This window comes from Lepisosteus platostomus, chromosome 18 (genome assembly GCF_059453375.1).
Source record: "Lepisosteus platostomus isolate fLepPlt1 chromosome 18, fLepPlt1.hap1, whole genome shotgun sequence".
Classification (NCBI taxonomy): domain Eukaryota; kingdom Metazoa; phylum Chordata; class Actinopteri; order Semionotiformes; family Lepisosteidae; genus Lepisosteus; species Lepisosteus platostomus.
This window is the reverse complement of record NC_142628.1, coordinates 3,068,132-3,129,079: the sequence shown is the minus strand read 5'-3', so window position 1 is coordinate 3,129,079 and position 60,948 is coordinate 3,068,132. Positions and strand designations below refer to the sequence as shown.

Sequence of the window (60,948 nt, the reverse complement as noted above, 5' to 3'; positions counted from 1 at the left end):
ATAAAGTGTTAAGCCGTCAGTGAAATCATTAGCTACGGACCATAATCTCAATATTGCTTTGTATTTACACTGTGGATAAGAATATCTATTCATGTAGAGTAAAAACAATAAGATGTAAAATAGAAAAAGTTTTGGGGGGGTTCAGTGAATTTTTTCTCCTTTTCTGAAAGGCATTGTGAAGATCTGAGAATGATAATATTGCTAGAAATATATTTGGTATGGCAAGAGGAATGAAGAGATCAGAGTTTTCACTGTATCCATAAGTATGTTGTGCCAGCATCCTCTTAACATTTATTGAGATCACTTGTCCTCACTTTTTGGGTCAATCACAAAACAATAGTGTTTCAGCACTAAGGGAAAAATGCCTTGGGATAGGAGACTGTAGTGCTAACATTTACTGTATCTGAAAATTTGCATTTCAGCAAGTGAGATAAAAGAAGATTGAAGCAAATGCCATTATCCAAATCAACTAATCATTTGTCATACGGGGAGGGAGCCTATTTGTTTGTGATTTATGGTTCTAACATAATGTTAACTGACAGGCTCTCATCTTTTTGATCTAAACCAAAGCTCTTATCACTCATACTGAGGCGATGATAGACGACTCAGATGCAGCTTCAAAGGACATTTGTGTTCATGACTTCTCATGGTATCAGTGATATGCACCTTGTATCACAAAACCAGTGGCTTAAAAACAACACCAGAGGCACGTACTGTATTAGCACATTAGTTCCACCAAATGCAATGCAAACAAATAGCAAATTTTCAGTCCAGCCTGACTTCCTGTTGAAAAATGGGGGACTGATTAAAGAATTGAAATGGTCACAGGATGCACCAATGACTAATGATCTAATGATGACTGCAGAAAAAATAGCTTGTGAAACATGACTTTATAATGTAGTAGAGTTAGTTGGTGTAGTTTTGTGTTTTGCCAAGTGAGCTAGTTTAATCTTCGATGATCTGAACATTGAACAGTGAATTTCTGGTACTGAAATAGCTAACAAATTTATTCATTTAATCAAGAAGAACTGCTTCTCACAGCAAATAACAAATGATACTAGCAGTTATATTGAAATTAAAATCTGTTTTACACCCAGCTATTTCTACACTGGAGAACTTACCTTATGCAACACACTGGTATTAACATGTCTTTATTAGCCATATCTGTCTTTATTAGACAGGAAACTTACAAACTTGTCAAAACAGACTTCCCTTCATCAAGATGGCAGACATGCTTAACCCAGTTATCAAGATAATTAAGAAGTTATCTGGTTATCGAAAAAATGCTTATTGACAATCACTGCTCATTAGTTACAAGCAGTAACAGTCACAATAAATTATAATTAAGGATTTTAAGGAGATAACTGCTATTATTTTGTTCATGTAAAATTAATAAGGTTATTGCATAACACCTTCTGAAAACATATTTACAAACTCTGATTATGTAAATTGTAAAAAACCTCCAATGCAAATTGTTACATTAAATTGTAAGTATTATATTTATAGAATATATTTTTCTTAAATGTAATGGAACAACTGAATCCTGGAATATCCATCTTGGTTAAAGACACTAGAGAGAGGCTTTGGGACACTCAGGATAAAGGACAGGAATCTTTAGCTGTTGCAAAACCACTAAATCGCCTAATTTATGAGACAGCCAATTGGTCACAGATGATGAGAGTTTATAACGTGTTGAATGACAAGCTTAGTAAAAATCAAGAATGAAAAGTACAGACAGGAACCTACTGTATGTGCCCAACTTAGCAAGAGAACAACAACTTTTTGTCATTGTGGAGGCTGGGTAAGTGAGTACACTGTGGCTCCTAACTGAATTGCTCTAAGACAATCATTTCTGTCCTGTTAAGATGTTATGGCCAAGCACAGTCAATCAATGATCCATCAAGGCCACAACCTGAGAAATCACAGGCTTGATGGGGAGGTCCAAGTGTAATGGTCAAGCAGGAGCATTTAATGACAACAAAATTCCACTTGTAGTGGATTATGACCTGACTCTATGGTTTTATATTTTTACTGTGTTAATCATGTTATGGGACCTCAATTGATGCCATTCTATTCTAACATAAAAAAACAGTTCACCAGAACAACATAAGTCCTCATGCCGCACTTGTAACAATATCTATCTCACAATTTGGGAGCATGATAGCTGGGCAATGGGTGTCCACGTTGATTTTTTTTGGCAGGATGACCTGGGATGACACGTGGCATCTAGGCTCAGGGATCAGTGAGTAGATGCATGCCAGGGTCTATAAGAGGAATGGCACAGAATCCCCGACCAACATGTGCAACCTGATACAATGCATGCACCGCAGACCCACCTTTCCATTTTCTAACCACTTTATTCAATTCGGGGTCACGGGGCAGCTGGAGCCTCTCCTGGAAAGCCATGGGCAGGGTACACCCTGGATGGACGCCAGTCCATCACAGGACACACACAGACACAAACACACACGCGCACACCACAGCCAGTTTTCCCAGAAGCCAATTAACCTGCCAGTATGTCTTTGGATGATGGGAAGCACGGAGGAGCACCGGAGCACCTGGAGAAAATCCATGAGAACTCAGGCAGAGCATACAGACAGTACAAACTCCACGCAGATAGCACCCCAGGAATTGAACCCACTGCTATAAGGCAGCACTTCTTACCACGGTGCCATCATGCTATTCTGCAATAGATGTATAGATTGGATTTCTTCAATAGTGGTCATACATGCACTACCAGCCCCTGACTGTGTACCTGTGTATTGGGTACAGTTCACCAATTCTGTTGCCAAAAATGTTTAATCAACATAGTGAATTTAAAAAAAACATATTTGGCAATTTCCCTGATAACCTAATAAATCTGTTGTAGTTATAAGTGATATATTTCCTAGTGCATTACATTTTATATGAACTTAGAAACTGTATCTTAAGAGATAAGAATTTCCCCCAAGCAGGCCAAAGGAACGAACAAAATATCCCTCCCTTCCAGGCTGGCTCACACTAAACACAGTTTCATTTACTCTGCCTAATTGTAAGAATATGAAACTTAAGATGCAATAACTATAGTGCAAACATTTCATAATGTCAAGATTCTGGTGCATTTTTACATTATATCATGTTTTCATTCCTTCCATTTTTCTAGTAGGTTTCACACTACATACTAGTACACTATGTAATGTATGTAATGTGCTTATTAAAATGAAATTATGTGCATAATGTACTTTGTTTTCTCTTGAAGCATTAGGTACACCAGAAAAGAATCAAAGTACTAACAAAAATTCAATCAAATAAAAAATGTTCAACCCGTAAATGTAACTTCTAATGTATGGTTTCCTGTGCTAAATATCAACTGCTTTATAAATGGCAGTGTCTAATGTCTGGAAAAAGCTGACATTCAAAATGGTAAAGAAGAGAGAGAAATACTTAATTTTTCTCAGTGTATTAGCATTGCTAGACAATTTTCATTTACCACAGACACCTTTAATTACTTTTGGCTTTCACTACTGTTTCAGTGGAATTTCCAGGTTTATACAGTTTCCGATGTTATGCTCTATGTAATTATAGGATCCAGAGAGCGACAAAATTCAACTAAAACAACTTGAGCTGATACTAAGGTTTTATCTACATGATTTTCCATGCATTTATAAAACTTACATAATTTTGTACCACAGTGTCTGTGAAGCTTTGTATAATGTTCTTGTTTCAATGGTTTCAAGCAATATACAGCACTGAAGAAAATAACTTACAAAAATAGAAACTTGCTGAATCATTGTGCATCGTTTTTTCTTTCATAAGAATGTAAATTCATTCTTCTGGATAATGTCAATCTGACTAACTGCCATTGCACCTAACATTACACAAAGAAAGACTAGTTTGTTCAGTAATATAACACCAACCACATTAAATTAATCTTTTAATTTTTGTAAGTAATATAAAAAAACATTACATTTGATGCACAACAGACTTTCTCTATAAAAAAAAACTGTATGCTGTGTGCATACAACACACATAGTAAATCTGTGTCACTTGGAACTCAATCACTTGTTAAGTCTACTGTTTATTTTGCTTTAACATTTTTTCATTTCTAATTTTTTAAACATATGCATAGCAGGATTATTTTTCTGGTTTGCATGTTCTTTAAAAAATCTCTTTCGTGAGTATAAAATCCCCTCTAGAAGATGAATCAAAGAACTGTTTTATTGTCCGTCTTTGGAAATTTCGGTTCATTTCTGGAGCAAAAGAAAAGAAGTGAGTGCTTGTTCAGCCAACTTCTGCAGTGACTCCATGTTGACTCTGGTAAGAGAAAGGCTTCTTTAACAGAACAATCCACCCAGAACAGCACGATGAGAAGTGAAACTGTGTAGATCTAATATACATTCTGTATCAGAATCCAGGTACAAGGTGCAAAAAGATGACAGATAGCTTATGCTATCTGTAAATATCTTTAAAGGTTTTATTAATGTATCTCTTAGTACACATGGCCTATAGAAAGTCTACACACTCTTTCCAAAGTAACACATTTCGTAGCCTAACATCCTGAAATCAAGACACATTAAATAAGAATTTGTTTTACCTTTAGTCACACATACTGTGGTAACACACAAACTTCAAGTGAAAATCAAATGCTCAAATATTCTGAAAAGTAATTAAAATTACTAATTTTTTTTGTATTATTTATTACATGAAAAATATTTTTTTTTTCTTTAGCAAGCCACAAAATGTATTACTTTGGAAAGTGTGTGAAGACTTTCTATAGGAACTGTACTGTTTGTTTATGTGTTTGTTACTGGTAAGAGTTTGAGATTCCTGTAGGTGTTAAAATCCTCAAACCTCAGCTTCTTTACTTAAGGTAAGAGTTTTCGACTGAAACCTCCAAAGTGATCGTTCTTCACTGGTAAAAAGGGGGAAGTGATAATACATAACATAACAACTTCTAAAAAAGTCAAGTCTCATTTTTAGTTAAATCTCTGTGAGTTAATGTATTTTGTTACCTCCATACTTCAAAGAGTAATAGCTTCTGATAAAAAAACTTTTTTTGATAATATACTGTATATATTAATTTTACTCTATCTAGTTTTATTTTGCAGATTCTTTCACCCTTCAAAATGTTAATTCACACAATGTGCTTCACTGAATACAGACTTAAATCTGTAAATGACAATTAATGATCAATTAAGATATTGTAGAAGCAGTTGTTAGTCATTGCGACAAAGCATTTTGAGTATATATAATGTACAGTATATACTTTATTTCAAGGATGACATGGTTCACATCTGTACAATCCTTTACAAACTCTAACATTTAAAAAGACATTTCCCCAGTGCTACTGTATATTTGTTTCCTTTGAAGAAATACAGATTGACTGTCTGCCTGATTGGATACTCAGTGGCCTAAGAATATTCACTTGATCCAAATTGTTATCATTCCTCATTATTCTGGGTAAAGCACCTCATCGCAATTCAAAAAAGCTTTCCCTGAATGCATCCTCTGCTTTTTTTCCCACTTGGCTTCAAACTGTAGAGGTGTTCAGTTAATTTGTCCCTGTTTTGAGAAGGCTAGGACTGAAGTAATGAATTCTACAATGGGAAACACCTCTTTCTGAAAAACACACAGACATCGGTGGCTGTTCAAGGTTCATGAGCCACGATTAACTGGAGAGTTTGGAATATTAAGTAAATCCTTTAATTTAACTTAATAATTTAATCCTTTAATTAATTGGTTTAGTTTTGTGACTGCTGGTGCTGTGGAAAAGGGTGTAACAAAGGCAAATTGTACTGTGTGAAGTGCAAGATTTCTCATATATAGATTTTCCTTAAAAATACTGAACCATTTTCAAGTGTAATTGACTTTCTTATTACACAATATTCTTCTATACATTTATGTAATTTTTTTCTATTGTGAGACAATTGGAAGTTTAGCAATCGACACTCTGAATCTGTTAACGTGATCTAGGTTTTAAAGAATGTAAAGGGTTATCAGGCACAGCTACAAATCTACTAAATGCCAAGTGAAATATCTGCACTCCATAATGGAGCAAGCACTTTTTCAAGTGTCCTTCAACAGTCCTTCAGTGCGTATTGGTTATTCAAATATTCATATCTTTGGTATGTATTACAAACCTGATGAAAACTGCAAAATGCAACATTGTCTGGAAAACAGTGACAAATCAGGGTGGTCTGATTCACATGGGGAAATGACAAAAAAAAAACATCCCTGTTACCATGCTTTCTCTTTTCATACATGCTACTGAATCTTCACTAAACACTACAGCCAGGCAATTTCATGCTGCAGTAGTATTGAACCTTTAAGATCAGTGAAATGAAGAGCAAAGATGTGACCACGTACTCCTCTTCCAGCAGCAAGCAGGTTCTTTAGAAGGCTGTGATACACGCGAGACAGCTGGAGGTTGTATCAAAATCCCTCTTCAGGATAGAGCTCTTCAATATCTCTTTTAATGTCCCTTCATTCCATATCTCTTTTATGTCCCTTCAAACAAAAACATTTATCCATTTATAAGGCACATGCGACAGACCTCCTTCAGCAAGCAGGTTCTCTGTTGCCCTTCAGTTAATTTGTTTTGATGTCGATGATCATCCAACACTTAACCAACATAAGAGCTGATTCTTCATTTTTCTTTGGTTTTTAGCTAGATTTCTTACAGTTAGAATCCGGAACTAATTACCAGCTGAAAAATGAAATGATGGGCTAAATGGCCCTGTATCATCTATATTTTAATTATAATAACCCAAGATATTATTCGTTTTTAAGAACAGAGGGATCATTTTTCATCTGTAGTAAAGAAGAACATAATTTGCATTCTCTTTTTGTAATGGTGAATTGATCGTATTATCACAAGATGTGTGAGTTAAATGCTTTCAATGATAAATAATACAAATGTAGGAGTAATGCAGGTCATTTTTGAAAATCAATAGGCTGCAGTGTGTAAATGACATGCCATTTAAAGAACTAATGAATAGGACCAATGTTCCTTCTTAGGGACATAAGTAATTAATGGTTTCCTTTGGCTGACATATTGCTAAAAGAACAACAGAAAGGAAAGAAGTCAATTCTTCTTATTGATTTAGATACTTTCCAGGGGGTTCCTAATGGCTAAAAGTGAAAGATGTGCTGTATAGTCAGGAATCACTAATTTCAGTTCTGGTAATGCTTCTTCAACAGTGTAGTGGATGCAGTTAGCCAAATGTCACCGAGATCAAATGGATTGAAATTGGCTTGGGAGCCTTGGTTCTGTGAGATTGGGTGGTATTAAAGAGTGAGCTTTGCACACTGTCAATAGTGCTTGGCGTATTATATACATGTATGGTACCTTCATTTTTGCAGAGTTGTCAAATTAATGTGCCAGTGAACCGGGAGAGAATATGGAATCCTAACTAAGAAAATATGAAAAAATAGAAATAAAAAATGGCCATTCAGCCCATCTTGATCACTTGATTATAACAGCTAATTGATTTTCCACTTTTTTTTTAAATGTCTGATGGAATCAGTCTCATTATGGCTGAACAACTTGTTCTACTCATGCACCGAAAATAAGAAAAATCCAGCTTTATCTGGATCCAGTACCTTTATCAAGGCTTATTCTGTGACAAACAGTATGATTCATTTTGTGAGGAAGCCCGTGAAAAATGGATTAGGGTTAGCATTAGTTCAGAAAGAACAGAGACATCAAACTGTAAAAATATAAAAAAAAATAACTTGGCCTATTTAGTGTGGTGATTCAATAGAAATAACACAAACAAAAAGCTCTTAAATTCTTAAGTTGAATTCAGAGCACCTTCTTGTAACCATGGAATATACTGTAACACAGAACAGTGGATTTTGACAAAAGATTAAATAAAATGTACACTGCTGGGGATTATTGGTAGGCAGGGCACATCCATGTGTGGTTTCCATTATTGTCCACATTTTCCACTGTTTCTCAGGTTCAAGCATGCCCTCCCAGAGATGGCTATCATCATATTAAAAACCATTCCAACATTCTCTGGAAAAAAAATCTTCACAGAGCAAAAGAAAAAAGTGGAAAAAAATTGTCCATGTTTTTGCATGAAGCGCAAAGCACACCAAATACCAAAAAAAAGCAAATGAACACACAAAGAAATATTCTTCATAGTAAAAGATAGCTGCATTGTATCATATCATAAATTAAAGTCTTCATGGCTTCAAGATAATACATTGCCATCACTTGTCTGATTCTTTCCATCCCCGAGCATTTCTTCCAAATTTGTATACGAGCCTCCTTCCGTCCACGCGCTCAAGAATCTCTCGCTTGTAGTAGTATCTGAAAAATATGGACAGAGATGTATTTTGAGTGCTGACCACCTCTGATCCAAGACTTTTGCATCAGCTTTGGGAAAACACTGCCGTACCCTTCCAGAAAACGGTGTTCACCCCAACCAAAGAGCTTAAAAAGTCAACTTTATATATAGAGATATAAATAGGTTATATTTCTATACTGTATTTAGGTACTAAATATTTAAATAATGTGCTTTTGGTCTCCTTGTTGTTCACATTCTGCCCAGTTATAACACTTAAGAAAAGAGGCAATCATTATTTTATTATTTGAGTGTGTTCCACAGCAAATCAAAAAGAATATTTTTTTCTCGGTTTTCGGCAAATGTCAGTTTTCAAGCTGGCAATGACTTTGACAGAAGAACGATCAATGGCACACATACACAAATACAAGACATGATTGTTGCAAGTTCTTAAAGAAGCTATCCATTTGAAAGGTTCAAGACAAATGATTTATACTGTGTCAGGGTATATAGAAACTTTAAAAATCCTTTATTGAAGACTCAGTTGAAGAAGTACTGCCTGAGAGAGTTTAGAAGAAAATAGTCTGTCATTAAGAGAAGGGGGAATGTGTGATCCTAGATGCAGGTTAATTTTGGTTTCTGTAGTCTTTCTGATGTACAGTATGAGTTCGGAAAACCGTCTTTGAGAACACAGATGGAGAGATTAGTTTGGTCATGGCCATCAGAGGTGAAATGAGAAACAATGGGGTTGGAGAGATCTTTAATCTTCACCGCCCTAACATGTTCTCTGAAGCGGTCTCCGAGTCTCCTTCCTGTTTCTCCAATGTAGATGGCTGGGCATTTACTGCTAGAGAAACAGTAAATAAGGTTGCTGGAGGTACAAGATGCCACCTGAGTGATCCGGAATTGTCCTGAGGGGCCTTGAATGAGTGTGGTGGTGGATGTGTACTTGCAGGTGATACAGCGAGCTCTGTTGCAGGGGAAAGTGCCTGGTGTGGATGGTTGCTGAGGGCGGTCAAGGGAGCTGTGAACAAGAAGGTTGCGCAGATTAGGTGGTCGGTGATATGAGATGATGGGGTGGTCAGAAAAGGAGGGATCCCCAATGGATGGAAAAGTTATTGTTAATAGTCCTGGGGATGTGAAGTGTGTTGGGGTGGTAGGGAAGCACCAAAGGAATGCGGTTGTTACGGTGGGAGTTCCTGATTGAGTTGATGGTCTGAGGGGTGTTTTTGGCTCGGGCAAGGGCCCTGTCAATAACACTGCTAGGGTATCCTCTGTTGATGAAAAAGGAGTACATTTTGAGGGCTTGGTTCTGGAAATCGATGTCATCACTGCATAATTATTATTACATATTATTTCCAAAACCGAGTTTGAGTAGATAGATATTGAATAGATACATGGATATGATAAAGAAGCTCTATTTTCTGTTCACTCTTAAGATTTGGATTTTAAGAGACTACCATCTTACTGATTAATGCAAATTCAAGCCCTAATAGAATCACATTGTAAGACCTTCAAAACTATGATGGTCTATGAACTTGAAAAAATAATAAAAACATATCTTTGGTTCTTATATGCTGCTCTTTGAGAGAAATCTATATGGCTCTACCTCATGGCACGACTCAGCTTCTCATAGGTCATGCTACTGTTGTTTTTCTTCTTGCCCCAGAGCTGTGCTACGGCCTCTGACTTGAGGAAACGGAACACCCCCTCAGACCTGTCCTCCCACTTAATTAGCCCAGGGTTCCTCTCAGGATTCAGCAGGATATCCCGGATGAACTCCCAAAGGTGTGTCCCACGAGGATCTGAAGGGGAAACAGAAGAGAAGCTCCATGACATACTTGACCATCTCTCTTATTTTAAATATATTTTGTAGCTAGAGAACACTTGCCAGAAAATATTGTATACAGGAATATATGCTGCTGGAAGCTGATGAGATTCAAAATCTAGGCCATGAACAGGTAATCACATTAATTTTACACACTGCATTATTTTAAAATGCAGTGCACAGGACAACTGTTTACATTCTCAGGAGAGTGATTTATTATCATCATAAAGTAGATTTTTCGTCTCGCTGTCTTAACACAAAAAACAGGCCCAGGTATACATAACAGATGCTGAAGCTTGATAAACCCAAGTAATCCAGGAGTATCAATGATGGCTGAGAAATTAGACTTACTGTGTTTTTTCATCTGTGAAGTCTGAGGTCTGCTGTGAAGCTTCTTTGTATCTGGGAACATGAGAGAGGACAATAAAAAGACAATTAGACTCTTTGTGCAATGCAAATCTCCCAGAGCAGCATCCTGTGGATCCTGAGAGCTGTCAAACTGCAAATCTGCAAAAAATGTCTTTAAAAAGTCTTTGTACTGTATATTAGTTTTTGTCACATCCAAATTTACCTTTGCCACATGAGAATATCAAACTTTGTCTAAGACATTGATAAAGTGAGCTTAGATGACTCATTTAAAATAAACTTTGATAAATGAATCAGAGGACACAAATGGAAAAATGCTGGAAGTTCATTTAAAGCTGATGGCAGGAGTCATAGTCGCCACAAAAGAATATTTGGCTTTGGCTTCTTTTATGAAACAGCAGGATAAGATTTGTGGAATTCAAATACTCACTCCCAGACGGGCTAGATTAGTTGTAGCCTTTCTTGACATTGTTTACTATACAGTACATCACACAATTAGATAGTTTTCTTGGATGACCCACCGCACTGAGTAGGGAGAAACAAGGAACTGAGAAACTTGCCATTTTTAAAATGACTCTTCCAATTCACACTTATGGTTTTGTTTGTATGGCTGAGCTGCTACAATAAAGAATTTAGGTCTTCACCTGGTGTTTCATCTCCCTTTTTAACATAAGAACTACAGTATGTGGATTCACAAAAAATGAATGTACTGTTTATTTAAATTTAGAGTCTGCTCATATTTTCTCTTTAATAACTAATTTAACGGGGAACTGCAGTCCTAATTTCTCAGATCGGTGATTACTGTAAATCTCGGTAACAAATCAAATTAATTGCAGTATCAAAACTTTACAAATTCTGCATTAAGCACAAAATCCTGAAATATGTGAAAGTACTGTATGGCCGCCCTTTTCCATTCCGGGAGAGCGTGGGAGCTTGTGCAAATTGTGATGTGAAGCGGCCCTTCCTGATCACTAGTCACCGTAATGACTACTGTAATGTGATAAACGAGCATATAAGGTTGTACTGCAGACATTTCAGCACAGAAATATTTCAACCTGATCTCTATGTAGATTTAATGAGTAAGCAGTATTTGTCGGCAAAACTGTCTCAAGGTTGAGATGTATGCAATAGGGCCTTTTCACATCTTTGGAAGTTTTGTTGCCTTGCTCTGAATTGTAGAATATTGCATGGCACTGTGCATACCTGGAAATTTCATGATGTAAACAGGAGGTTTTACATGTTACTGTGTACTTTTTACTTTCATTGTGGTTTGAAATGTACTCATCATTGCTGTTTCTTTCTAAGCTAAAAATATAAACATATCATATCAGTTCCTCTTTAACTGCTTCCTGCTACTCAGGTATTTTCTCTGCTATAGCCCTAGGAGGTGAGATGAGGACACCATTCATGTGTCTTTTGAAATGCACCTCTTCAGGCCACGTGTTCTCACTTTACTGAGGAGCAAGAATGGAGAGTCATACAAAGTGGAATTTAGAATCTAGATAGGCCTGCATGTCCAAGCAGACAGAGTTTGCACATATAGGCCATGGAGAATAAGAAATAATCACCAGTATGAAATATGAAAAGTATGAAACATAACTTTGCTACTTGTTCTGTATTCAGAATTTTCATGAGACATCCAAAATCAGCTAGACAAACGAGGTGTATGTTAATGGTGGTCAAACCAAGTCCCACATTTGTGAGAAGATTTGTGAAAAATAATAAAATATTGACCTTGCATGTAACAACATGAAACTTTAACATTGGCTGGTCTGAAAGCAAAGTTTCAGGATGGTGAACAGTACTTAGCCACAGGCTTGCTCAAATTAATTGAATTGCCCAGTAATTCATTAGTCTTTTGTGCTCTTGAATTCATGTTATTGAGAGTATCCTGTAAGATAACAGAGTTAATTACTTCTTACCTGTTCCAGGAGAAGCCGGTGTTGACACAGCAATCGAAGAAGGAAATGGATCCTTGGTTTCAAAAAGATCTGCAATTCAGAAATCAAGAAATGTTTCAGGTTTGTCTTTCAATTCATTTTTAAATGTAATTGTCAACAGCACTTACTGCATCATACTGTAACAAAATAGATCTGCCTCTTACACATGCTTATAACACATCTGGAATTATGTTGTTAACTCATAATCTGATGTGAGCAACCTAGTTTGTATTCTAGATCAAACTGATTGCTTTTTTATGTATAGACCCCATATAGCATACCTGTGTTTGTGCAGCTGTAGAAGCAGCTCTCCTCTTTGTAAGGAAGAATGGAGCATGAAAAATCTAGAATGAGAAGTGAGAAGCAGTGAAACCCTAATGAGTTAGAGAAAAATCCTTGTGCATGAAGGTGGATGGACTTCCAGAATGTGTTACATTTCCTTTTAACCAGTGCTGGAGTATATGAATTAGCACCATTCTGTCTGTTTTGAAAGTCTTTTGAATCTTCTTTTTCACACATTTCTAAGATCAAGGGTTCTCACTCTTTTGTGGCATCATATACTGTACTATATTTTACTTTCAATAAGGACCTTCAGTTTAAACAAAAAAAAATTCTGCTTTGATAAGAAAAGCAGAAATGCCGGTCAACCACTAATGCTTTCAAAATAGACCTGTCATGTGAGCTACTAGTCAAGTGTTTCAGCTAATACGTTTGGTTAGAAAATGACCTCTCTGTTTCCAGAGATCACCTGGATAGTCCCTCAGGCCAATGATCTGTGGTATATATTGTGGGAGAAATAATTACTTGAATCACAGTCACATCTCAAATCAATTTATACTTACCGTCTACTTCTGTCTTAATGTCCAGAGGTGCAAAGAGCTCACTGCCATACTGACCTACAAGATCAGAAAAGATACACTTTGGTTGGCAGGTTACAAAATGGAAAATATGTGACATTTGATCATATTTTATTCTGTGATCAATTTTGTAGACATGTAGATGTTAAAGAGTTCAAAGAATATGAAGATTAAATAACATATGATTTCTTTATTGATTAAAATATTTCTTGACAAAAGAAAAGTATTTGTTCTTTCACAGATTTTCCAGACAAGACACGGGATGTTCTTTTTTGTGTTCACTCTTTTTAATTTTTAGTTTCTCCAAACATACCATACCTGAATTCTTCAACTGAAGAGTTCTAAAGGAAAGATAAGTTACAAATTTCAGCAAAGACTAAAGAAAAAAAATGAACTATGTTAATTGTATGATGTTTTCAGACTCATAAACTCAATATTTGGTCGAAGTATCTATGGCAGATACAGCCACAGGTCTTTTTGGTGTCTATTAAGTCTCTATTAAACTCTCTCAAGTTGCTTGGGGATTGCTTATAGGCAGAGTTTTCAATAGGATTCAAGTCAGGATTTTGAGTGGGCCACATTCTTATTACTAACTCACTCCAATGTAGCTTTGGCCATGTGGGTCATTGTCCTTCTGAAAGGTGCATTTAGTCCCCAGGTTTAGGTCGGAAGCAGAGGTTTTCCTCTAAGACTTGCCAGTGTTTTATTCTATATTCCCAACAGCCAAGATTAATCATTAGCTGCATACATGAGGACCAGTATTGCTGGGCAGTGACCCCTATAGTGGGCCAGCGTCACACAATCTCTGGTCTACCTGATGCTACAGGATGCAGGAGAAGTTTGGGACTGCTAAGTTTTTCTGGTATGAGCTTTACCCTTTAGGTACCCAAAATGGGCAGTTTAATAGTTGCTTTTCAATTATTCACAGACTGAGATCTCAATAAGTGATTTGACAGATCACTGGGGAAATGAAATCCAAAGGAACCTCAGGCCCTCACAGATTTCCCCAGCCCTGATTAAAAATATCCTGTATTTTTAAATTAATTTTAATGGGTGGGAGCTGTCTTCCTTCCACAGTGCTGGTCCACATACCATTCCACCTGAGCTCTGTGAGGCTCTGGTAGAGCAGGGGGCCCACGCTGCCGGCTGCCCTGGTGAAGTCCTGGAAGCTCATGGCACACAGCTGCCGGCCGTCAATGTCGAAGTTCTGGAATGGGATGCTGGTGGCATCGATTTGGTGAACGTCCAGTGTCTGCTGGAGCCACTCCCACACCTGGAACTTAGTCCAGTACTGAGGCTGGGTCTCCTGCTGCCACAGTCGGCCTGGGAAACCTGAGGCTACAGTTGGCACTAGGAACAATAGAGTTGGGTATTACTAATCATCCAGTGCGTCTTGCAAACAGCCACAGAGCACATCCAAGTTAACTTAATTATTCTCAGAGCAGCTAAAAGTCCCCAACGTCTGTTTAAAATGCAACAAATATGCAATTCGGATTCTATAGACATTGTTAAATTATTGGGCGGTGCTCTGTTCACTGATCCTTATTTAACTATGGACAGTTTGTCTATTTTGTTTTACATTAGTGAGTATATGCACAACTTGCAGCCAAATTTCAGGCCCACCGAATCACAGAGCTGGTATGAGCACCACTTCTATTTTCTCAGGTACATTGAATTATGCTTGCATGTACTGTATCTTGGACACAGATGTACCTGTTCACATACTCATGTAATGTGTAATGCCACACTTAGGAAGCCTGTTTTCTGAGGATGAATGAGAGAACACATTCGGGCTTTGAACCCATACCGTCTGTGCTGGTGTAGTGTGAACCCCAAGGTCCGGTCAGCTGGCTGTCTACACTGGCACTGGAGGGGATGCTCATGATACAGCTGGTGTTTCGGACCATGGTCCAGTGCTGCTGAAAGAGTGAGACAGGAAGGATTTCAGGACCTCTGCTACACCCCCTACTGCAATAATAAAATAATCACTCAAAGTTAAATCTCAGTCTGTAAGTCTGCAAAGTAAGATTCAGGCTCCATTGTTTTAGCTTAGCACTCTAGAGGGGACAGATTTAGGAATGAGTGAGACAAAAAAACATCACAGCAGCATTCTTGTGCAGTACAATGACACAGTGCAGTACACCAGAGGCAAGAGCAAACTTGAAACTCTGCAAGTGCACACTCTTGCTGATTCTGCACAAAGAATTTAACATAATTGCATTTTAGTTTTACTTAAACACTTTCAAACATGCAGAGAAACAGTCATGTATGTATACAGTATGTATCTGAGTACAGTTTATATATTTTGCACTATACATTATCCACCCATTTTTAATAACCACTTAGTCCAATACAGGGTCAGAGCCTTACCTATCAGACATATGGTGTATGCCAAATACAACCAGGACAAACCAACAATGAACAATGGAGAAATGCCAATTAACCAATTAACTTAGTATATCTTTGGATTTTGGGGTAAACCAGACCAAAGGGCAAACACCCACATGGATGCAGAAAGAACATTTAAACCTCGTATCAAACTCAGGACCCAAGAGCTGTAAGGAAGCTACTTTAAATGCCACACCACTTTGCCAGTCTACGAAAAGTAGGTCATTTGCATATTGTGACCTTTTAATATTGATGTTAAGTTGTTAACATAAGTAAAATTAACAAGGGCTTAAAATGTACGCACGATGGGTTCTTTTGAAGAATATAGAGAAGTCTATGGATCTGTTGGCAAAAAATAATAATAGAACAGCTGGTTTATTATGTGACCATGTTTCAAATATTTAAAAATATTATAGTTTTTTTAGAACAATCATATATTTTATATGTTCAAATGGAATATTAAAATATGCTTTGTGGAAAAAAAAAACTCCTTTTCATTTTCTATTTGTCTAGTCTTTTGCTTATACTAGAGATATACAAGGAACAGGATACAGCTTAAAACATCAAGCAACGGTGTTAAATATTTTCATTTAAATTGCTAATAACAGAACTGTGTCTCACAATACAAAACAGTATCATAATCTCACATTCATAACTCATAATAATTTTTACACCTCACATAAAATAAAACAATATACATGTAGAATAATTATATATAAATGTATATATAATATAAAATATAGTGTATGTGTCCTAAACAAACAATATATATTTATAAGAACAGAATCTGGAATATAGGAAGTTGGTACTTTGGCTCACATATGGTGTGCACAACATACTCCTTGTAGGACTAAGGCAAACAAGTGGACATGTAGTACAGTCCTGGAAAAATGTGAAAAGAAAAAAGTAAATTTCCCAACAAGGCCTCAGAGTTTCACCAGAGCCAGCTATGGAAAACCCCGAGTTTAAAATAAAAAGGGATGCAGGTTTTAAAAAGGGTAGGGCAGTCCTGCATCTGAGAGAAGGAAAAAGAGACGTCTGTTTGCAAAACAATGCTGCAGGAGCAGAGCAAGCTGAAAGGTTCATATGGTTGCAGATTGCTAAGAAGTGTGATGAGCAATCCAGCAATTTATTCATTTCCAGTTTGGTTGTTTAGCACTTTAAAGTGGAGTTGTTTTTTTTTGGCTAAATTGTGTACTGTACGTTTATGAGCAACTGATAACGAAAGCAACACTTGCACAACCTGTTCTCAAACAGCCCCTGTATTGTTTGTTAACTTTCTAGACCATGAACATGGTTTTGAAAAACTGAAGCCAGAGTGACATCACAACTTCATACTGTAAGTGTCTAAAGATAAATACACAGTATATGTTGTATTCTTATGTTTTTTAATCATGTTGGTAATAATATTTTATTTTAAAATGCTATTAATATGGAATGTTCCCTTCATAAACCTTAACTCAACATATCTTGAAAAAGTTGTAAAACAGACAGATTTGCCAACTGGATTAGTCAGACATTTTCAGACTGGAGATGCTTTTCTCTGCCTTTAAATGTAAAATAGTCAACACATATGTTGAATATTATTGTTTGCTAGATGGAAGAAACTACCTTATTATTTGTAAACAACATAATAATACGTTCAATGAAAAAATGAAGTTTGTTATATACTGTAAAAGGAAATGGTATCTTAAATATTTTTCATTAGCCCCATTACATTTTTTATTTTAAAACAGTCTTAGTCATCAGTTATTTTTGTATTTCTATCATATTTGGGATAGTCAGTTGTGTGGTTTTAGATTCATGTTGTGGCTCAGAGCTCTGATCCCTGCGATCTTCCACAGGGGAGGAAGTGTAGGTGGATCCACCCACCGTAGAGATCCCGCCCACATTTGAGATCCCGCCCACCTTCGAGATCCCACCCACCTTCGAGATCCCGCCCACCTTCGAGTCCTTAGCTGGAATGAAATGCAGCAGGCGTGTGAGTCCCCATGACCAAAGTTGGGAACCCCTGTTCTAACATCCCATGTAATCCAGCCATGTAATCAGAGTTATTCATCATATTCGTCTCAGATAGGTTGGAAGAGAGGCAGGTCCCTCTCCAATAGCACTGCCCCAACTGCACAGCACTGCCTGCAAGTGTTCGCCACAAAGTAAAATGGATATTATAGTCTTAGAGTTAAGATAAGAGTACCAAGAACTCGGCGGTTTGTCTGATAGAGCATGTTAAAGAAATCCCTCTTGAACTGGGGGAACTAGGGTTACCAATCCAGTTCCTGGCACACCAGTGTGTCTATAGGTTTTTCTTCCGATTCAATTCTTAATGACCCAAATTAACACAATACTGGTTTAATTGGACCAATTTGGCAGTTGTTTCAGCTCTTTTCAGTTCTTCAAATGCTTTAAAGAGACTTAAAAGACTCACAGTCTCATCATTCCTCCAGGATCAGCATTGGATACCTACTGTAGGACTTGAATAAAGGAGACTGGGAGACAGGGAATTTTAATAAGCCTTTGGGTTTTCTAAAACAAAATGTTTTAAATATGTCAGTGATATGTGTGTATATCTGAATTATATTCATTAGTTTTCATACATACAGTATATTTATAGAGGGTATCACACACTGAAAATGTATTTTGTTATATTTTGTTTTTTTCCCCAAAGATACTGCAACATCAATAAAAAAAATCTTTAAGGATATGTCTCTTTTCCACACAAATAGGCTGTCATTAATACCTTGCGCCTACACTTGATAAATTCAAGTTTCGGCTGTGTTTGTTGTTTTTCTTTTCTTCTCTTTTCTTCCTGGAATAAACCTTTACTTGTTATTTTGCAGCCTACACATGCTGACGCAGCTCCCAATATGAACTTCTTCAAAGTTGTCTTTTTGCCACTTTGAAGCCTACTTTGTCTTTTTGTTGTTGTATGTAATTATTGTAATAATTAAAGTAAAATATGTTACAATTTTAAATAGATTTAGTTCAATCTGCTCAGTTCAACAGTTCAATCTGTTGTACAGTAAATCTAGAGGATTATTACCAATGTTTGTAGAGTTAAATTAATATTTAAGCATGTTCAGTAATCATCTGCAGTTTACTGCATATTACTTTACATGCATGCTTCTTGTTTAACCTAAGTATGATTATGTTTAAATACTGCTAGTAACAAACATAACAAATACAACAAGCCAACTGCACCAGATTGTGTTCTGTTTATGAAAAGTGTTCCTGTGCACTGCTGGAAAACTGGGCCAAAATATTTGCTATTTAATTTTTCTATGGATGAAAAACAAATACCTGTGTAGTACATTATCATAAAATCAGCACTGCTAATCTGTTGTTTTCTGAAATGCATAAATAAGTTTGCTCACAAATATTAAGTAGAATTAAATTAATCAAAAGGAAATTATGTAAGCAATGTAAAGAATTTCAGCATATCTAATAGTAATAGTAATAGTGTGACCAGCAGGGATGGAGGAGAGAAAAGAAAAACTGCTTTCCTGGTGTTAAAATGCTCTTCAGTTACTCTACATAGCATCTGTGATGGAGCAGCAAGAGAATCCAATTTGTAAGTATGTTTGATAAATTTTGCCCTTAATTATATTATCTGATTAAGAACACTTTTTCCAGTTCAACACAAAGAGAATGACAAACAACAATAATATCTCTAGACTTGTCCCATTTATCACAAGGACAGCAGTAAAGATAGGTTCCCCCACAACCATGGATCTTTAAGTCATACTTTAGCACCTTTGAAAACGTTGTATTAAAAAGCAAATTTAATAAGTAATGTTTGATTACTGAGAGTGATTTAAATGAAAAGGTATTTAAATGAAAACAGCATTCCCATTTTTACCTATGACACCTGAAATGACTGCAATAAAACTAAACTCAAAATCAATCAAACCTCTAATGTACTTCATTTGTAGGAGCAAATTTCCCCTGTGGCACATTACTGCAACTGCTGATCAACTGTCTGTAACCCTGTACAGTAGTTGCTCATCTTACATCCTGCAAGGACACACTGAAAAAATGCAAAAACAAAGAAATCTTTCTTAACGTGCCCTAACATTTTTCTTTACTTTGTCCTTCACTGGCTTAAAAATGCCTAAGGGTTATACATTTTTTTATTTATTTTAGTTTAAACTAGTGTAACAGTTTACACTACTACACTACTATATAGTTCACACTACATAACATACTGTTCATGTATTTCTCAGTGTCAGCACTGTTTCCAAACATGCCGTTTTTTGCATGATACACAAGATTAGCATGCAAATTATTTTGCTAGATATTAAAGCTCCCAGTGTCTACAAATTTGATCCAATATTGCAATGCATAAACAACCTACATTGCTAAAGAATTAATGAAGAGCTTTGCTCTTCCACTTAATCAAGTTTAACATAAAATTATAATTATAACCTTACTACAGTACATAAAACTTAAGCAACTAACAGACAAATTCAATATTAATAGGCTAATATTTGATCTATAAGAGGCATAGAACAGCACTGTTGTTATGACAACTATGAATTAGAGAATATTTTCCTTAAGAGATTTTACACTTGACAGTCCTACACTTGAGAAGAAATACATTTCCCCGTTTTGCAATCAGAGGAGGAAATGACAGTCAGTAAGGAAATCTAGCGAAAAAAAATATTATTTATCCCATAGGACAAGAAATACAGTAATTTTAAAATTACTTTGTAGAATTGGTTTACAGAAAAACAAAAAAGGTAACAAATGAGCCATTTAGCCCATCTCAATGTTTGTTAGCTTCTAGACAATTTATCTGAGAATCTCAGTCAGATCTTTCTTGAAAGAAGTCTGGGTATTGACTTCAATAACATGGCTAGGCGGGTAACCCACAACACCTTTTACAAGACTTCAGTTCCCCTCCATTTCATTTCTCTTTTCATTATTGTTTGTCTCTTGGCAGGAAAATATGCATTTAGAATGCTTACACATTTTCTGACAACATATGTGACCCTGGAAAAGAAGGATCTTATTGCACGCAATCTTTCCTCATTTAACACTTTGCTTTACATTTAAGCTGAAAGTAATGGTCTCGATGATTACACAATTGTGAACCTATTATGGGATGACTTGGGAAGTTGCCACAGTGAAGAATTACACTAAATATAAACTAAATATGTGAAGTTGTGTAACTTCTGATTGTTAAAAACTCAACAGCCACATTTTAGTGCTTGTTTTCTGATGCTATAAAATAATCAGTCATTATTTTTGGCACATTTGGCTTTTTTGTTTCCTGTCTCCCCATGTGTGGGAAGAACGTAGATAGTGTAACAGTGTCTAATTTACCAGAAATCAGCCCCCATTAAAGAAGATCTACCTGTGTGTTTAACATTGTTCTCTGGAACAGATCAGCATGCAGTGTCAGTGCCAAGAACGCAGGACACTCTGAACTCTGTTCCGTGATGTGCTGTACTGGCAGGTGCTAAGTGTAAATCGACAAAGGAAACTTCATACGCCCTGCAGCCTGTGTGACAGGAGTAATCATAGCCCTCTACAGACATAATTACATTTGCTTTGACTATATATGTTTAAATTAGTCACCTAAGAGATCTTTTCTTTCAGTTAGTCTTACACACTTTCTTTTCGCCTATGAGGCATAAGAGTAATAACAACCAAAGAAAACATTTTGCTTTAAAGACACAGCTCATCCAAAGCGAATACATTCAATTAGATCAGATGAAACTTCATAGAAGGAACGTTTCCCTTGCATGAAGACTTGTGAGATTTGCCAGATTTATTCTTTGTTTGAGACTACATTGCTGCTTTTTTTATTCTATTTGATCGTCTTTTATTTTTTGTATTTAATAGGGATACAAACAAGTGAACTTCAGTTTCTAATACTGACCAATACAAACTGGCTTTTGTACATTTGTGGAAAAACTAAATTGTTTCATTATATTTTTTATCAACACATTAGACAGTTTTGACCAAAGTGAGAGCTTTTCTAGTCAAGATTACTTCAGCTGGCCACTCACATTAGTCTGACTGAAAAGCTACAGTTTGTGTTGAGTAAGAGAGTGTACTGTAACTCCTAACCTGTCTTTAGTTTGTGGAAACAGTAATAGGGAGGAGAATGGCATAAATTTAATGTGAGGGGTGCTTAGAAAAAAATGGAAATAGATTTATTTGATTGTAATAATCAAATAATTTGTCATTTAAAATGCAGGCCCAATATGATCTCAATATGATCAAGGAATTTCAATTTAAACTCACAGGCTGCGATGATTCTACATTTTTTTGTGGTATTTTATTCATTATTTTCTCAATTGTGAGCACACATTAATGGAAATAATACTTCCAGGTTTATTTTATTTTCAGGGCAAACAGTAGCAGACTGTAACATATAAAAACCCACAGATGAGTGAAATATACTTCATTTTGTTTCATGGTGTAGGTGTTATCTATGGAAACGCAATTTACAGCCTTCATACTGAGACTGTGGTCAGTCTGTCTCATCAGGCCAGAGCTTATCTGGGGTTCTGTTGTGTTACCTGACCTGAGTATAGAGTACATAGTACCTCCTTATGGGTCCTAGTCCATCACAAGGGTCCTCAGCAATACTGGGACCCATTTCTGCATGTCGGTCAGACTATTACAATCAAGGTAAAATGCCTTGTTCCAGGCAGGAAAGTCTGCAATAGAGACTAAGGCCCTGCATTTGGAGGTCAGGAGCCCTACCAACTACTATATGCTGCTTCTTCCCAAACCCCATACAGTACCTTCCTGGTTTCACTGAAGGGTTTACTGGACTCTTATTGTCCACTGGAATGTCAGTGAAACAAGCTTAGTAACCCAGTAAGCTCCTACAGCACTTTTGCTCTTACTGCTGTTTTTATTGTAAACATTGTTGCAGCTCTTCTGTATGACCTTCACTGGATGGAGTCGCTATATTTAATACATATTATAATATTTCACGTGTAATACATTACTTTTTTAACTTCCTACTGCAGATTGAGGTATGTGACGGTGGTACTCTTGCTCTTGATATATACATGGTTCAAGAAGAGTAACATTATAATAAGTCTCTTAGTGAAATGAAAGAAGAATTCCCCAGCAGGCAAAAAAAAAAAAATGTCCGGATGGACTTGAATTTGAAACAGTACTATTTATATTAATTTTATTGTACTATTTATAGAGTTGAATGACTAATCGTATGGGTTAAAAGACACTTGCAAAAAGGAATCATTTTTTAAAAGCTCAGGGCTCCCTTGCAAAATTTCCTCAATATCTCATGAATTGTCTTCTGGGTGAAAAGTTACAAAAAGGCAAATTTTATTCAGTATGAGAAGATTCAAAATAGGTGAGTGTGTACTGCACGTGCCTGTGTCTGTGTGTGTCCTGCGATGGACTGGCATCCCATTCAGAGTGTACTTGCTTGCCAGGATAGGCTCCAGCTGAATTGGATGAAGTGGTTAGATAATGAATGGAAGGAAGATTCCTGCTCTTTCTGTAGTTCTCTTTAATGTCACAATTGCAAATATACCAATACATTCAACCACAGTGAAAACTTTGACATTGCCATTTTGCAGTGTTTTATTTTTTAACAAATCATTAATTAATTTATTTTTATTTTTTTCCTCCACGCATACTTCACAGAGTCACACTTGAAGAGATAAAAAACAAGCTTTTCTCATTCACTGCAGATACCAGGAAACAATACTATTTCTATCTCAATAAGATCTTATGAGTAAACCAACTTGACCTGTTTTAACAGCCTACAAAAAAAACAACAACAAGACATAAATTAGAAGAAAAAATATTGTTTTATTATTTTGTTCCTTAGGGTAATTTTAATGTCTGCCCAGCTCAGAAACTATTTTGTGAATGTGCACGATCGATTTTTTTTTTAAGATTATCACACTCACTTCCCAGGTTTCTTCACTCATCAATGAACCTCAAGCAATGAATAAGGACATGGACAGAAAATTGTCATCGTTTTTTTCATTGTTATTCAGTGAAGAACCTGGACATCCAAGATGACAGTGATACTTTATGTGACCCTGAACTTGCTGCACCAGTTTAATAAATTTTTTGGAGAAACTTACATTTAGCAAAAGTGTTGAAACCAAGAACTTTAAAGTATGTTTCAAATGATGAATTTCATATTTCCAAAAATGACCAATGTACTGAATCACAAACTCCTGAACTCTAGTCTTTAAGAAACAATCTGTACAGATTCAAAAAAAAAATCAAAACAGAAAACAACTGACTCAATGTAGAAAAACTTGTAAATTAAAAAAATGGAAAGAGTGAATGAGACTGCTAAAATTATTTATTTGGGACAGTCTAATCTAGAATCTCTATTTTTATTAATAAAATTTAAACTTTCCATAAATTTTAATGAGTGAGCACTCAAGTGTTTCCTTATTCATATCTTAATAAATAGTTTCCTGACTTATTTTTCTTTTAACAGCCCATCAGACTAAAAGATTTGTGATTTACAATACCTGAGTTTACCAGAAATACCTGACTACAGGGAAGTTATGGAATGTCTGTCTTTAATAATATGACACCTTTAGTTTACATTTGCTATGAAATTTAATACATGTGCCATCATGGTCGAGATAATGTTGAAAAAAAACATCTGCTCAGTTTACAGATTTTCAATACAGCAACCAAATAATATACAGATTTCAACTGGACGGTATGTCCTTCACCTCAACGCAACTCCTTAAGGCAACTTCAACCTTGACCTTGACACAGCAATATAATTTCATTATGTAGGCCATCATATCATGTCATTTTTCAGCTTTTGCACTTTTCCACATGAGCTCTGCTGTTCTTCTAAACCTGCAACAATGTCTATAACAGCATTCTTTACTTTTTAATCAAAAATCTCAAACAGTACAACATCAATGGAATCAAACACCACAATCAATCAAACATTTAATGTATGAAAAACTATGAAGAATGCCCCGCACTAACAGGCTGAATGAATTGAACTTGTTTTTGTCTTGGGACAGAAAAGACTATGAGAAAATCTGATTCAAATCTCCTCATAATTTCCTTAAATACCACTGTACTGCTGTACTGACTCTCAAACCCCTGAACTGTCCTTAAGAAACAATTTGTTGTATAGATTCAAAATTCTGAATGATACTGCAAAGTATTCCACTGTACATTTTCTTCAGAATAAATACTAAAACAAACCACAAAACTCAAGTGGAATCTATGTAGAAGTGCACATAAACCCAAAAAACAGGAGGAACTTATTTACCCAAAGTTTTGTGGACAGTATGGAACAACCTTTCCAACTACTGTTGTTGTTGTTGTTGAAGCCAATACCATGGATCCTCTCAAGAAATGGCTGGATGTTCATTAGTAGTAACTACTAAACAGGTTAGATGAGCCAAGTGGATCATCTGCACATTTTCATATGTTCTTTTTGCTGTTATGTTTGTCTGTAAAAAGTTATGACAAAGGAATTTTAAATATCTTGGGCTAAAGAATTTATAATATTTTTTTAGCTAGCTTTCCTTAGCGATTCTCATTTCCTCTTCGTTCCTTTCAAAAAGGGAGCATTTTATTTCTTCTCAAGTACTGTATTAAAACCTGCCAAATATAACATTTCATTGGGAAAATATTCTCTAATTCAAAATTCTGTCACAACGATTAATGTTCTATGCCTCTAAAAGGCCTGCTATTGAATAGACTACTTCTGTCTGCTTCATGCCCATTGCTTACGTTAGTGTCCTGTAGTAAGGTTAATATTGGAGTACTGCAGAAAGGTTTGGGATAGTGTGCTGTAGCAAGATTATTGTTGGTTTATTGTAGTAAAAGTCAGTTTTGGAATACTATTGTACTGTAGTATGGTTAGTGCAATGATTAAATGAACTGGAGTGGAAATAAAACCCTGTAAATTGCTGTGGGAGTATGCAACAAGTTACCCATCTGTGTTATTGAGGCTTTGGCTTCTTGGCTGGAAGAGAACTTTGAATCAAAGCCTCTGACTACCAAATGGACTAGATGGCCTGATTTGCCTCTTTTTAGTTACCAACTCTCTTATGTTCCTATGTTTCAGTCATTTCATACCAATAAATCCTAAAGCAAAGTATGAGAAAAATGACATGAAATCAGAATCCACAGTCAATTACTGTAAAATGACAGCCAAAGCAAGCAGAGTTCAATAATAAAGAACTACCACAAAACACGTTATTTAAGGCCAATAAAATAATGTAGGTGCTTTTTTTACAGAACCAAGGCTAAATCAGGAAAGGCAGTCCACATTCCTTAGTACAGAGGCCTTTGAAAAGTGTATTTCCATAGGTTCCATCATCTACAGTACATTGCAAAGCATAGCGAATCTAATCTGAGTACAGTTTAAGATGGTTCTGTTACAGGTCAGGGGCTCTGCTTTTATATTACTGCACACACAAATGAAAATACTGGATTTTGAGTAAAATTTGCAAAACTGACTGCAATTCTGGAAAGATTGTTTAGAAAATAAAATTGATGCAATGAATATTTCAACAGAATAAAACACTTTGTAAACTGTGATAAATTGTGTAATGTACTGTATGACACTAGTGATAATTATACTTTTAATAATAACATTTCATAATGTATTCCAATAACTAGGACTGTTTCAAACACAGTACATCATTGGTGTAAAACAGATCATCGCCATTATTTCCTGAATCAAATTGTAAAATCTGTTCCTTTGTGTTATTGCATTTTCTAATCTCAGTGCACAAACACAATTTATTAACACCTTCTAACCTGGCCAGCATGTTACTATTATTGCTCATTTGGCAGGTGCTTGAGTGTTCTACTGGACCAATCTGAGTAAAGAGCCTTGCTCCAGGGTCCAATTGCAATTGCTCTACATGAGATTTCAACCCACATCTTTCCAGTTCCTGTGTGGAAAACTCTGACCACTTCCCTAAGCTGCTGTGAACCAAAGAAAGTATTTGGGAGTCAGGAAAAAAATGGATTACCTGGAGAAAATCCACATAAAACATTGAGACAATATGCAAACTCCACAGAATGTGCACACATCTGGAATACATTTTAAATATGAATACTTAAATGTATTGTGCCAGACAGTGTTTTTCAGACCTAATCCATTACAAACAAAAGGTCTTCTAGTTTTAACTTCACTCGTTAACGACTACCTAACGACTGCAGGTAACGATATTAAAGTTATTATGAAATTTACAGTCTTAACTTTCAATCATTTTTATGTTATAAATCCTAAACAATATATTTACTAGCATCAAAAATTAATTTTAAAATGTTCCATGGAAAATGCCTTGCTCTAATAAATTAAAATAACCTCTTATTGCGAAGCAGAAGAGCATCAGCCTAATGAAACATTGGCAGAGTTTTTGGTCATATTGTTTGAAGAGCTGAAGTGACAGTAAAATAGAAACCAAGACTTACCAGATTTGAAGAATGGGGTCTAATATTAGAATGTCTATTGTGAAGGTGTCCTGTTTGAGTATACAGAGATTCTGCAATGCAACAAGTCAGTGTGGATTCACACACGTATTGCTGAAGGTCTGTTTCTGTTGTACAACTCTAAAAATGTGACAACTTAAAGAGGATGCTCTTCTGCCAATCAGATTTTTTTGTACTCACTTCCTCCTCAAGTTCATTGGTTACTTTGCAGTTTCAGACCAGGTAATCATTTGCATAGGGAGGCAAAAGGAAAACACACCTGACACAGGTGGACTTTCTCTCTGTCTTACTTTCATTCTTTGTGCTAAGACAAACATGTTCTTATACTGTGTTTAAAGTGAATGCTCCGTCTTTTTGCAACTCTATTAAAACACAGGTGCTCTTATAAGAATTGACAGTAAAATTATTTAGGCTTCCACTAAAATAAATGAATTATACTGATTAAAATAAACACATATTTACTTTGTAATTTTTAGTATCAGTGTTGACATTTAGACTAAGAGTATTAAAATGAGTAGGAATACAAGAAGCATTCACCTTGTTTAACAGCATCTGCAAAGATGACAGTGCAAGACCCAGCATGTCCCACCATTTCTCGGCTGCAGAGCTGGAGCATGCTGCTCTGTGTCTGAGAGGTATTTAAAAGGCAACCAATCCAAAAACTGGATTAGTTGTGTTTCTAATGAAATACTGTAGCTTATATACTGTACTGTATTCATTGACTCATAGGTAACAAATGAATATAATTATTTAAGGGAGTGTGAACATTTTCCAGAAATGCTGGACTCCCTTGTTTTATCCCTTGTACTAGATTTAGAAAGCTGCACTCACCCTGGTAATAATTTACAGGTTGTGATACCATTTGATTGTAAAGAACAGAGCACCTTTGAAAGACATTTTAACTTACACAATATCTTTTGATATCCATCTGCTTATTTGTTGACATTGACAGTCGACAGTAAAAACGGTATCTTCTATTTTAGTGCTGAAAAAAGTTCAAATCTGCAGGTCTTTCTTATTTTATGCCCATCCATTTTAGGTATTTGTTTTATTAATCAGCTTTGCATTATTAGCCCCTGAACCTCCTGGTGAAAATGAGAATCTGTGTTCATACTCCTCCAACTCACCTACAGTGCATCAGTCAGTTGACAGAGGCCCTAACCACTTCAAGGGTCTAGGTGCCTGATAGGTCCCACAAGTTTCAAAACCTGGAAACCCCTCCTAACAAAAGCCTACCCAGCTCTTGTCATATTCATGTAGATTTGCACTGCCACTTGGGTAGTTTCCATCACTGTCAGTTAAAAACATGGCCAGGGATCATGGATTATACCTGTAACTTTCCTTTCCTGAGATTTTTTAATCCTCAATACCAGTCAAAGCAACAAAACGATGGCTCCATCTTGGACAGTAGCAGAAAGACAATATTATTTGGTCAAAATTAGTTGAGAACAAAGTAGGATTTTCTCAGAATGATGATAAAAAAACCTGCTAAATAACTACCCAAAGGACATGTAAAAGTGTGGAGGATTTTGAATGAATGTGAAAGTCCAGAGCCTCATTTTCGAATGAAATGCCAACACTACATTTGTATAAGGACACCTTGATTGTTTCCTAGTTCAGTAGCTAATTGAAACTAAAATTTTCTTCTTCAACGAGGTGTTTATGCCTCAGCAACATGACTGTGAAGACTATTCCAGACAGACAACTTTTTGTGCAAATTGTATCCAGTTCTTCATACTAAATGAATTCCCTCTCAACATCCAGCTGTGACCCTTTGTCGGTGTTTCACTTCTCAATGAGGACATTAACAAATTTAGATAAGCACCCAGATTCTTTATATGTGTAACTTTCTGCAGTTCCAGTTCACTCATGTGATACAGTATACTACAGTATGTGTGATCACTTTGCATTTGCCACTGTTAAGTTTTGTTTTCTGTCGGCCCAGTCCATGATCTTGTCTGTCACATTGTAATTCCCCTGCTGTTGTTTCGGAAATATGACTAGTAAAATACCACCAGACCCTAGTGATTTATTACATTTGAGCTTACTACTGTAAATCACAATATTAGTTACATTAAAATACATCAATACTTATGTAACTTGTTTTACTTTGGGGCTTGTTATTGAAGTCTGTTATTGTAAAAACCCATGTGAAATATAAATTCAGCATTTTTCTCTGTATCTTTGTTGTCTATTAATATTATTATAAAAATCTTTACTGCTGCTTTTACAGTTCTTTAGTGTAGCACTGGAAAATTGACATTTCAAATACTTTAGTATTCAAAACATACGGCAGGCTTCCCTGAAGAAACGTCATTCCTGCAGGTTTTACAGAATGTGTGCATCTTTTCCATTAGAGCAGCTGCATTCCTCATTCTCACAGCTGTAGTACATTTTTAGACTCTTTAGGAGTCAATTGTTGTGAGGCATTCGAACTGATTCAAAAACAACTTTATAGTCAATTAATTGACAATTGTGATTAGCAGTACTCGGTAGTGATCAGTAAAGTTTACTTAATCTGTTGCACTTTTTACTTTGTTTTGAAACTAAAAGGGTAAGAGGCTAGAGGCAAAGAAAGGAACTTCTGAAATGGATCCCAGAAGACCAAACACGGTAGCCTCACAACCAACAGAAAGATGAAGTCTGGGGAAGTTACTAGGATGTGAAGAGCTTGAAGAGCCAGAAATTTGGGATCTGTGGACTCTTATCTATTCTAACTACTGTGTTTGTGAGATTTCAACATTTCAATACCATGTCCAGCTATGTCAAGGTGCTGTAGAATTTTGAATAAAACCAAAAGTAGAAGACGATTGCATTAAAATTCACGCACTAGCAACATCAAGAAAAACAAGACATAATTTAAATTTAAAGGCAGAGAAAGCACACAGTATCCAATGTATACTGTATACTCCAAATAATGTATCCAAACACTGAACTGTAACAGTGATCGGTCATTTGTACAGCTCTGTAAATAACTGCAGATATAAGCTACCATGTCCACTGTAAACACACATCACAACAAAGAGCATCTAACATATAACACATTAATACATATGTGCATTTAAACCATCAGTGCAGTGAAGGTGTATCAGTTCCCTTTTTTTTTGCACAAGTTTCTTAAACTGTCCCAGGAATCTTTTTTCCTAAGAACATGCAGGACAGCGTAAAAATATTTTATTATAGGAAACAGAATTCTTTAGTTTTCTGTTCTTTGCAAAACTGCACTTTAACAAGTAAAATATTTTTACAGCATTAATAATATGTATCTGATTCAGAATGACATAGAAACCTTCAGGAGGATTTTCAAGTGAATTACAGTATAAGGTCTTTATTTTAAAATTGCCTTTCCAGTTTATGCAACTTTGTCCCTTTCTTCTGTATTTCAGAACTCAGTAGCACTCCAAATAAACAGTCATGGATACTATCAATGAGACTCTGTGCTCTGAGAAAAGCAGTCGATAGCAGTCTTTTTACAGCCTATTCAAATGTCATATGTAAAATGACTTATGAACAGTTCTTTTAATGAAAGGCAAACATGTTTGCATATGGGTGTCTATTTGGCTACATGCCAAGAAGGGGACCAGAAGCTCTAGTGGAGGTTTTGTTTGAACAAATCACGGACTGTCTGCCCATGGTCTTGCAATGCTGGATACCTGGATACCAGTCACAGATGCTATAATTATGAGACAGACTCTTCAACAAGCCACCCAAGGAACCAGTAAACCATGTATAAGTCTGTTCCTAAACATTTAGAATTTGAGGAGCATCAAGAGAACACCAAAGGGACAAAGTTCATATAAATCTAAAATACCCATGTCACTTCCTTGATGTGGTATACATTATTACAACTTTAAAGGCTGGGGTCATATGGCAAAACATTGCCCAAATCAGGTGGATGTGGGCATTGGTTTGGTCCAACTAAATTCTTGCATGTTTGAAGGGGTTTCAAAAATAGACAAACCTCCATATATCACAACAATGAAGATGATTGGAGAAGACACTAATAAACCTAGTCTGGACAAAGTTGGTTTCTAAATGCAAATTATGCAAATCACATTAAGATTAAGACCACATTTGTAAATGGACACAAGAGTGTCTAGTCCTACAGCGGACTTCTAGTAGTAGACCAGAGCAATGTAAAAGTAGATGTGCCTGTGCTGGTACAGTTAAAATATCCTGTAATGGAAAAGGGTTTTCTCAGATTTGGAGCTCTGTTTAGATTTGATATAACCATATGGTCTCAAGTACAGAACCCTGTTCAACAAAGTATAATATTGGTGACTTTTTTCCAATTACTGGTCCTGATTTGGAAAATGAAAATCCAAAACCCACAAAGACAACAAGACAAAAATGCAGAGTATCTGTTCAGTGTGATATGGAAGATATTTGTCAAGTGCCTGGGAATAAATGAGTAACAAGACTGGGTTAAGGTACTGCAGCACCTCTCCAGAAGAAGTCATAAACCTATAAGTAGACTCTAACCACCTATCTAATGGAAGCTCCACATTTTATTTTATATCCTGATTTGTTATGTAGAATATCTATGTAGAAAAATTGGAAACTGATTGAAACAAATGGTAGTGGCCTGGCCATTGAGACAGAGGGTGCTGGAACGGGCCCATAATTTACCCCATTTACTGGGAGGACAGTTGGGACTTGAAAAGGCATGAAGCGGCATTGTCTTCAGGTTTTACAGGCTAAACATATACAGTATATAGAGTTATGGAAAAATCTGTAGGAGTTGCTGACAATGTCAAGTAATGGCACTATCCTCTCATATTCCAACCTCACTAGCTCCATTGCCTATAATCTATATTGTACCTCATTTGAGACATGAGGTATGGATTTTGGTAGGTCCCCTAGAAAGGTCTACACTCATGCTAGTAGATTATGCTCCAAGGTATCCTGAAAGAGAAGCATTGAGAAACATGAAATCCCAGACATCTGCTAAGGCTTTAATTGAAAGATTTTCTCATGTAGGACTACCAAAAGAAAATACTGACAGGCCAGGGCAGTCCATTTGTTTCTATGGTGTTGAAACAAGTGTGTAAGCTTTCAAAAATTAAGATGCTGTAAACATCAGTTTACTATCCCCAAACTGATGGCCTTGTAGAATAATTTAACTGAAGGCCAAGTGTGAACAATATAAATTAAAACTTTTCCAAAACTGAAGTCTTTTCAGGGAAGCTAGAAAGAAAGCAGGTCATATAACACAAAATTGTTACAGTACTAGTAAAAGTAGTGAAATTACAATTATGTAAGATTCCTGAAGCTAGAACGATTTCCGAAGAAGTTCAGGCAATGTTAGAATTAGAAATGGGTGAAGGACCCTTAGAGTGATTGATGCTCCCTTATTTTCCTAGTTCAAAGACCTGACCTGGGTCAAGAAGAATCTGGAATGATTTCAGGAAGTTTAACAAGGTCACAAATAGAAAAAATGGGCACTGTCAACTTGGTTAAGTCTAAGGAGTTATTGGCAAGTGTCACTAGAAAACCAGTCAAGAAAAAAAAAGCTGCCTTTGCTACTCCAGTTGGGCTGCTCCAATTTATTATCTTTTAATTTAAAGTTCAAAGGATGATGGACTGTATTCTCTGTTCATATGCGGAGAACACAGCTTCATTTTTAAACAATGTAGTTATTTACAGTACAGATTGTGAAACTCATCTATTAAGGTGACAGGCACTCCTGGAGGAACCCCAACTCGACAAAATGGATGTACCGTAATTAGACAGCTTTTCAGTGATCTGGGACCTCATAGGTTATCATAGGCAGTTTATTATTGGATGAACCCCTTACAGATATCTCGAGGGACTGGAAGTCCAGGGACATTGAATGGCCAGATGCAATCTTCCTGGATTTACAAGTAGCATTTTGCGTATGGATTTGTCCTGATTTCTCAAAAATTAATTGTTCAAATGGATGCCTCTGATGCAGACCTGGGAGCTGTATAATCACATGAATAAAGGGAAGAAAGTGCCCAATAATATATACTGTACCATATAAGCAGAAAACATCTGCCCAGGGAATGTACATTTTCTGTGAGGAAGGGGCAGACATTTTTTAGCCTGCCACCTGAGATGGTATTTCTGAAGACAAAAGAGACCAGATGTAAGTTTAAGGCTGTGATATCTACTGTATGTTTGGGGTAAGTTTTATTTCATGTTAGTGCCCACCAAGCAGAGCTTGAATTTCTAAAATGTGTTATAAATGCAGAGAAACATGTTTTACAATTTGACAATTTTAGAGAGAAGACAGTCTTTCGGAAGGTATTTTGGATATAAACCAAATATTCTTCCCTAAGCTGTCATGCTTCTGTTAGGCTATAGTAAGGTTGGCCAATCTTTGATGTAAGGTCTAGTAGAAGGCCTGGAATGAGGGACTCGTTGTTTTGTAAATAATCATTCATGCATTAGCGTTTTAAATAAATATCCATTTGTCTTTTAGGTTTGTCCTTCCTCACTGATCCACCTATGCCACAATAACGAAACCATGACATTTTCTTGGTTATGGGATTGTGCTACAGTAATAGACATTTAAATGTCAATTAAAATGCTGTCAGGATAATTTTACTTTTATCCATATACAACACTGCCCTATTTTGTACTAGTTCAAAAACAAGATGTGATAAACACTTAATTACATACAGTAATGAGATTAACTTTGTATTAAAAAGGCAGTACTGAGAATAATTTTCAAGATAAGAATCAAAACTAAGCATGTAGTGAATGACAGATTATACTTTATTTATAAAATTAGCATTAACTGATTTATTCAGGGTATATCAAATAAAAAAAAAAGAATAACATCTTAATTAAGCATATATCATAGTTCAGAATAGAGTTATTATTTTGTAAGCAGATCAGTGTCAGTCTTGTCAATAATTAACTCTTAATGTAATTCCCACAGTTCAAAGATTATGAATGAATCATGAGTAAGGAATCTTGTCAAAGGTGAAAATTCATAGAGAGAATATCAAATGCAAAACTTATTCATTCTTTTAGGCCTCTTGTGTTCCACTTGTATTCTTCACAAAATGTAGAAGACTCATTAACCTATGTGGCTCTATTCTGCCACTGCCAGATCCAAATGGTACCATGATCTAGATGGGGTTTTACACTATCTACGGTACCTGGCAGACAGGGGCAATGTCTCTTTTGTAACTTGCCCAGCACATGAGCCCTGGCAATTACAGTTACAGATTGATGTGATTGATGCAATCTTCCATCTGGACCTGGAAATTAATTTGTCTGATTTTTAGAAATTTTGTCTGTAGTGTATATCTCAGTTTCTGCTATTTCAAAGCTCTCTGTGCTTGCATATTTTCTGTAGCAGTGGGCATGCTTGTGACATTTTCAGTAATAAAGACATCAATGCAGAAACTCTAGAGTCCATTTACAATTTTCTTTACAATATACACTATGACAAGATCAAGGTAGATGTTCTCTTGCTGTAGGTGATAGTAACGCTAAAAACACAACAGTGATTTTTCACACATTTCTTTCTACGCTGCACTCCCTACCTTAATCGAGGTGAGATGTTTTTCTTTAACTGCAGTATACCATTGCTGGCCTTATGACAGGGTTAGGGAGGGTGTCTGTGACAACATTTGGGTAGGAGCCTGGCCATGCCTTAGCAATTGATTTCTCTAGGTACATCTCCAGAGAGAACATCTGTTGTGATGTAAAATAAAAATTAATGTGACTGGAGAAAAGAGAGATTTTGGGTGAGATACTGGATGATGTTAAAATGGTGTACTGACTTCAATACATGAAAGTCAAAATATTGTATTTTTGTTCAGGTGTTAATTATAATATTACCTTGTGCTTAATATACTGTATTGATCTAAATGCTACTTTGCACATGTTGTGTTAATGGATTTCACATGACACTTAATTCTTCCACATGTACAATGAGATTCGTAAATAGCCAAACAAATCAAATGTTTAAGTTGTTTTGATCATTTTGGGAGGATGTCGACCTTTATCAAAAGAGAAAAACTCTAGAGGTCTTACCAGCTAGTAATGTCAAGATAACCTCTTCTGTACTTATATAAAATGTTTGTCAAAAGAACATAAAAGGGTTGTAATCTAAATGTAGCCATCTTTCTTGTGTTGATCCCAGCAGAATAATAATCCATAATAATCCATGAATTCCATCAAGACAGAAATTTCATTTAAGGATTTTAGGGTGTTCCATCTCCAGCATGCTAAATTGGATTTAAACTCCTAAAATGCTCTTTGTAGAGAATTGTCCTTTGTTAGGTTTTGACTTGAATATTCCAAAACTCTGTAATCTTCTATCTGTAACACTGGGTCCTTTGATAGTTTAAGTCCCCTGACTTTGATCTCCAGGATTTTGAACACCTGAATCACGTTGCCATGTCATGTTCTATATTCCAGGCTTAAACAATTCAGGTTCTCTTAATCTGTCTGTGAATCACATTCCCTTCAGACCAGGAAATACTTTTTTAAACACGTTAGCTCAGTCAGATTTACTCATTGTTCTTTCCAGTATCCTTAATGCAATCACATAATAATGAATCTTCTGTTGTGCCTTAACCACAGTTTGTCTACAATTAGTTAAAAATACATACCTAATGTGTCAAGGACATGTTGAAAAACATTTTGAAAATTAACTGTAGAATTTCTGTGCCAAAACTTTCATATTACATAAGTCATAAATCTCATATTACACTGTTGAGCCTTGATGAGAGTTGAAATGCCATTGAATGTCTATTCTGTGGTAGGTGAAGGTACTGTAGATCAGATATTAAATTAGCTGGATGTTTTCTAGGGTGTTGTGGAAGAATTTAATAATTATTTTTACTTGTGTAATGAGGAAGGGAAAGCTAAGAAATAGCTAAGAAATTAAACAGAGAACTGAGGAAGGGAAGTGAACAAATTTTAAATGTAGCTCTGGAGCAATGTCAGGGCCTGTGTAAATCCATGAAAGTTGAGTTTCCATGTATGCAATCTTATATTAATCCTGATGAACACATGTAACAAAGCTTTTTTTTAATTTGTGAGTATGAGAAAGAAGAAAACTCTATAAAGAAAGAAAAAATCTATGTAGTAATTGTAAGCAATATTGCAGTTTTGTTGAAAACAAAGATAGAAGGAGCAGAAGTGTAAAATAAAAGCTTCCAGTTAGGTAGTGAAAGTACAGAATTTGGTATTTTTGTCTAGGTTTTAGCCAAATTAATATAATTCTAAGGAATGCCACCTTTCTATGGACGTGTATCAATACATTCAGAAAAATAAAAGCCTAGGATTGTGACATCCAGGGCAGTGTATTTACACAGACAAATGTTCATGAATCTTCAACAATTTTGTTTTCTTAGAATACAGCTTGTAGCTTATGGAATTAATAGTTCTGGGTTTGAGGAACTCAGAAAACTATTCATTATTGCAGTTGTATTAAGAAACGTATTAGAGCACCGTGGTATAATTGCAACAAGCTCATTTTGTTAGGATCCATGAGGAATGAAGGCACAATAACAATTGCCAATGAGGACATAAGAGAATTGAAGAAACAGGAGAATAAACAGAAGAAATGAACTGTGATTCTCTAAACTGTGGTTCTTGAAGCTGAACACTTCGACGGAGAATGTGACAATGTCCTTGGTGCTTAAGTAGGACATGGCTGCCATCTGCCAGCAGCTTCAGACAACAGCAACAACAAAAATATTTTGCTCTTCCTACATAATTAACACCTCTATATAGTTTGAAAGAGGTAATCTCAAGGGACTCCAAAGTGGCTTAACTGGGATAATACAGGGGATCTTCTGTGGGTCAGAGATCTCTAGTTAGAATCTAAGCAGAATTATGAGCGCTTATCATACACAAATAGGGGGCATGTTGCAAATAGTCAACAGCACAAGCAAAGCAAGAGGCCTGGGAAGAACGTGCTAAATAAAATTCTGAGCAGGAAACAAACACTTTAAATTCAAGTATGGAGTGGGTGGTATGATACTTGGAAATAATCAAGCACATTTAAAATGATGAAATGGTTAATGACACATGTCAAAAGAGGTGGATGTGCATTCTGAAGCTCATGAGCAAATGATAAAAAGATCTTGGGCCAGAAAACGGGTAGTTGGTGAGTAAAAGAAGGCCAGAAAAGATTGTTTTTCCATGTACAGTATACAACATTACATTAAGAGTCACAATGTAAGATGATTAAAAACATACCCATAAGCATTAGTGGCAGTTCATTTTGTTTGGTGTATTGATTTTTAGGAAGATAATATTAGTGCCTCCTTGCATATGAGGAACTCCCAAAAAACATTTTTCATTGAATCTAAAATGTAATATAACAAACTAATAACTACTGTATGTACTAGTACAGCTATATGTGGGAGTGCATTTAAATTTGAGAACAGGAGGCACATTATGCAAATAATTGTAAGAGTCTGGAACCGGCTGCCTGGCTATGTTGTTAAGGTCTAATACCCTGGATTTCTCAAGGAAACAGCTGCATGACATTGTCAAATCAAGCTGCTGCAAACTACCAAATTAACTAATGGGCTGAATAGAATCATCCACTTTGTAACCTTTAAGTGTTTATGTTTAATAGGATTAAGTTTTATCTACTATATTTTCTGCTTGTTGGAAGAAATTCAGGATTTTTTCCCAAATTTCCCCCGGCCTCTTACTAATCCCCATCTATGAACTGGCTTCATCACTCTGTTCACCTCCCCACTGATGTGTGGAGGGCATACTGACAACTTTGAACACTGTCGCATCAAACAGGTGAGGGCTACATATTGCTGGATGGGAGTCCCCATTACCTGTAAAAAACTTTGAGTGGAGTGTCCAGAAAAAAGCATTTATGTGGCATTTCTGATCACCATGGTGCAGTTTGACTTACTGTATTTCTTTTTAGATAGTCACTTTCTGGAATGTGAAGCATGTTGCTCCTCCACTTTATAATCAAAGCTGTGTTTTCCACTTAAAGTATACAGTATGTGGGCATATGTCTCGGCCAGCAAGCCAACATTCTCTAAATAAGCTGTTTTAATATTTTACTAACATTGAACTCAGTCCTCATTCTTTTGCTCCCTTTAAAACTTGATTGATATAAAAAACTAGGTCATCTCCTTGGCTCAGTGATGAGTTCTGCTTTATGAAAATACATGGTCGCAGAGTTGAGTGCTTGTGGAAGAAAACTGTTCTGTTCACCTTGAGGCTTATAAACACCATTTATCTGGTTGCAATAAGGCCCTGAGCTCAGCTTGTGCTGCTTACTGTGGTAAACCAATGTCTAAACCGGATTAATACTTTTTCTCAAATTCCCCTTGAGGAGTTATTAAAACATTCCTTGATTATTTTCAGAATAAGATCAACATAATCAGGGTTACTAACTCAAGTGTAACAAACACACTTGATACACACAATTTTGCAATTTGCATTACATGCATATTTTTTTATTCTCAACGTTACCCTGGAACAGTGCTTTTAGATTTTTGGTTTGTCACCCTCTATTGTGACTCATTAAGCTCTGGAAATGAATTTGACCAACTGTCATCAGCTCTTCCACAGGTATTTAAGGAGTGTTTCTCAGCATGCCCCCTATTATTTGCACTATAATACATTTTTCCAGCCTTCTTCATTAATTCCTCCACAGTTGAAAGTGGCTTAAATAACCAAAACCCTTGAAAAAAATCTCTGCTTTAACTTGAATTAAAATTTTAAATTTTAGGACCATTTCAAGGGTGACATTTTTAGCATAACTATTGGAATGTGTGGTAAGATCCCAACTGTTGACACATTTAAAGTCTAATTTCTTGTTTGAAACCTTTCAGCTTTTCATAGCCTGTATTCGTAGCCTTAAAACACTGATAATTAATCACAAGAGTTAGTAATTATCTTTAACTTTTTGTCTTTTAATTATATTAGTTAAGTGACCTTTTACATTTTTTTTTCTATATGTATATTCCATGTGTTTTAATATTCTTATGATTGTTGTAGTCATGCTGTTTTTTGATTGTTTATAGAAAATAATATAAAAAACCCAGCAAGTCCAGAACTGTGCTGATCTAACTTTGAATAAGGCTAAAAAAACTGAACGTAGATCTCCAGTTCATTCTTTTACAGTAAAGACTTCAAAGAAGACAAATACTGGGGCTGAAGACAGACTGGATATCCTTTGTGAAAGCGGGCTTGTTGTGATGCAAACACTACCCTGGTCATTGATCTCAATGACAGGGCATGGAGATCAGTAGAAGATCAATACCCAGGACTGGTGGGATAATCACCCATTATTTAGAGATAGGCGGTTGGGACAAGTAGCTGGAGCGAGTCCTCATACCCCCGAAAGGTGTTTCACTCCTTGTGCGAATGTGGCCGGTTTCCATGGAGACAATTCCAGTTTAAAAAAAATCTTAATAGAAAAGATCAAATCTGTATTCTGTAATCCACTTTTTTTGTACACATACATTATACAGTACGCACATGTAGATGTGATATTGCATGACGGATTTGGAAGCTCAACAGTTAATTAACTAAAAAGCTGTACAAGAAGTCTCTAGTATAAAGGTTTACAGTCAATAATGTTAAACTCTTTTTACCAGGATGACACCCCTTCACTTTCTGGGAAAAGTCAGCTTTGAACAAACCTTTCCCAGATATATACTGTATGTTGCTAGTAGTATTTAGGAATTTGTAAACATTTAAACACAGGTTTAGGATGTTAAAACCTCAAAACCTTTTATATTTGTGGAGATTGGTCTACTTTTTCAGAAAACTCAGGAAGTTTATACCATCTGGCACTCAGGAGATAATTATATATTTATAATGTTAAATATATGTGGTTGTATACTGTGACTGTGCTTTATAAGTCCCATTTTCTAACACAGCAACTCATGTGCCCTGTAGATTTAAAATAAATTGGATGAAAGGGTAAGGAGATTTTTTTTTCTCAAAATGTAACACTTCATAGTCAGGACATATTTAAAGGCGTAGAAGTTACAGCACTTTTTCCTTTGCTTTAATTTGGGTAAATATATATTCATATATAAAATATTTGCAAAGAGGTCATAAAAAGAACCCAATCTGTATTACTGCATATGTACATACAGTATTTAGTACATATTTATTATTGTATTAGCGGCATGTCCTTTGTTAATTTAAATCAAGATGTTACTTATTTATTCAATATGAACACTAGATGGGGGTAAAAGCACATTTTAGATATTAAGCCCTACAGGAACAGCATTATTACCTATTAAAACGTTATTTTAATTAAATGTTTATAAAGAGTGTGATTAATGCATTTTTCACAACAGATATTAGACTAACCAGACTAGGTATTGAGTCATGCACAGAATAGTATACAGTAAGTACTGTAGTTAATCAGAGTAGTTTAAAAGTCTCAAAAGGAAATTAGCTCCCCAATAATGTTACCTTCCCTTTTGTTTTTAATGTAGTAACAATCGCCACCATGCAGATTTCTTAAGGACTTCCAGGGACATAAGATTTGGATCATGGGGCTGGATACTTGTGAAAAGTTGCAATTACTAATGAAATAAACTAATTTATCACAAGAAGGAAAGCAGAAAACAATTAAATGTTCAAGCATTTTTCATAGTTATCTATGAAAGTTATCTTTTCTTCTTTGTATTCTTTTATCCCTTTTTCTAAACAGTGGTTATTTTGTGTTCTTTCTTATCATTTCACAAAAGCCAATTCATCTGATGATGTGAAAAGAAGATAATTAGAAGTTTCCCACATAAACTCCATTGCTGTTCTCTTGCCAGTCCCTCTCTCTTTCATCTCAGTGGTGCTTGATACAGAGAGGCCATTCCATTTGGTTCACAATTAAGGTGTTTTTCTAGCTGATAGAGTGTCCTGATAAGGAACAACTCCCAAGGCTGAGACACATCAACCTCCCTAACAAATGGTCACCTCTGGCGCCTTAAAGTCTGGGAGATTCTGGGAGAGTCTCATCCCAAGTTTGTTTACAACCTTGAGGTCAGAGTGCATTGTTACTCATCCTCAGCCAATCAGGAACTGGTAGGGAAGACACACATGGCCAGAATCACACCCTGGAGCCATGAGAAGGTACAGTATAGCTAACCACCATGCCCTCAGCCCACCCTGTATGAACTGAATCTCTACAAGTGGCACTATAACTAATTTCTATTTATTCCAGCTGGAGATGGTTTATACAATGTAATGTAAAAATACACCGAAATTCCCTCGAGATTCCTTTGGTACACCACTGCTTCCATCTGCTACCAAATTAGAAGCTGAGCCCCTAATTTTTGTGAACTGCTTCTTGTTTGTCAAACAGTACACCACCCAAACCCAAGTGTATACATTACCTTGGATTCTTATGATTTTTAAGAGTCAACCTTTTATGAAGGACCTTATCAAATGTTTTCTGAAAGTGTAAATACAGTAAAAAAAATAAGATTAATTGGTTTCTTGGTCAGTACTGTCCACGTTTTTATAAATTGGTACTAAATCTGCAATTATTTACCACTTCAATTCTAAGAGAAATTTGAAAAATCCTAGCCAAGGGTCTATGAATATCATCCCTTTTTTTCTATGACAAGGAAAATAACATCATACCCCAGTGGTTTATTAGTTTTTCAATTTAATTGTTTTTTAAAACCTTATTTCTTTAATGTTCTCTCCAGTAAAATGCAGTAAATGTAGAAGAAAATATGTTCGTAAATCTAGTATACTGTATATGATGCACAATTTTATTATATATCAAAAGAAATATGAACAAAAAGATAAAGAATCAGACTCTTATTACTGTATAAGTTTGACTGAATAAGTGCAGGGATGTAAATTGTCTCTTCTCTTATATTACTTTTTCTTTATTTGACATTCATATGTTCTTAAATACTGAGCATAAAGCCAGAATGCAGAAAATGCCATTTTAAACTATTTTGTTTGGCTGTTTATAATTATAGAGCACTGAGGCTCTACCACGGTGGAAGGCTTGAAATAAAAATTAGATCTCTACCATAGAGTGAAATATTCTGCCTTTACCTTTAAGAAAAATATTTGAATAACTCAAATATCTGCAATACATCTGACCTTAAAATTCCTCTTTAGCCCCAGGAAATAAAAAAACAGGAATCACACAGGTCTGAATAACCTCAAGTGACCAAAGACAGGAAAATTTGCATGTTGACCACTAAAGTCTCATTAAACACACACATAGCCCAATCACTTAAAAACTGCACTGTTACATTTCTGCAAAATCCCCAAATGATTACTGGAAATTCAGCTTTTTTTGAAAAACACAGATGTACATATTTTTAGATGCTTATGGGCAATTCTTGTGTTGTTTCTAAAGGTTAAATTTCCTCTTGTGTATAATTTAGAGCACTCTCTTTGGCTGGCACTATCCCACTGTGAACAAGTCATCATCCTTTACTTAACAGAGATTAATTTTGCTATCAAAACAGGAGCAGGGTGACAACAAAGAGTACCAACAGCCTGCGGGCTTTGTGCAATTCTTTCTTTCCCCAGCTGTTTCCTGCTGCTAATAAGGAAAGTTCAGCAAACAATTACAAATTATGCCTTCACAGTCCCTTTCAAACTAATTAAGTCAGACCCTTTCACAGAGCACTACATGGAGAAAACGGTCAAATGTAGGGAATTAAAAAAATGAAAAATTGCTGCTTGACTCAACGTATGCCTCAGGGTGCTGCTAAGGGGCTCTACTACAGAGACTGAGCTTATCCAGACATTACTGTTTGTAACTGGGCTATATTAGCTGACTCTGACTATGTTTTCCCAGTTCACCCAATGTGATTGTTTCTGTGAGTTTAATTAGTGTACAGTTTATCCCTTTTCAGTAATTGATGGTGTTTTTTTTGTTCTCCCTTTCCTTTGTGTGTCTCATTCTTGGCTTGCTAGACAATGGCAACCCCCGTATCTGACCAAGTCAAAGATGTGGATTTGCAGTGTACATACAGTAAGGCACCTGAAAAGTTCTCATTTCATCATGTTTAAATGTCCTGCAAATGAGTCAGATCCAGCTACCAATCAAACCACACAGGGCACCCAATGGCTTTAGCCCAATGAATATGAGAGTATTGGCATTTTAGCATCATAAGTTATGCACAAGCATTCATAAAGTTAATGGATGCATTCTAAAAATCTAAAAGCATTTGAAATTCTAAACTAGGTTTCATGTCCATATCATGTTGAGGATGTTTATCTGTTTCCAAAGCTGAAGACAAGGCAGCAATAATGTTTGCAAATATATTCCAGATGATCTAAAAAATGGCAACATAAAATCATGCTATTATAAATGTTAATTGACAAAAAATAATTAGGTTTGAGGAGACAGGCTCTGGCTCCCCCGCAACCCTGTATTGGACAAAGCAGTTAGAAAATGGATGGATAGGTAGAAAAATGAATTACACACTTGTTTATTTACATGGTTTGTTATTAGAACTGGCTCAATAATGTATGTGTTAGAAACACCAAACAATCATTTTTGTGTGCCATAGAACTGGTACATTCAACAACTGTTCAACAACAAATTATTTTCCAGCACACCTTATTAGCGTTATATAATACTGTTATGGGTATATAATCTCATTTTGTATACAAGATATGTATGTACTGATAATGTAATAGGATTTTGTTAGTTTGACATGTGTGTGGAGTAGTCAATGTCCTGCAACTGCTAAGGGGTGATAAGGCAGAGTAAAGCATCTCCTTATTCACCAAATCAGTCCAGTATAAGGCCTGCTGCAAGCAAAGTTATTAAGAAGGTTTGGTTAAGTACAGTACATGAGCAGAACGTGATTATTCTAAAACAGTAATGCATGCTTTTAGAAGATTGCTTATGATTTCAAAATGAAAAAAAAAGGGCTTTGCGTCTTAAAAGGAAGATTTTTGACCACCTGAACGAACAGAAGGTTGTTAAACCTGGACCCAGAGCACAAAAGTGGGTTGGCCACTGCTTTACTTCCTCCACAGACCACAGTTCCTCGGGCTTCCTCACACTGGTACTCGAGTCACACAGAGCCACTATCCAGACAGTGGAGAACTCTAGGACTCCAAAAGGGCTAGGCCTCCTGCTGGGGGAGAATTCTTTACTATCCAGGTGTCTTAGTCATCATACTGTCACAGATGTCGGAAAAGCATGCCGTGGAATGGCAGGAGAGTGAAAAAAGACCCTATGCGTAGCAGCGAGACGGGGGTTAGCCCGGGCACAGGAGGTCAGATGATGTTAGGAGCGCCCTCTAGCTGTAGAGGGTGTGACACATACAATGGATTCAGTACTGAATGGACCTGTTTCATTCTCCAGTAAACTCCTCTTTCCTATCTGCAGCAACATCGGTGGTTGACAGGCTTCAGTCTGCGTGTCCCAAATCACAACATCAATGTGACAAGTGCAGGTTTGCCCCGCTGGGAGTCAATCATGGAGTCAACTCCATGCCCACATGCTGGTGTAGGGTTGGAAAAAGTCAGAGCTCTGTTAAGCAAAGGATTGAAATTAGTTTTAATTGAAAAAGCCTATTTTCAGAGAACACACACAGAAAGTACCGTACATCGTCCTGCAATGCTCTACATTCAATCATTCTCAAAGGATTTTTATAATTGGAGTACAGCCCTGGTCACTGGTGTTACCATAAATGTTGCATTTAGGAAAGAGACCCTTACATACTGTATGTGTAACATTTCCATACATAGTACAGAGGTTAATTCTGACACCTGTTTTCCCCACTTTCCTGTAACTCTGAAATGCCACATACTGTACAACATGCACTGTACGTCTGTCTCCCTGCTTCAGTCTGAAAAAAGGACATTTAGAACGATCCCTTTCACACAGATCAAATTCTATACCAAGATAATTCAATGCAATCCAGGTTCCTTGGGGATAATAATACTTTGCCTAACAGGCTTAGTACCAAACAACACCTATTACATTTATATACCATTTATTTTCAGTACAGGGTCACGGTGAACCTAACTTAGCAGACAATGGGCATGAGGCAGGAAAAACCCTGAATGATGCACCAATTCACACACAGGCACTCATACATTCATCTTTACTTTTTGGTGATTCATCGGAACCCCATAGTGAAAAAGTGTCCTTTATTTGCTTTTGTGTTTTAACAAGACTGAGTAGAATGACATTTGTATTTAATTTTGATCCATTTTCTGCTGTATGGTCTGTTTAATGACGATTTTATTACATTTTAAGCAATGAAAACAAAAAGCCTTATTGGGGTGGGGGTTTGAAAAAATATGAGAATAAATACAACAGAAAGCTGCACTCTTGACTAAAAAATATCTTATTAAATCTCAAAAACATAAGAGACTCTATATTAACAATGAAATTGATTCCAGGAAAAAATATAAACAAAACCCTGGGAATCATAATGAGTTCCAATGTTTTTCTTAGCCCGAGGCGTATTATTACACAGAAAGAAACTTTCAAATATTTAATTAAAATGCTATTATTGCTGCACAATTTCTGATACACTACTGCTCTGCAATCTTACCCTGAGACTGCGTTTCATAAATACAGTCGGCATTTAAAAATCCTTCATTAACATACTACATATTCTTCAATATTTCCAGCATATATTTCTTCTTTATGTTTACTATGTACAGTAGCTGCAATATACAGTATAGGATACTCTTCAACAGATCCATATCCTTTTTGATTATGTATAGTACAGTGGCTCAAAGATGCACTAGCTGGGCAACTAACTCCTGAAGTTACTCTTTAATTGGCCTGAATAAGACAGATCACCATAAAACAGTATACAACAACACAATACAAAATCAAATATTGTAATTCAGAAGTGATGCACACAAATCACACTTGCTTTGACCCCTTACAAGAGCTTACTTCAGCAGTGTCCTTGAAAGTATTTTTCTATTGTTCCTATCTAGACATGCTTTTATAAGAGACACCTCTAACAGCATCACAGAGGAGCCTCCTATGTACTGCCTGCTGATGTCACCCACTACTCCTCAAGGAAACGAGGCACTTTCATCGCATCAAGGTCTAGAGAAAAGTATCTGAGAGCTTTATTTTTCTGTATGTTAATAAGGAAGATTCTCCTAAATTTCTCTAGGTAGGTGAAATGAGGGAGAAACAAAAAAAAAAAAGCAAAGAGCTATAAGTGTTTATGACTTAGTAACGCATTTCCCAGGCCCAGTCATTAGCCAGTATCTGTCACGATCGCTAACCCCTCCTCTTAAGGGACCTCCAGCTCTTCCTCGTTCCCTCCCATTGTTTGCACCTGATCCCTATTCCCGTTCCCCCTTAAAAGCCAGGCGCTGACGCTCATCCGGGCTCTGCATCTGATTTCCATATCGTGCGAGTCTGGGACCAGGAAGCGCCTGGTCCCGTTAAGGTTTTAACCTCTGTTCCCGTTCCTGTTCCCTGTCCGCCGGTTCCGACCCGGCCTTCGTGGTTTTAACTTCGTGTTCTGATGGATCTCCTGGTTTTGGACTTTCTCGTGTGTTTTTGGTTACTCTAAGGATTACTCTTTGGGATTGTTCGCCTCGGCCACGCCTCCCCCGTGCACCAGCGCACCTTGGACACGCCCCCCTGTCTTCAGCCCCGCATTCCTGCATGACGTTTCCCCAGTGTTTCCCCACTTCGTCGGACTGTGTCGTCCGCATAGGGTCCGGAAAGAACTGTTCGTTACAGAATCTCCCAGGCATCTGCTGCATTCTGTGCATTGTATTTAATCAGAATGGAGCCCACTTTATCATTCAATTTATTGGCTTAAAAAATAGCTCTCCTGTAATAGTCCTTATCAGCATAAGCCAAGCTTCACATCTGAGCTAAGATTTAAAAGCCTTATGTCTCATTTCTGGTAGTGACACACTGTGCAAAAACTAATTTATTTGAAAAACAATGCTGTCCAGGACCTATTGTATGTAAAGACACACATTACCTATAATAAAGTTTTTATATTTTAACATTTAATTTTTTGTCACTTCGATTTAGACCACATACTGTAGTATGTCAACCTTCCAATATACTTCCAATATGATAGAATCTGACTCACAAGATCGTTACAGCACAAGAAATATCAGCTAACTAGGATTTAGTAAGGAGGACATTTTAAAAAAGAAGTGGAATTGTTCAATCAAGTTTCTACTATGACGTATTTTGGATAATGTCAAGAGGATCCCTGTTTATTTGTGTTACACCTGCAGCTCCCAGGTGTGCGCTAGCCTGCCAAAGCTTGTGCAGAGCAAGGAAACTGGTCCAATGAACAGAACCACACGGCCCCTAGGTGGCACTGTTGCCACATAGAAGAAGAGCCAGATAGAGCAGTGCAGAAAATAAATCTGTAAAAATAGGTCAAAACCAAAATCAACCAAGTAATAAGTTGCAGAGAAGACATTCTGAACACGAAAATGTAAACCAAAAAACATTTTGTACTTTTGCTAACAAACGACCCGAGGAGAAGGAGGCTGTACAATAAACAGAATAAGGGAGACAGGGAGAACAGGAGGCAGGAATGGTGTGAGGGAGCAGGATTAAGACAGCCTTAGGGGGAATGCTATTTTATACCGTGCTGCTACAGTAAAGGCTAAATTAATTGTAACTTCCAAGTTAATGAGCAAGCTCTGCCACTGCTTCACAGCTTCTCTAGAATATTAACTATAAAACAGCACCATTACCATTTCCATAACTTACATTTTGCTTTGTGTATTACCACACAAATAAGAAAAGTGTTTGGGATTGTACTATGGCATTACTATTCCATTTGCATTGTGTTTTATTAATGACTTCGTCGCAGCTGGGGGAAAGCTGCACAGTGAGGACTGCCCAGCACCTGATATCCAATATATAGTAGAGCTTATTCACTCAGTTTCACACACACACAAACCCCTGTGCTTTGTACATCTTGGGGCAAATCCTAATAGCAGGCAAAGAAACTGAGGATCTGTCATTACAACATAAGCATTGTTCCAAAACAGGGAACATGAGGTATTCGACAAAAAATATTGAAACAGAGGATGAGGTGTAAATACAGTGCAGTGATGAATGTATTTCACATAAGAACGAAATCTTATCTAATAAATTGGTATGCTGACATGGGACATTATGATTGCTTGTCTGACAACCAATCTAAGTGCTAAACCATCACAAAGCCTATATATAAGAATAGTAAGCAGTGATATAATTTTAGCATAGATCTTGAGGGTAACGTGATGGCTCCTGGGAAGAAAATTACACACAAGAAGCACATAGAAATCCTGAAGTTTATATGGAGAGATAAAACTTCCATCAAGTGAACGTTGAGATACAGACATGTCAGGATTAAACTCAACAGTGATGTCAAAACAAAGAAGTAGAAATAAAATTGAATGTTTGGCAGAGCTTGGCCCTCTGCAGATCCCTCGCACTGCAGAGAGGAGAGTTTAGTACACAGTTCTTTCATATCCATTTGAAATGAGAAATTTCAGCATGCACTCTATCCCAATACCCTAAGGGAAGAGAAAGAGAAATCACAGAATTAAAAAAAAAATCAAACGAAGATATACATACAGTACTTTTTATAAAGGAAACACAATCCTGAGGAGAATTGGGAAAATGTGTGTATTTACATATTTACAACCTGAAATTTTAAATCAGTGGCACAATCAGATTTCTTTTTTTATAATTTAACAGCAACAATGCAGGCATTAAACCATTTATTTTGTACTTTAATAGAGCACCAGAATCATCAAAAATAGTTCACAGTTTAGGCATGGTTTAGGAGACCCTATCTACTTGTAACAATAGTTTGTCACTGTAGAGTGATTTGCAATGTTGAGTATTGTTAACATAAATAAAGTAGAAATATTATTACTGTTAATAATAAACTGTATTTTAGAGCCAGTTATTACAAAGACAAGGCAATAGAGATGAAATGGAGTACACTTTGTGTTAAGTATAAATTGACCACACCATTCGCAGGAGCAAACACTATGCTTTCTGAGCTGCAAGAAACTATACTTCTATGTACAGTACTGTATATTCCATGTATATTCTTCTTTGTGCTTATCAAGACAATGTGGAACTGTAGTGGAATATTGCAATGCACAGTAGCAGAAATAGAAAAAAATAAATGCTTGTGATGTACAGTATCAAAATGTCTGAAATTCAAATCCAGTGACATTATGCTAAAGCTTTCCAATGCTCTATTAAGACCTTAGTACTGAATTAAATTACTGTGTTTAGCTCTGGTCACCATACAAAAAAAATATATTTTGGCCTTATTATATTATGGGGGGGTATTAGATACAGACAGCCACATTCTCTTTAGCCTAGAACAATAGAGATTGACAGATTTAATTCAAGCATATAGTGTACAACTCTAAGGAGTATAGACAAGGTCAGACCAGGAGGCTCAATAGTAAAACAAGGACAAAACATTCTAAACCCAATGAACATGTATATCTGAATCTTTAGTGTTGACAAGATTCTAACAAATATATTTCTCATTCTGGTGAAATCAATGCTATTCTGAGAGAATCAGTGAGTCAGAACAAATAATTAATCCCTGGAATACAATGTGACAATTCTTAACATTATAGCAGTTGCTGACAGTCTGTAGGATTCCTGTAAAATAATAATATTAATAATTGTTGTTTTATCTAGTGTTTGTTTACATGCTAAAATCTCTCTATGCTTCACTGATTCATAATTATCAGGAGATGCTCTTGTCTGTGAAATTAACATTTTTATGGAGTGCTTAAATTTAAGGAATCGTTATGCTAAACTGAACAGTTGGACACCTTAAAGTGACAAAAAGGCTTTTATCTCCCCTCCTTTTCCTTCATTAAATATAATATCTGATTCCCTGGAGCCAAATCCAATAGTAGCATCTACTTAAATGAATAGACTTACTCATACAGTGGTACTATGAAGTGCTCTACTGTACATTTTAAAGATATAGATAAATTCAAATGTATTTAGACCCCAAGTTCTCTTTTTTGTTTTATAATCAAGCAATTTGTGTTTTTGAGATGAGATTATTATGAATGATAAGTACAATATAATATACTGTACATTTTGGGTTTTTTTTTAGATTTCAAGTATGCATTTGACCACATTAGAGCAGCAGCAGACTTTACAAGGAATAACTGCTCTCAAGAATAACATATCTTTGAGGTTATATTATGAGTGTTTAGGTACAGTGAGATTTGGCTGAGGGCCAGCCCCCTGGCCATAGGACAAGAAGTCTAGGAACACCATGCAGAGTGATGTGGAAACCGAAGAGTATATACAAATGAAGAGATGGAGGAGAAAGAATGTATGAGTCAAACAGTATAAGACAGGGATATGTGTATGATATATATACATTACATAATGGCATAAGAAAAGATTATGTTTTGTAACATCTGAGGCAAAAGGGGGCTTAGTGGTCATCATCTCTCCGAATTTCATCTCAGAACTTTTTTTTTCACCACATTTGGAATTTGTGAACCTGTGCTCTGCTTAGTACGGTTCTAAATCGCTTAGTCTTTAGCAAGAGTTGTACTAAGTCCCAGACTTTAGAATCTACCAGAGAGCAGCAGCTGTTATGTAGGTTTTTTTTTTCAAAATTGAGAACACTTCAATATGGAGGGGACTAATTTCAGCAGCCAAATTGATTGCAATGGACATTTACCTAGCATACTGGTTTAGTATGGAGCCGTATACTAGCAACGGGATCATCCCCAGTTAGTATACTACTTTCAGTTCATTGCAATTAACACATCAAGACAAAAATGTCATATCAATAAGCTTAAGATCGGATGAGAAAGACAGTCAAAAAGGCTTATTATCTTCAGCCTTTCTTATGACTAAAAAATACATTTACTGCTCTCATTTAATCATGAAAAAGCTCTTAACCTTTATTTTTATACAGTATGTTGTTACATTATGCAATCAGCACAATCTGATCTCCTTTTATTTCTAAATGTGATGAAAATATTTTGCCTGACTATAAGAAATATACTGTTATGTGCCAAACTGAATATACCTGAACAAGTTACTTTTTTGTACAGAGGGTTATTTTTCCAGTGCCTCTTGTAAACGGAAAAGAATATAAAATGGCTAAGTAAGCTGCAAAATGAGAAACCCTGCATGTTCTCTGAAAAGATTAACTTTTTAAGTGTAAATTTACCATCACTGTGCTGTTATTGCATTTGGTACTCAATATAAGAACTTTCTGGAGGGCTCTTACATACTGTATATAAAACTATAATAAAACCTTTATCTGGATGTGACCATATTGTAAGTACACAAATTAAAGTGTTATGAGTACAATATTCTCAAAATGTTGGATTGTATCCAGAATACTAAATCATATAAATAATTAAATATTTTTTGATAAGTTTTGATTACTATGTTAATAATTACTACATAAGTGAATTTTAGTAAAATTACCTGAAGTCTGACAATAAAAAATAATTTTGTGCTTGCATATCATTTTCTCTTCTTTATTTTTCTCTTCTTTTTCTATTTTAAAATGAAAATGTTCCTCTATTTTTCTTATTAAAATTATTTATAATTTTCTGTTACTATTATTAGTTGCTTATCCTATCCTAATAATACCTATTTATTTACTTGTACTGTATATATAAAATCTAAATACCCTTTCATGATAGATGGTTGCAAAAGTATATTTTACCTTACATTATAGAGGCAATATTTTGCAGTGTCTTAAAATGGCACACATGACACATATCGTCTTGTGCACAGGTGTCAACTAATAGGTACACAGTGTGAAGGCTAGATTGTGGGCCACGGGTGTGGGCCACAGGTGGGTGTGCCAAACTCAAAAATTAATGCAGATGTGTGGGGATTTTAAGCTACTTGATCAGATAAATCAGACGAATTGGAGGGTGTGGACCACCCACTTGCAGTGGGAGTAGAGATAGACAAGAACATATAACCCACAAGGTAAGTTCTTTTGCTTTTGATGACAAATAGTCTGTTACACTTTAGGGAACCTTGAAGTACAGAATTTCTGCTTGTGCATAGAAACACATAACAATGAGTGGGTAGAGGAGGAAATGCTCAGGGTCTGCTGACAGATGCAGTACCCTTTGAGTTGTACCATTTGACATGTGGTGGGGACTATGTGATGATGCAGTGAAATGCTTGGATTTATTCCTATAATTGTTCACGTTAGAAATCTAACGTTAGAAATCAATTCAGGTAGCATGGACACAGAGAAATGTTTCAGTTGAACTGACTGCAGACCTCATAGAGCAAAAAAGGGAGGGGAATTCCAGTAAACTTAAACAAGTAAAGTCACCTGGCTACCAACACCACAATCCCCTCAGTATCTCGACAGAACACTCACAGTAGCTGTCCAGACATACACAGATACTTTGGCTTTTCTCTCTTTGTTAGCAGTTTAATGACAGAAATACATTATCAGAGCTAATAACAGTCAAATGAAGAAAACCAGTGAAGTGAAACTCTTGAAATTACCTTTCCTGCTCTGGCCCTTTCACTCTGCTCTTGTGAGCTAGACTTTACATTCCAGAGACATCATCCTGAAGGTGACTGGATTAGATACCAGTCAGTCTCCTCATCCACAGGCTAGAACAGTACGCTGGACCCAAACATGTGAACTAATATGCTGTAAACGTTAAGCTTAAGACACGTGTTTACTGTGTACGGTATGTTCCAGTTTTTAAAATGAGATATACATGTATTGTACTGTATATACTGTAGGCATATATCTGAAAATGCTTCCAAATTTAACACATCCATTTTGTAAATACTGATTTTATACTAAATACTGTAAATACTGATATTGTAGAGTATGTTCATGAAGCAGTGGGCAACATACTGTAAGAAGGTAAAAAGATAAGAAGATAACAAATGGTAGGTGGCTATTTGGCCCATTTAGTTTGTTCTGTTGCTAGAAACTAATTTATCAGAGGAACTTGCCCAGCTTCGTCCAGGGTATCAGTTTCCTCAACATGGTTGGGTATGTCGTTTCAGAAGCCACAAGCCTTTAAAGTGCTTCCTTTCTTATAATAAAGGGCACTAAACATTCCCAGTGTCCACCAGAAAAACAACTGTACTAATGAATCGTGTTTAGATACACAAATAAATATGTCTAAAATGCACTTTCATGTCTTTTTGGCATTTTTTAATATTGAAAGATCCATGCAAAATACAGTATACTATCTGGGTGACTTAATTTAATTTTTGCTTTTGTGTCTATTTTAGCACATATACAGTAGATTTATACATATTGTGATGTCACGTGGTGCGGCTCACACTTAGGGGCATTGATCCTGACAGGTCCAATTAGGTTAGTTTTGCCTACTATTAGGACATGGTGAGGACTAGATGGAGATCAAATACGTCTAAATATGTTAAACCATAAAATCTTAAGGGGGTGTACTTACATTTTCACAAAACTGTACAGTAAAAAACCTAGCTATTCACATTAACGATGAATGCTACACTGATAAAGCAGATAAAAAAGCTGTCGAAGAAGCTGAGAGCATTTTGGTCACATTTTGCAGGTTCTTTTTTTTTTTTTTTTTTTTGCAGGTTTTTCAACTATACAGTAGTTTCAAAAGAGGTGACCCTGTATCTGGACTTTTTACTAGCAGTCTGTAGGTCTGGGCAAGTACTGGAGTAGTGAGGATGTACCCATTTCCATTTAAACTTTTTGACAGGTGTCACACCCTTTTTTTGTCTTATGGTTTTGGAGTATTTGTGAAGAAGTCCAGAACAAATTCAAAAGAAACATAAACATACAAAAATAAAAATAAATACTGAGAAAATAAAGCAAAATAAAAATAAAGCAGCTGTTTAAAGGTAATTATCTGCAATTTGTGAGTAGTAAAAAATAACCTATCTAAAATAATTACTATATAATGTTATACAGTATGTAATATTTACAAAAACAGTTAACACTCAGACATTAATGCTGTTTTCTCTCATACACTCCCATGTTCATTTAAACCATTTAAAGCTGCAGAGAACTGGTTCATCAATATTGCAGCTTTTGAAATCAATTTAAAGTTAACCATTGACTTTTGTACAATGTCTACAATGAGTCCAGAGAGAGTGGAAATATTTTACAACCTGTCCCAACCCTCAGGAATCTAAAATTCTGTTTGCTCTCTTACATGATGAATATTATTACAGGGTTTTAAATATCAAAGGCTTTGTGGGTTCAGCCTGTTTCTGCAAACATTGCCATACTGCCTACAGACATAAAAATGCATATTCGTATGTTAAAATGTGAAAAACCTCTTTAGATCCATTGTTATGGGAAATTGAGTCAGAAAACTAAAATCGTGCTGTTAGTGGGGCATTTTGTAGGAGTTGTTTTTGTCTGGAGAGACACTGATAGGAAGGTTCTGGTGTGATTAAATGTGAGACAAAATCATTTTGTAAACTGTTGGGATTAATACTTTTACAAATTACTAATGCAAAAATAAATTGTGCTTGTTCTGTACTCATACTTTCTGTGTTGTACTGAAAGCCTGACAATGCTATGTGATGTGTGATGCAGTGTGAGGTGGCTCACAAGTGGGGAATGAGTTCTAGGCAGGACACCAAACAAAGACACACCCTGCACACACGTCTTAAAATCAAACTTCTTTTTTGTTATGAATCATGTAGCAACAGGGGTGGTTGATGTCCTCTCTGAGGAGGCCAAAACAGTAGTAAGGGCACATGTCTTACACCCTGTGGCTCTGTCGGGTAGCCAGTAGCTTGCATTGTCACAATGCAGCTGGTGTGATAATTGCACAGCCAGTTCTTCAGCCCTGACACTGAAGCCTTCAGCCTGGTGCCTGTATTTTTGTATCAGCAGTGAATGCTGCAATGGGGAGGCTGATGCAATGGCAGCACAGCCAGTCTTCAGCTCCTGTACAGGGGCAGAGGCCCGATGTGGGGACTAGTGTTGCTGATGTTCTGACTTTTTCTTCCCATTGTCTCCCACCATTCCTGGTTTGGCGCTCCATTTATGTGGGCTGGAGCAGGGAGCACGGTCGATCACTGCTTCAGCGATTGCCAGTGTCAGCCAGTTGTCATCATGTGTCTGCCATCCTAAGTAGAGGAAAAGCTTTGAAAACATTCTTGGGGAGAGCAGCACCTCTCGAGGACATGGCCCCTAAAATAATCACAGGTGCTGCTCACCTCTTTATTCTGATTTACAGTACTCATGAAGTTTCCATTCATTCAATTTAAAAAAGGTTTACTCACCACATTTAACAATGATGATTTACACCTCGTGAGAAAATGAATTTGATCATTGTTGATGACTTGATGGAGCTGCAGTGGGCTGACAGTTGTTGACTTTCAGGTGATAGTTGATGGAGGCTGCATGTGAAAACAATGCTTTCATCAAAAATGTTCACCACAGAAACATTAGCAGTATTATGCAAAATGTTTTTGGAACGGTAATAGAAGAATAAACATAACTTTAGATACATGGTTCTGTTCAAACACAACAGAGATCTACTACAGATAATGGATATTTACTCCGTTAAGACAGAATATTTAAAGAAGCCTTTGAAGATGCATGAAAAAAACCTAAAGGGTACTTGTTTGTGGACTTACTGTAATGACAGACACCTCTAATGACTTCTAACTGAGAATGGGACTTTCCCCACCAGAATTTCTGTGCCTCATGTACAGTATTTAAAAAAAAGTGAAATTTTTAACTCATTATCTCATTTGGAAACTGTTCAAAGAAAATGAGTTTTAGTCAATCAGTCACTCCTCTGTAAATCATATCGAGTTTCAGTATAGACACATACTGTACTCACACCATATCTACAGTCCCCACTTCCTCCACACAGGATCTATTTGTACTCTCTGGAAATCCAGGCTGTGTCCAAACTGTGGCAACAGCTCATCTACCACTCAACCTGGAGCACATCAACCTCTATAACTCACCAAGGGTAAACTAGCTCATGCAAATGAATCCTCCTTGTTGGGCATTCCGATCACACCGATACAAACATTCAGTCCTGCTCACAATGACCTACTCTGCAGGTCACAGAAAGGGAGGTAACCCCATCAACAGCTGTCAGTTTTGGCCCACCAAAACTGTAGCCCTCAGCCTGATAATAATCACACTACCACACAAAGCCAGTTTTTTTGCAATCCCACCATGACTAGGGCTGGGCAAATGATGGACGTTCCACCTGAGACACCTTTGATCATCAGTGCATCGGTGCTCTGACAAGTGCCCTGACACAAATGGCAGAATAAATGGAAAAGATGCAATAAATGAGTTGGCTGGACAAGCATGTTATAGACTGGTGCACTGGATTCTGATGTGACCAGAGGGACCATGTACTGTATACAGTGCTAGAAAGTATTCCGTTCCTTGTACATATTTTGTTGCTTTGGTGCTTCCATCAAATATTGAGTTCACAGGTGTGAATATACTGTATAAGCAATCAACAAATTAAACAGATTATTTTTTCTCTTTAGTGATTACATTTACAAGTGACTACAAGTACATTTACTGTAACCTATCCTGACTTTAGAATTTTTCAGGTTGAGCATTCAGATTTTGAATGAAATATTATGTTTATAAAACGTGTATACAGCAGTTTGGGACACCATAGGGAGGGTCCTAATATACTTGCAAGGCACTGTACAGTATGTGTGCTGATGAATAGGTACAGTATGTATAGGTGATCCAGCCACTTCTGTTGTGTCTCTTGTTGATGGTGACCAGGAACAGCTAAGAGAAATGTAGACAAGTAGTTTTGTTTGATGACCTTAGGAAAAGGGAGAAAGGCAAGAGCAAGTGGAATTCAGTTCTAAATATGTGAAATCTTCTTGGGGTCTATGCTGCTTAGGCTTGGATGAGGGCTTTGTCAATGGTGTATGGAAGATATCCCCTGTCACCGATGAAAGATTGCATTTTGATAACTTTATTTTGGACGTCAGTTTCGTTGTAGCAGAAATGATGAAAATTGAGGAACTGTGAGAAAGGAAAAGTCTGTTTGGGATGGAAGGAGATGCAAATTAGATAACTGTGTGAATCAATGGGTATACACAGAGGTTTTCAGACTTGTATTTTTAATGGAAAGATTCATGCCCTGAAAAGATAGTGGGAAAAACATCAACAGTGAAATTGAATTTGATGGATGGAAGGTGGTAAAGTGATGCAGAGATTCCCATGGTTGATGCTGGGCGGGCTGCACCACCAATACCAACAGTGTTGTCAGTGTATTTCTAGTAGAGCACAGAGACTAAAATAAGATAGGAGAAGAAAGGTATTTTTTTGTACAGTATATATTTCTAGTGTACTAGTATACTAGAAATGTTCTTGCTAGTATAGTTATGTCCCATTTAGGAACCCATGGTGACATTAAAACAGTGATAAGTTGCTGAAAAAATGCATTCACTGAGTGTGGAGTTTAGCCTAATGTAGGTCTAAGCAGGAGATACTACACTGGCAGGGTGGATTGCACATTTCTTGCTTGTGTGCCTGAAAGTTGTGAAACTGTTGTTATGACATAGAAATGTGATGTCTATGCTTAAGGTAAATCATCTGCACGCTTAAACTAAAAACTATCAGCTAGTGTTCTTTACATCTGAATTGCGTACTCATGCTTTCTTTTATCTTTTTGTTTTTATGCTCTTTATTTATGCAAAAAGACCTTTAATATGAACATGATCTCATTAAGTTGTCAAGGTAAGCAGAGTTGGGAATAGCTAGGAAATTGCACACAAACAATGACATATTAATTAATAAAATAAAATATCAAGATATAATATCTAAAATGTATATATTAATATTCATGTCTTACCATTTAGTGTGATTCTTGCTCATACTGAGTTATCCAATTTCAGGCACACAAGCACACTCTAAGCAGCAAGCAAGCTTCTAAGTACTTAGTTGTTAACTGGCTACAGGAGGGACAAAGACCTGACTTCATGTATGACTTCATGTGTGAAAATGCAATACCTGTTCACAGGGATAGCTTGATCCAAATGCAGAGAGCAGTGAACATGCCACTTTCTTCAAACAGTTTAATTTCACTGGCAGGGACTTCTAGTAGGTCGTGATAGAGATGCTATGATCACTTTCAGTAGCCTTAAGTGTGCAGAACTTTGAAAAGCAGGGTTTTGGTGGTGTCATACATTTTCTACTGCTTAGAAATCATTAAGTGGTATCTTGAACAGAATGTATTGGCATTAAATGAAATTGCATCCATAGTGCCAATAATTCTGAAACGATCAGTTCAAACTTTCAGACAGTTTAGCCCTTTCACAGCCCTTTCACAGTGAAACCTTGAAAAAACCCAAATTAAATTGAGATTGCTTTCGTTTTTTCTTACCACAAACACCACCATAATCCTTTAAAAGAAGGTACCAGGGTAAACATTAACTATGAAGTAAGCAAGAACTTGACACAAAAATCATTCTGTGGTTTATAAGGCTGTATATCAGAATGATGCCTCTTTGTATCCATGACTTAGATTCAACAAATTAGGTATGCATCAATTAATTTAATTTTAGTGGCAATTTCTAATAACCTGTCCAGTTTCAGTTTTATGAAACAAGAGGGCAGTGATCTTAATTTTAGAAGTAAAAAGTCATCGTTGACAGTACTCTAACTCTTAAAAGTCTGGTCTCATGTCTTTAGAGAAAGGTCGTAGTTTAGCAGCATTGCTCTCACTCATCTGTTTTTGCATATGTCAGTCTTCATAACAATCCATCGGCGATGACTAAATATGACAGGCCCAATTTCTCACATTATAGAGCAAAGTATATTACTCCCAATTTATGTATTAATTCTCTTTTGTCATTGAAAAGTTTTTGGTTGTTGAAGTACAGTAGTTAAAACTTTCTCCTTTGTCCTTTGGCTCTTGTATAGAGGCCTGAAAAGATGAGGGCTGTCACACTGAGGCCACTGGGTCTTACTTTGAGGTTTTATGCAAACTAGTCCACATGCACACAAAAATGCTGTGTTAAGATGATGACCTGTCAGAGGACACAATTTACATTTGTAAGAGTGTGAATCTTTAAATGCCAAGACTGATTAAAATATGCTACTGGCACTGTGCCTCTTGATACACCATATCATTAACTAGAAACAAGAGAATGTAATTCGTTGTGGCATGACTTTGCATAGAGTCCCACAAGACATCAGGCCCATAAGAAATGGTAACAAAGACCGAGTAATTATACCCATCTGCTCAACAGGCCAAAGTAAAATTAAATTCTATACAATATATGCCACATTCCTTGTTATCATAGCTCTATCAGCTTGTGCTTTAAAGAGCAAATTGTGGGGTAATGAATTTTCTGAAGTGTTTTTACATAACTACATGGTGCTAAAGCTGTTTATATAAGTTGCCAATTGTAATAAAACTTGCATGATGCCCATGGGTGTCAACAACATTTATTACAGAACTCAGCATACAACTCAGGATGGGGACCTTACAGACAAAGATGCAATGTAGACCCTGCACTCCCACCCTGGACTTCCAAAAGAAGAAGCCTGGCCCTGTTTGTGTCACGCCCTCTGCAGCCAGAGGGCGCTCCTTCTCTGTCCTGTCCCTAGTTTCCTGCCTGCTGTCCTTCCGGTCCCTCTCTTTCAATGGGGCTATATATTTCCGGGTCTTGCACTCTGCCCTCGCTCAGCATTGACGTTCGGATGTCCTGAGACCCGCCTAGCACCAGGTTGCCCCAAGTCCACTACCTGAGGGCATAGGTTTCTATACGGCACTCCTGAACTCTTTGCACGAACGAGCCCGGGCCTTTTTCCCGTCTCGCCGCTACACATATGGGTCTTTTCCACTCTCCTGCCTCTCCACGGTAAGTCCCTTTGGACGTCCGTGACAGTTTGTCCACCCCATGTGAGCAGCAGCACAGTGGAAAAAAAAAGGTTTCCAGGAAAGACCCTCTTTTGCTAATGATATATCAACATTATGATGGGAGATCCTCTAAATTACATCCTTCTCTCCTCAGTGGCGTTTCAAGACTACTGGATGCTCACAGTTCAAGGTCTCATGTGCTGAACAGTTCCCCACTGTGGTCTCATCCCCCAGCATCCACTGCAGGATAGAACACAGCAACACACTGGGGAAGAAAAACATGAATTACTTATAAGAGAAATTCTGTTATTAGACTTTGGGCTCCATAAGCATTACAATATAATTTTTATTTTTGTTTTTCACATCCTGACAGATGTCATGAACTTTGAATCTTTTAAGATAATGGTTTCGATTTGTCTGCTGGTAATCATGGAAAAGCAATTGCCGGCTCTAAAAAATTGAAATGTGTGAGCCTTTTCCTTGTTCATGTGCTCTGTAGAATTTTGTCTGAAGACTGTGAAATGAATGCCATACACAACTGAAATACTTTAAAACGGTATTAAAGGCCATAATAATGTGGAAGTACCTTGGTTTGCTGATTTATATACAAGTTCTAGAGAGTGGCAATACATTATTAGTATAATCATGGTATTCATCAGTTACACTTCATTAATGCTAATGTACAGTACTGTGGCAGAAACTATCTACCATTCTGCAGTTCTTCATAAACACCATCAATTTTTCTGAAGGTATATTTTTAGCTTATCTTATTTCCCATGCATGCACATTTGTGGACTGTTTGATGTCTTTTGATTGAGGCAGCAAGATCATGCTTTGCTTTTATAATGAAAAAAAAAAAACACCAAGCATTCAATCTTTAATGCAACACAATTCTGCATTTTTAAAATCTAATTTAAATGGTGGCCTACTGGTGCTTGAATGCATATATTTCAAACTACTGTATAACTGAATATCAAGAATATAATAAAAAGTATTGATATTTTAATGTTATAGATATTTGCCAGAAAAAAAAAACTTTCTGAAGAAACCTATATGCCGATAATGCATTAATATATTTAACAATCTTTCCCTGAATCTTAACATTA

General features: G+C 36.4%; 1 protein-coding gene across 4 annotated transcripts; it reads right to left on the bottom strand.

The window, feature by feature from the left end:
* Window positions 1-5,228: 5,228 nt before the first annotated feature.
* On the bottom strand, window positions 5,229-27,208 carry ehf (ets homologous factor). 4 transcript variants are annotated; one of them, XM_088611170.1, is made up of 10 exons: window positions 27,068-27,208; window positions 24,903-25,086; window positions 15,069-15,180; window positions 14,354-14,611; window positions 13,247-13,300; window positions 12,686-12,748; window positions 12,387-12,455; window positions 10,450-10,500; window positions 9,880-10,075; window positions 5,229-8,296 (listed from the first exon to the last, which is right to left on the bottom strand). In XM_088611170.1, exons 2-10 carry the CDS (start codon window positions 25,002-25,004, stop codon window positions 8,197-8,199), a joined length of 1,005 nt encoding a protein of 334 aa, XP_088467296.1. In that variant the 5' UTR covers window positions 25,005-25,086; window positions 27,068-27,208; the 3' UTR covers window positions 5,229-8,196. The 4 variants fall into 4 exon arrangements, with proteins under 4 accessions (XP_088467296.1, XP_088467297.1, XP_088467299.1 ...); XM_088611171.1 differs by having other exon boundaries at window positions 15,069-15,177; XM_088611173.1 differs by lacking the exon at window positions 24,903-25,086.
* Between the last annotated feature and the right edge of the window lie 33,740 nt (window positions 27,209-60,948).

Coding starts and splice junctions, on each gene's coding strand:
- ehf (XM_088611170.1), bottom strand. CDS start 25,004: ATGAACATCCAGCCATTTCTTGAGAGGATCCATGGTATTGGCTTCAAC. Junction 14,612..15,068: donor ACACTACACCAGCACAGACG/GTATGGGTTCAA, acceptor TATTGTTCCTAG/TGCCAACTGTAGCCTCAGGT. Junction 8,297..9,879: donor AAGCTGAGTCGTGCCATGAG/GTAGAGCCATAT, acceptor CATATTTTTCAG/ATACTACTACAAGCGAGAGA.